Raw genomic sequence first — 57113 nt, forward strand, 5'->3', positions numbered from 1 at the left:
GGTCTTCACTGCTCCCTCCCCTAAGAAAAGTCCTCTCTTTAGCTACGTTCGGTGAAGGATTTACTAAGCGCGCCACCTTTTTCCTAGGCCGGGTGCTAGAGCAGATTCTTCGAGCCGATATCTAACAAAATCCCCCAGTCCTTTCCCCGCCCCCGCGCCGCGGGAATTCCGAGATCTGGGCGGGCCTTCGTCTAGGCGCTCTAAGGAGCAGGGATAGGAGAATACAGCCGCTAATCAGATCTTCCAGATACCCGGATGTGAAGCGGTGCGCGATACAAAGGCGCGTTACCACCCAGTGCTTCGTCAAGTACAGTGGCCAATAAGCACTTCTCAGGTGATAAATGACAGGAAAAGTAGCCATTTACAAACTAGTTTCTCTCACGCATGTGGAAATTCTCCTGCATAGTCTAACCCACTGCTGATTGTGATTGGGCAGAATTGTGAAGAGCGGTAGAACTGTCTAATTAGAAGCGGGAGCGAGAAAAGTCGCAGCCAATAGCATGATTCTCGGGAGCGGGGCGGGGGCTAGGCCTTCGCCTCGGCGGCAGAGGAGACTCGGGGGCCATTTTGTGAAGAGACGAAGACTGAACGGTGTGGCTGCGTTGTCGACCTCGAGCAGCAGTTGGCTTCTCCACGTAGAACTCGGGAGTAGGAGATTCAGAATCGAATCTCTTCTCCCTTCCCCCTCCTGGTAAGTGGAGGGGGCAGAAGCAGGGCAGGTGCTGGGTTCCTTGGCGAGCGCGAGGGGGTGTGGGAGAGAAGACCGAGGGAATCCTACCCTCTCGGTAGAGTAACCAGGCCTCCATCTATTCTGTTTGCGTTGGGGCATTAGGTTTTATGCAGGAGAAAGTTTTATAGGCCTCAGCCCTTGCGCAGATATAACCTAGTGTCCTCTAGGCCACGATCGGCAGGGAAAACGTCTTTTTTCTTTTTTGCTCTTTTTCTGTGTTAACGGCTGCATTTCTTTCATTTTCTACGACCATGAGGACTCCGAGAGAGAGATGAAAGGGAAGATCGAGATGCTCATTAATACAGTTGAAGTTCACGTAATGCTGATGCTTCCTGTTAAATTTAAAAATTGGGCGGGGGATGGGTAAGGGTTACCAAGTAGATACTGTACCGCGAGCCTCTAAATTCTGGAGCGTACCGCAGGGCGTAAGAGTAGTAAATATTATAACAATAGATTTAATGTTTTACTGATCATTGTTTATTTTACACCTCTCTGAGCAACGGCGGACCTCGAAGTAGTTATTTTCAATTCTATTTTTTAAAAATATTGTAATCTCATTTATATATTAACAGTAATAATTAAAGCTGGCTTACTTTTTATCTGCAGGTTACAAATCACTTGAAATATATAAGTTAGTGGAACTTTGCTTGAGGTAGGTACTATCATCTTTCTCAGACAGAAAACAGGCACAAGAGTGTTGGTTGCCAGGGTCATAATAAATCAGTAGCGGAACTACTAAGGAATTTGACTCTATACTAGGTTAGTCAAGTGGTTTTTACCTAGCTATTGGAACAGTAGGTATTGATAGTACTGTATTTGAATTTTTTACGAGAACCTAATTACAGCAGTCACTAGGGGTAACTGGAAATTCCCAAACTGCACTTGGGAAAAATATTTAATTATGAGAATTGGCAGTTATTAATTTAACATCCTAATATAAACTTAAAATTTGACTTTCAGGGTATTATGGCATTGATTTTCCAAAATATCTATCTGAAAAGTATGTAGTTAACCATACTTTTTATTAAGAAAGTAGAATTGTGCCCACTATTTGCTAAGTCCTGAAACATACGAAAAATGTTCGCTAGGTTTATAAAAATTACATAGGTGTTTCTAAGTAGTATCATATTCACTTATCCAAGAGATTGCTTTTTTTTTTTTTGGATACTTGGGGAAGGGGAAGATTTCATTTTCATAGTATGTTCTCTCACAGAAACTTACGCAAAGTTTAAACCAATACTGAAGGATAAAATCATCCCTTAGGAAATCGATAGAAGGTAAAAGTACTTTATCCGGAATGGTGAATGCATTTGTCAACTCCCTCACTGTGTAGATAATGTAATAGGGATTAAAAGCATTGCTCTTTAGGAAAAACATAAACATGTATATTATTACATGTGCTTAAAACTAAAGTTTATTCACTGCAGAACTGTTAGAAATGAGATAAGGGCAGTGATTAGTTGATTTAACTCATAAACGTAATAAAAATATTGTTGGCAAATAGAAATGTAAGGAATTAATATTTAGTAACAGTTGGTAAAAATTGAAAACTGAAGGGCACTTTTCTTGCCTTGACCTGTTAGAAATACTGGGTTTCTTGGGATCAGCATGTACCAAGGAAACAGTTCCTTTGAGTTACTATCCATCTGGAAAGATTTGGCCCCAGAATTAATGTCTGAAACAATTTTAGAAGGGGTTTTCAGATAGGCTTTAATAGCATTTTCATGTGGCTAAAGAGGAAGGATTTAAGAAGGATGCCTAAGTTGCAGGTCTCCAACCTTTTTGTGTTTCCCATGCTCGTTGCACTGGAATGCTTGGTGTTGGTTGCTATTCCTTCTGCAGAGATTTTAAACATTTCTTATATTTGTGATTAGGGCATTAGTGGGTTTCACATTGCATGCATGCATCTTCATTTTGGATGGAATTGCTGTAAGAACAAGCAAGGAATAAATCCAAAATCGTTAAGTCTAATAAAAATTATATTAAGTAGTCATTATCTAAGATGTTAACTGGGGAGAGACAGTTGAAAGAATCTTGGCCTAAGAGAAGAGAACTGTATCCCCATCTCCTTCACTCCCACGCTATTGTATTAGGCAAATGAAAAGTTAGGGATTTCAGTTTTATACTTAAGGGGGCTTAGACATTTTACCTATTTTAATTTGATTTCTACTCAAGTCATTTGTCAGAAGGCTGAAGTGTATAAAGTTATATTAAAAGCAGTTTTTATATATTGATATCTAAATAACTTAATCTTGAAGTAGCTTTATAATTGTCTTTGGAGAACATTATTTGCTCATATTTAATACGTATATTCATTCTGATTGGGGTCAGGGAAGATGATGGTTTTTACATATTAGAGAATTGACAGGTGAAAACCAGCATTATGTAATGTAGTGTAACTGCAAGTGTTCTCTTAGATATTAGAAAGTTGGGGCTTATAAAGGGCAAAAAGGATTACCATGGGGTTTTTTCATTTTCTTGGTGCATTTACTATGGTAAGTCATGATGATCTTGGATTTACTTTATACCACTCTTAACTATGGGGTAGGGGTTCCCCATTAAACTCTCATAGTGGTTCTTAAATGTGAACCAACAGAATCAGTAAGGGGAATAGTTAAAATAGATTGCTGGGCTCCACCACCAGTTTCTAATTAAGTCTGGTGTGGGCCTTGGTAATTTGCATTTCTAATAAGTGCCACTTGGTGCTGGTTGGCAACCCACACTTTGAGAATAGTGCTTTAGAGGAAGGGATCCAAACCTCCCAGAGGTTTGACAAAGTATAATTTACTAGGTATACTGTTAATTGCAAAGCATTATAATTAGGCACTAAAACTGGTCTTTTTTTTTTTGAGTTGGTAGCTCATAAATTTAACGTAACTTTTTGGAAGACCTCTTGACTTTCAGAAATGTAAATGCTTCTTTTCATCTTGGTGAGCGTTTGTCTTGCAACACATGTGCAAAGGCTTTATTTGTAGACGAGCCACAAAGTTACTTAACATACCCTGAAGATTCTGAGTACCGGGTTCAAGCTGTGACTTAAAAAAATTGAAAGTTTCACCATAACTGGACATCACAAACACTGCCGTAGAGATAATATTCAAATGTGTGCGTTTTCTACAACTTTTTTGGTTTGTACAATTTTTTTTGAAGATTTTATTTTTACGTAATCCCTACACCCAACATGGGGCTCAAACCCACAACTCTGAGATTGAGTCCCACACTCTTGGAAAAATTTACAGTTAAAATTTTAGAGGTTTAGTACCTGTTCTGTTGCTGTAGTCATCCACACATAATTGACTCAAGGAACACTTTTTAATTTTTATTTTTTTTTTAAGTTTTTTTTTTTTGAGGGGGAGGAGCAGAGGGAGTGGGAGAGAATTTTTAAGCAGGCTCCAGGGTCAATGCAGGGCTCGAGCTCACAGCCCTGAGATATGACCTGAGCTGAAATTGAGTCAGATGCCCGACCAACTAAGCCACCCAGGCTGCCCTGATTTTTTTTTTTCCTGCTTTTTGAAGTAAGCTCTACACCCAACGTGGGGCTTGAACTCATGGCTCTGAGATCAAGAGTCTCATGCTCTACCAACTGAGCCAGCCAGGTACCCCTAGTTGACTGACATTTGTAAAGAATAAGACCATTTGGCTGAATATTAAAATACGAGGGCGGTGATTTCCTTCTGATTTTCTAAAAAACCTACAGCCTACTTGCAAATCTTGTAGCTGATGAAACAATTTGTCATGCATGTTATTTTTTAGTGTGTGTGTCAGATTCTTAGAATTCATATCTTGGAATTAGCGAATTAGCTGTGTATACTAGCTTATAAACAGACCACAAAAACAAATCCATTAAGCACCATAATTTTCACTTACTTTATGACATTATTCAGTAACTCTAGTAATCTTTTCTCCATTTGGTTTTTCATTCTGTCACTGGAATGATGAGCTCCTTATTTATTAATTTTTATGATGTGCTCCTTACATAAACAACTTTCCCCCTATAGAACCTATCAGGTCTTGTAGTCTGATCACTTTACAGGTTTTGAGACTAGATGTCATCTCTAGTATGTATCTTCATGGTAGACCATTCCCCTTCATAATTTTGATTATTTGACATTTGCTCACTTCTTCATGTCTGTTGGCCTGGCTTTTCTATATTTCTTTGTCCAAACTGCTGATTATCAAATGAATGTTCGAATGTAGATTTTTATTTTTAAGACCCTTGTGGGAATCTAGGCATATATTTAGTAAATTTTTGTCACCTACTGATAATTGAATTGTGAAGACAGTCACTGGTAGAGGTGATGGTTCTGTAGAGGCTCTCCCTTCCAGTGTAATGTTATGCTTTACCAAAATGTGTTACATGCAATGGACAGATGTTTCTGTCTTGGGGGTTTAGGGCACAACATTTCTGAGGAACTCTGACTCAATCTGTCCCTTCTCCTTTCACAGGGCAGCAAGGCGAACCCCATCCCTACTCACTGGAGCTCAGCTTTGATTTTTAACCTCCCTTCCCCACCCTTCCAGAACACACACATTCCCATTCCAAAATTGATTTTATAAAGAGATTTTAAACATAATGATGCAACTTGGTGTGCACTACGGCAAATTTACAGGTGTTTTTTTTTTAACTGTTTCCAAAAACGGGACTTGGATTTAAGATGTAATTTTTAAAATTTCTATTCTATTTTTTCTGCAGCAGTTGGGTTAGAGGAGGAGGAGCCTTTTAGCCTCTCATAAACTGACCTCTCTACTTCCTCGTGTATTTTTAAGATTGATTGATGATGTGGAAAGGGCTTTGCTTGTCTGCTACTGAGAACTTTACCCTTGCGGTTTTTGTGGAAACTGCTTTTGGAAAAAGAAAAGAAATGAACTTTACTGACTTGACATTTTTGCACCTCCCGTTTTTCTAATCTGGGCTATTTTTATTTTTGTTTTTTTACAGTGAGATTTTTTTGATCTTCAGCTACAGTAAGTTATTCCAATTTTTTTTTTACATTTTTCCTGACTTTCCGCTGATTTCCTTTTTATTGTTGTTACTAGTTACTATTATTATTTATTATTATTATACTTAATGATGGTGATGATGATGATGATAATGACACTGATGATTTTTAACCGGATTAAAATCGAGTTTTTCTGAATGTTTATAAGAATTTCTCCGGCCTCCTGATTGACTTTGGAGTTTTGCATCTTGGGAGAGAAGGTGAAGGCATTAGCATTTTTAAGTGGATTGATCACATAAACCTTTTCTCTCCCAACCCCACCCTTGCCCTCATCCCCTTCCCCACGCTCGAAAGAATTTTACTGGCTGTTAAGTCTGTGACCTTATTTTTCCTGATCTTTAACTTAACTGTTTAAGAGCATCTCTGGACGTCTGTATTTTTTATTTTTTATTTTTGTTTTTTTTATTTTTAATCTTTCATTTGTTAAATTTTTAAACTGTGCTGCAATAAAATGTGTGTGGTACTACTTAACACCTATGATGGTGATGGCATTTTCCCAGAAAGCCATTTTCTTCCTGTTTCCCTTGAAATCCCATCCTGCTTTTCCTGTACACTACTACCCCTCACAAACCACAAGCTGCAGCAACATGGATGCCCAGCCTGGAACAGCAGCAGCCAGGATGACCTGGAGCCAGGGGGGCCTTCGGAACAGATGCACACCCTTCCTGGGTGATGGTAAGAGGTGTGAGGTCCACTTGGTTTCATTGCAAAGACTAGGAAATAACACCCATTTAAGTCTAGTTGATACAGTGTAGGTGATAGCTTCTGGAAATGTTTGGGTTAAGATTTTTGTGTATCTCAAGATGTTTCCCAAAGGATGCCAGCTCAGTTTTTTTTATAAGCTAATGGAATTATGAGGTAACTAACTTGGGCTGACTGAGAATTTCTGATAATAGCAAAGAGCAGCTGAAGTTTACATATACTTCAGAATGAAAATGGTTAGTTTTAAATAGCAAGACAAGGACATATTAGATGGGTTTATTCTTAGATTATTGCAAATTAGTAAAAATTTTGTCATTCAGAATAATCTTCTTGGGTTTGTGACCATAGTTTTTGATTGTACTCCAGTTAGACTTTTGTTACTGAAATTTAACATGAATCAAATCACAGGAAACATGCGGTAATATTAAATGCTATCTCACTGGGAGGTTTTTTTGCTTGTTTTAAAGGATAGGTAGATTTTTAATCTCAAAAAGCAGTGAAATTTCTTGAACCTGTATCCAAATCAGGAAGGGTGTAGGGTTGATCTCTTTTTCAGTGATGACTTGTGGCCCAGCAAATGTTGGGGAATCTAATGCGTTCCCAATAGTAATAGGGAAGGAATGAGTACCTAAAGAATTAAGAATTTTAGCAACCTGTAGTATTTTAAAGATTTATTCATTTTAGAAGATGGGGGCAGAGGGGGAGAGAGTCCAAGCAGACTCCACACTTGAGTGCAGGGCTTGATCCCACAACCTGAGTCAAAACCAAGAGTTGGATGCCCAACCGACTGTGCCACTTAGGCACCCCACAACCTATAGTATTTTACTGACTGCAGTGGAATATTTTGATAACTCACTTTAGAGTTGCTGTAGATTTTGAACTTAAGGAAGAAAATGATTTTTTAAAGGCATGTTCAACGCTGTGTGTTACTAGGATAAATCACATACTACTTATTTGTACTAAAAGAATAAAACAACACTGAAGGCATCCTCAAAGGAAAACAGAATGGGAGAAAGTTAAGTAAAATGTCCTGAGGTTATCTGGAAGAGGAATGGAAAATTTTCTTTTATAGGTCCAAGTATAATGTCCTCTGTTACATGAAAGCTATTTTTACCTGTTACTCATCTGTCATTGTGTGGCTGCTGTTCACTATCAGTCCGTCCTTGTTAATTCTACAAATTCTTGTGGGTCATGTTCTGGTTTGGGGAGACACAAAAAGGTATGGTAGTTTTTCAGGGACTTGGAACCTTGTGAGGGAGACAGATGAACGAGACAATGTCGTCATGTGATCAGAGGGTAAACATAGAACCTATAGAAGCATGTAAAAATGAGTACCTGATTGACTCTTTAAAGGGCAGGAAATGCTTCTAAGGGAAAGGGAACTGAAATGAACCTTAGAATTAAGGCCAGATTATAAAAATTTTAATGCCATGCTAAGGAGTTTGTATTTTATCCAGAAACTACTGATGAGCTATTGAAAGGTTCTAAACCAGGGGGTGAGATCAGATTTTCATTTTGGAAATGTCATTCTGATGTGGAAATGGCTTAGAGGAGAATGAGATTGGAGGTAGGTGATGAGGAAGATAGTAAAATACACAGAAAAATAAGCTGGCCTGGTCAAAAGCAATGGTATTGGGACTAGAGGAGCTGATAAATTTAGAAGGATTTGATTAATGGTTGCTGTGATAATGAGCAAGAGATTTCAGCATGACTCCCAGGATAGATGAAGGGAGCAGATTAGGGTAAGAAAAGGAGAAAGCAATTTAAACAGTGGGTTTTTTGAGGCGCACATGGAACATTCAAGTAGAGATGCTTATTCATTAGACAAATTTTGAGTGCTTATTCTGAAAATCACCAGGCTGGGGCATAGGGATGAACAAAACATACTGTCCCCTGTCCTTTTGGACAGAGCATTGAGGGGAGAAATTGAGTGACAAAGAGCACTATATAATCTAGAAGGGAAAGAAGAGAGTAAATTTAGAATACGGAGGTGGTAGGGTGCTTCCAGTGAAGTGACGTTGAATTGATGTTGAAATTATCTAGAAGTGGATTATCCTACCTGAAAGCACAGGTAATGGAGGGAAATCTTGACTTCAGAGCAAAAAATACTACTGGAGAATAGTCACCAAGAATGCATAGAATAAGAGACAAAGTTGGAAAGATAAGCAATTAGCAGGCATGGTATACAGGTTCTTGTAGGATCTTACTTAATATCTAGGTTGTCTTGGGAACAAAGGGAATCTTGAAGGACCTTGGAGAATGCTGAGATCCTATTAACTTTGGAATTTCCTTCTGGCTATTGTCTGGGGAATGTTAGTAATGAGGACAAAGGTCGAGTAGGACGCTATATTAGACCTATCAGAGTAGGTCACTGTCTTTTAATCTCAGAAAAAAGTAGTAATCCTAGGCCTGGGGATACTTACCCAGTTGTTTCAAATGAGTTTTTTGTGTGTGTATTTAATGAGCAGATGTAATTAGTTTGAAGAGGACAGGTTGATCAGACTCTAGGAAACTACTGATCACTTCTCTATTTGAAAGGAAAAATGAAGTAGACCCTCAATTTTTTCCTTTTGGAAGTAATCTGGACACCTTACTGTGAATATGTCCATCATTGTTAATGTTCTTGGAACTTTTTTAATCATCATAAACTTTGTGTATTATCATTAGTATTTTGGAGATGAGAATATTGAAACACAATTTTAAAAATTTGCTCAGTTAGACATACCTAATAAATGGTGGCACATGGATTCAACCCAGGCCGTTAAGCCTACAGATTTCAACTCTTAATCATACTAGATTGATTGATCTTTACTTGACATAATGAAATATTTTGAAAAATCTTCAGTTGGGCTAAAGGTACCCCCTTTCCCCCCAAAAAACTGCTTCGGACTTACCTTTTTAAAGAGTTTCCAACTAAATACCATCATTAATATATTTTGTTTAATTCTTTTTTTTTTTTAAGATTTTATTTATTTATTTGACAAAAACACAGGGAACCCAAGCAGGGGGAATGAGAGGGAGAAATAGGCCTCCCACGGACCAGGGAGCCTGATGCGGGGCTGGATCCCAGGACCCTGGGATCATGACCCTAGCGGAAGGCAGACGCTTAACGATTGAGCCACCCAGGCGCCCCTTGTTTATTCTTACCACTTTAAATGACATGATGAAGAGTCCAAGGTAATAAATTAGATAGAGGTAGCTTTGTGGTATAATTTTATGAAATGTTTGGATGTGATCGTACTTCAGGGAACTAAACACTTTAACCTAAAAGTTTTAGTTGAAATAAATAATTGCATTTGTGGTTTTAAAAAAATACACATCCCAGAGTGGTGTATTGCCAAATCCAGCGGTCGTCTTGTAGTCCTCATCACACTTGACCAGTTGGTGTGATTTAACCAGTTGAGCCACTTACCTCCTTGAAATATTTTTTATATAGTTTTAGGTTTTTGTTCTGTATCTGGCTTTTCTTCCGCTCTGTTGGAGTACTCTGTTCATTCCTTCACTTCTTTACTCACATTCCCTGGGTCATTTCATTCAATCAGATGATTTTGTATACCATCTATAAGCTAATGAGATTCCCACGCTTGCATCACCAGCCTGGACTTTTTGAATGACATGCCAGTGTGTCTAGTTACCTAGCTGACGACTCCTTGAATGTTAACTATTACCAATTTAAAAGTCCCAAACTGGGCTCCTGCTAGTCTCTCAAACCAGTGTTGCCCGTTTTGGTTAATGAAACTCCAGTTTTTATGTCATATAGGTCAGACTTGGTTAGCCATCCTTGTCTTTTTTCTTAGACCTCACCTTTGGCCTTGTGGAGTATCCTGTCAGCGCTTCCTTTAAATTACAAGTATTGACCACACTGCCATGGCTTGGTCTAGTTTCAAGCTGTAATCGTCTCTTGCGCATTACTGGAATAGGTTTAGGTTTCTTTTGCCCGTCCCCACCAGTGTGTGGTAGCTAGATTGGTCCTACTCAAATGTAATGTTTGAAAAATGTATTGCCTGAAGGAGTTGCTGCTTGAAAATCAATGGCTTCCTATTTTCAACGTTAAAGTTTAAAAATTCAGCGTGATTTAATACCCTACATGTTGTGCTCCTCCTCCCTTAATAATGTACTTAGTGTATTCTGCTCTAGCCGCATTGCCTCCTTACTGAGTCTTGAATGCCAGATGGTCCTGTCAACCTTTTCTTGGAATTTTCTTCCTCAAGACATTCCTAAGATTACTTGGTTGCTCATTTCATTTAGGTTCTTAAAAGTCATGGCCTCACTGATGGTTTCCCTCACTCAGCCCTGCAAGCTTCCCCCTCCCTACTGGGTATTCGAGCACATTTCACCATCGCACATATTACAGAAGTTTATTATCTGTGTAAAGGTATAGGGAAATACCTTGAACGATACAGGTATAACAACATTGTTAGGGTTGGAAGGAAAGTCACTGTGCTTGAAGAGTAATAATGAGCAACACGGTATTTTCTCATTTAAGTAAGAAAAAACTTAGGTAGATCCGCTTCAACTTTCCTGTGGCTCGGTGTAAATGGCTACAGCCTATGTACTAGGGGTTTAGTAAGCAGTTTTATAGTTAAGTTGAAAAACAGCTTTAAAATAGGTCTGGCTGTGGTGGAATGAAACAAGTTTTCATTTGAGAGCATAGGCTATTGTGTTTCCTGTGATAGGGTTGTAGACAAAATTTGGAAGGACTTTATCTTTTTTTTAAAGTTATTCTCTCGTGAGTATGCATATATAGGTTTTTCAAAACATACAGCACATTCAAGTACAGAAAAATTTTTTACTTCATGTGAACATAATAACATAAAGTTAGTAGAAATCTGAAAATTTAAATAGCTACATACATAGCATACTTCTGTAATATTTTACTTAAATAGAACTCTGTTTTGGGCCCTTAATGTTTTTCCCATTTTTCCCTTGTATACATAATTGAGCAGTCTTGACAAATAAAATTTTGTAAATACCCTTAATTATTTTACTTGTAGATCTGTGTATGTATATATTTGGTGCTGTTTTCATTTTTGTGGAAAATTTCCCAGAGGAGTATAATCTCCATGAACTTGTCCAGCTTTAACAGTCTTTGGGTAATCTTGTTTCATTTATACCTGCATCTACCCTCTCTGCTTCATGTTATTTTGAAGTAAATCCTTTATATATTTTATCTGTAGATATTTATCAGTATCTATTTCTGAACGGTAAGGACTTAAAAATGCAGTCATTGTCACACAAATATTTAAGACCCTAAAATACTGTGGGGACTGAGAAAGGCATTCCCCAATTGTGTTTTATTTTTGTGGGAGTATTAACAAGGATGATTGACTTTTGCTTAGTCCTTTCTGGACTTTGAGAAGTTCTTAGAGATAAGTTTTGTTTGTTTTTTAAGTTGAGAGAATCTTGGCATGTTTGTTCTCATTTGTGATAAAATTGAGCTCAGGGTAACAAAAGATAGGATTCCTCTATATTTTACTGTTAATTTGCAGATTTAGGTATAATTCTATGTTCTAGCTATTTAGGTCTGAGTGATGGAGAATGTTGTAAATTTAAGTTGGATTTCCTTATTAAAAATTTCTTTATACAATAATTTTCCTCTACTGGTCAAAGATCTTTTATTTACAATTCAGAAATTTAAAAATTTATGGAAAAATTTTTCAATAGTTTGACAGTTTGGTGACAGCCTGACCTCAGTTGACATGAGATCATTTATAGTCTGTTAAATTAAGTGACTATGATTATGCATATGATTGCAGAAATACTAATACATTTGATTTGACAGCTCTGTGCTTCCCCAGGTCCCACTGGGGTGTAACACAACAAAACATAGTATTGGTAAATTCTGTGAAAAATGGGACGTTTTCAAACACGTCCCCATGGTAGACTTTTTTTAAAGTACATTTTGTTGGAACTCAAAGATAATTTAAAGATAAGCAAAAATTGGGTCTTCTGTCAGTAAGTATCATTGACCTTTGCTATTCAGAATATGGTCTTTGCTCCAGCAGCAACAACAACATCAACATCATCATCATCATCATCATCATCTGGAAGCTTCATAGAAATACACAATTTCATGCTTTGTCCTAGAACTGTGATGGGTAAAGAGAAACTGGTCTAGACCACTTGCAGTCCTTTTTATTGCTTGCTCGTGATTGAGAAATTTTGATGGGCTTTCTGGCAAGAGTTTTTGGTGTTTGGGGGGGAAGTTGAGGATCATGGTATGGCTCCATTTTATGTAAATTTGAAAATAATGCAGTGTAAAAAATAAACCATTTTATGTGTAAGATTTGAACTATAATGACTCACCAAATTACAAATAGGATTAAGAATCAAGTAATTTCAAATAGGTAGACTGGGTAAATGGTGATACCACTTAAGCTAGTAATAGAAATAAATGCCATCCTGAAATGTATTTTGAATTATCAGAGCTTTTAGGCAAATCATATCTGATAAAATGTGACCACTCTATAATTATTTCTTGGTGGTATATGATAGCTGAAGAGAGTGATATTTTAAAAACATAATTTTGCAGGTCAGTGTAGATCTGATTATAATAACTGAGAACATATTCTCCATTTCCCCAATATTTTAAAATATTCAAACATGCAACAGTATAATTTTCTGTATACCTTCCACCTAGATTGCCATGGTTCCATTTTCTTTCAATGTTATTTGCTAAACCATTTAGAGGAAATTCCTTATTTAAGACAGACCCCTAAAATGTAAAGCATGAATCTCAAGTATAAAGATAGTGTTCTAACCACGGGTTTATACAGATTAAACCATGTGTTCTCATTCAAAAAACTTTAGTGTTATACTAGAAATTATAAGGCCGCCTTGTATTTTTTCTTATTTTTATATATTGCATATGTTCTAGATGTTTTAGTTCCCATTCGAAATTTATTGACCTTACTGAAGTAATTTTGAAATGTTGATCATAATTCTTTTCCTGTTAATAGCACTCCTTTACATTTTTTTTAAAGGTTTTATATATTTGAGAGTGAGAACACAAGTCGGGGGAGGGGCAGAGGGAGAGAGAAAAGCAGACTCCCCAGGGAGCAGGGAGCTTGAGGTGGGGTGCCATCCTGGGACTCCAAGATCATGACCTGAGGCTAAGGCAACCGCTTAACCAACTGAGCCACCCCAGGTGCCCCTTAAATTAATTTCTAATGCTTGTTTGATACGTGTAGATTTGGGAACCTCTCTTTTTTTGAATGGCTTAAAATGTTCCCAAAGTAAATAGATGTTTGTCATAGGCTGGGGGCGCCTGGGTGGCTCAGTTGGTTCAGCGACTGCCTTCGGCTCAGGTCATGATCCTGGAGTCCCGGGATCAAGTCCCGCGTCGGGCTCCCCGCTCAGCGGGGGGTCTGCTTCTCCCTCTGACCCTCTTCCCTCTCATGCTCTCTGTCTCTCATTCTCTCTCTCAAATAAATAAATGAAATCTTAAAAAAAAAGAATGATAGGCTGGGGCGCCTGGGTGGCTCAGTCATTGGGCATCTGCCTTTGGCTCAGGTCGTGGTCCCGGGGTCCTGGGATCCAGCCCCATGTCGGGCTCCCTGCTCTGCGGGAAGCCTGCTTCTCCCTCTCCCACCCCTCTGCTTGTGTTCCCTTTCTCACTGTGTCTTTGTCAAATAAAATCTTTAAAATAATTATATAGGCTTCTGAAATGCTGGGGTGTTCTTTTTTTTTTTTTCAAGATTTTTTGAGAGAACACAAGCAGAGGGAGCTGCAGAGGGAGAGGAAGCCTGATGTAATGCAGAGCTTGATGGAGAGCTCGATCCCAGGACTCTGGGGTCATGACCTGAGCCAAAGGGAGACAACCATCTGAGCCACCCAGGCGTGTGCCCCCCCATTTTGATCTTGATTTGTTTTTTTTTTTTTAATTTTTAGGTAATCTCTGTGCAGCACATCATGGGGCTTGAACCCACAACCCCCAAGATCGAGTCATATGCTCTACCAACCCAGGCAGCCAGGGCCCCCTCTCCCCCCTTTTAAGTCTCATGTAATACTCTTGAGCAGACGAATACCATTTAATAATGGCACAGTTGATTATGAAGGTTGAGACTAGAGAGAAGTGTATTTGGTGGGACTACCAATGAGAGACTCCCAATTTATGAAACACAATACCCATTGAAAAATTTGATCTGGGGATGCCCATTTTCTTGATTTTATATAGTTTTGAATTGCTCTTGTGGAAGGGAAGCACTTAACCTTTACAACTTCTTTTTAGGGGGTTATAGAAATCTTTACTGATTTTGGCCAAGCTGTGTATCACAATCATTAAATCTCAAGGTAGCATTAAGCTATCTTTGCAAAATGAAAAAATTATGAAAGCAGTATGGTTGTTGAGGAAAGAGTACTATTACATCCTGAGATGTCTATTGATTTAGATAACTTGTACAGTTGACTCAACACGGGTTTGAACTGTATGAGTCCACTTATGTGGGTTTTTAAAAATACATAGTACTGTATGTATATTTTCCATATGATTTTAATAATTTTTGTGTTTATTGCAAGAATGCAGTATATAATATATATACAAAATATGTGTTAACTTACTGGAAGGCTTCCAGTCAACAGTTTCTGGGGAGTCAAGTTACATGTGGGTTTATTTTTGACTGCACAGTGGGGAGGTTGGTGCCCCTAGCTCCCTGTGTTGTTCAGGGGTCAGCTGTATACTGTGTATGCTCCTTACCATCTTGAACATCTCTCAGTGTCAATACATTGTCATTTTTATTTATTTATTTGCTTTTTTAAAGATTTTATTAGACACAGCGAGAGAGGGAACACAAGCAGGGGGAGTGGGAGAGGGAGAAGCCGACTCCCTGTGGAGCAGGGAGCCTGATGTGGGGCTCCATCGAAGGCAGACGCTTAACGATTGAGCCACCCATGCATCCCAGTACATTGTCATTTTTAAATAATTGTTGCTGCTTGTATTCAGTTGGATTGATGCACTGAAGTTCATTTAGCCAGTCCCATATAGTCACACACTTACTTTCTAAATGTTGACATCCTTGTTTCCTTAAAATGAGTTCTCAAAAGTGAGATTGAGTCGAAGAACATTCACAGGGTCAAGGCTTTTGATTAAAGTCCTAATTGTCCTGTGAAAATGAGGTACTAATTCATAGAAATAATAGATTAAAATGACTTTTAAAAATGTTTCTCCTTGTTTGGGAAGTGAAGTATGATAATTGGTTTAATTTATATTTCTGTTATAGTGATGCTGAATTTTTTTTTTAAATCTCCATGGACCTTTAGTATTATCTGCTAATAACCTGTTTGTGTCCTTGCCCCATTTTTTTGTTGGTATTTGCCAATAATAGTAAATGATGTAGTAATAGCAGCAGCTGCAGTGGCAATACTTGCTATGTGCCAGGCACCATGTACTTCATTTATGCCTCATATCTCACCTATGAGACTAACACTGTCAATGATACTCATTTTGCAGTTGAATCTGGTTTTTGAAGGAATTGGCTTCCCAAAGGGTAGTGTACACTGTTCAGAGGGGTTGAGTTCAAAATTGAAAAAAGTCTGTCTCATCCCAAAGTCTCAGAGCTCTTAATCATTAGGTTGTATTATTATCTTCATGCATTTTTGTATACATTACTAAGAACTTGTGAACAAATGTGTATTGCAGACATCGGGGTTTTTTAGTTTTTTTGTATTTTAATGTGGGGATGTGTTGAATTTTTATGTTTAGGAAGTTCTCTTGAGTCACTATTTTAAGCGAAGCTGGTCATGGTGGATGTGGCTTGAATTTGTGGGGATAGGTATTTTTGTATCTTCCTTTGTGGTTTAAATTTTTTTTGTTCTATAATAGGCTTTACCTAAATTTTGTTCTGCAATTTTTTGAGTTATTAACCTGGGTCCTGCTCAAAAACTAAACCAGGGTAGGACTTTTCAGTATACAGAAAGTATGCAAAAAGATAGTTGGGACTGACTTTGTTGGTTGTCACTGTTTTAAAACTAGTATATAACATGAAAAAAATTTTTGCTATTGAAGGAAAATTGTGTTAATATACTTTTTAAAATGATAAGGGTAAGACTCCTCAGTATGGTGAACAAATCAGTGAAGAATATATAATTGTAGGGGCGCCTGGGTGGGCTCAGTTGTTAGGCGTCTGCCTTCAGCTCAGGTCATGATCCCAGGGTTCTGGGATCGAGCCCCGCATCGGGCTCCCTGCTTAGCGGGAAGCCTGCTTCTCTCTCTCCCCACTCCCCCTGCTTGTGTTCCTTCTCTCACTGTGTCTCTCTTTCTCTGTCAAATAAAAAAAAAATCTTTAAAAAAAATATATAATTGTAAGAGATTGTTAATACTTAACAAAATCAAAATCTGAAGCTTCATGCTGGAACTATAAGGGCAGTGAACTATAGGGGGATGAAATGGTATTTGAAATGTAAAGCTCTATACTAGATGTAAAGAAACCCAACGAAGTAGTTGTCCCAATACAGTAAGTTAGCATTATATTAATAAATGTAAGAATTAGGGGGTTTACCTAGTGAATTCTGCATGTGTTGACAATGCAAAAGTTACCAGAAACAGTAGCATTGGACAGCATCCAGAGTGTGTTCCATTCTTTTTTTTTTTTTTAAGATTTTGTATATCTGACAGCGAGAGAGGAAACACAAGCAGGGGGAGTGGGAGAGGGAGAAGCAGGCTTCCCGCTGAGCAGGGAGTCCGGTGCCGATGCGGGGCTCTATCCCCAGACCCTGGGATCATGACCTGAGCTGAAGGCAGACGCTTAATGACTGAGCCACCCAGGCGCCCCGTGTGTTCCATTCTTGAAAGGGCAACCAAATTTGGATTGTTACTGTGTTCAAAGGGACATTGACAGATTAAATTGTATTTGTTACAAGGCACCATTTTTTATTTTTGTAAAAGATGGTGAGGATAGGGAACAGTTTGAATAAGATGATTTACATTAAAGAAAAATTTAAGGCTAATGAATGGACATTAAAGGAGGGATGGAACTAAAGGAAGAAATTAGTTAAAAGCCAATCAAGTTTTAGAATTGAATATCGTGAATTCCTTGACTTTGGTGGCAGTTCTCAGGAAGCTAGATTATTAGCAAGGATGTTGTAAGGGGATTTTAACATCCTCAAGAACTGTGGGGCAGTTGAACTACATGATTTAGTTTTTCCTTCTTTGAGATTCTGGGAATATTTTCTAGAAGACCTTGATTTTAAAATTTGTCATACGTTTATACTTTGACAGGAACAATCTTTTATAATAAAAATGCTTATTAAGGAAAACTTGAAGGAAATATGTATATAAAACAATATGTTTTTTTAACCACTTAATATTTTGGGTTTTTGGTTCATTTCTTACAGCTATAGGTGCACCTGTATACCTATATTTTTTGTGATCCATTTTTAGCAAAATGGAATCATTACCAAATGTAGTTTTAGAGTCTTTGTATTGTAAACATTTTTCATGTAGATTTCTACAATGTTTTTGTTAAGTGGTTATGTAATGGTTTTTGTTAACAGGGATTTTTAGAACTTAATAGATGTTCAGTTTTCTCCTTCAATTCCAAACATAGGATGACCTGAAATTTAACATTGCCAACTGCTTAATTAATGCAAGTATGTAGGCCTGCCCATTGCTTGGCACTTTTTAAGAATTTTCATAGGAACCTACAGAAATGTACTGGTTTACTTAGTTATAGCCATGGTAGTGCCATGTCTTTTCACCCCATTGGATGATTTTTATATTAGAAAATACGACAAAAAATGTAATTTTGCTATTTTCTGGCAACTGCTAAAGCGTGTGACCTGGTATGTATCTTTTTTCCGTTTGCTATAATAAAAGCTTTAAAAAACTTTGGAACCGGTAATATTAGGTATGTAAGATACACCATCCCTTTTCCAGCCTTGTTCTGGTAGCTACTGTGTAGATTGCTATGTTTGCTCTCAGCTATCTGTGGTGTTTTATTTTGTTATTTTTTTCCTTCCTGAATGATGTTAAAAGTTTTAGGCATGATACTTCACTTAGGAACTTGAACATGCCTGCATCTCCTCTAAGAATAAAGATAATCTATATCACAAATAATTATCAAGCCAGTGAAAATTAACACTGATTCAATATAATATTCTCTTGTATACAGTCCATAATGAAATTCCCTGTCACCAAAAAGTTGTTCGCAATCCCGTGTCAAGGTTCACACATTGGCTTTCTTAATCTAGAAAAGGCCTCTATGTTGTATGTATGTATGTGTGTTTGAGGAGTCCCAACCAGTTAATATTGTTGTATAATGTCTCTACAAACTTGAAATTGTTTCCCTATGTGCAGGTTCAAATACTTTACCAAGAATATTGCATAGGTGATGTGTGTTTTAATTTTGTCAAACTAAGAGGCATGTCAGATCGGCTGGTTTAAGTGGTGGCATTTATGTTTCCATTGTAAAGGTACATTTTTCCCCTTTTATAATCAGTGTTCTTTTGGGTAATACTTTGAGATCCTGTAAATCTTTTTCTGCCCAACAAGCTTTTCCCCAATGATACTAGCATATATCGACAGTTGAATTAATTTTTTTTTTTAAGATTTTGACAGAGAAGGAACACAAGCAGAGGGAGAGGGAGAAGCAGGCTTCCTGCCGAGCAGGGTGCCCGATGCAGGGCTCGATCCCAGGACCCTGGGATCAGGACCTGAGCCGGAGGCAGACCCTTAACAACTGAGCCACCCAGGCGCCCCTCTCTGAATTAATTCTTAACTTTTTCATGTTTATGATTTACTTTTTTGCATTTCCTGCCCCTTTTCCTGTTCATATTTGTTGGGACTGTTGGATGTTTTCTGTTATTTAGGTTTTGACAACAGCATATGTAGTTTTTTACATTTACATTTTGATCCATCTATTTATTTTGGTATACTGAGTTACGTTTTTCGAGGATTTTTTTGGTTTTTAATAGCTATGTGCTACCATTTATTGAATTACCTATTTCTCTCTGTAATTTGTAGTATCTCGAGTATTCTCTTAGTTTTAATTCTTAGGCAAAGCAGTTAGAATAGCTTATCAAAAAAATCACCACCTGGCTCAGTTGGCTAAGCATCTCACTCTTGATCTCACGTCAGGTCTTGATCTCGGGGTCATGAATTCAAAACCTGTGTTGGGCTCCACCGTGGGTGTGGAACCTACTTAGAAAATAAAAATGGCCAACTTAGCTTTTTGTGTCCTGAAAATGTTCTAAAAGTACCATGATACTCTATTTTCTCATGCTAGTAGTCTTGACCTTGATATCATATCTGTGTTTTGATGTATAATAAGTTTTGGGGATGGAGCAGTATACTGTTCTTTTTGCAGGCACATGGACAGTTCCTTTTAGCCAGAGGGAAATAATTGATGAGTGCAATAAAGACACATAGGCAGAGAACAAAGGAAGGCCAGATAGAGTAATGTGTAACCTAAATGGGCAAAATAGGAACTTCAGTTTGTTTGAGTGCAGATGATGATGCCCTAAGTAGAAGGGGAAGTTTGTAGTATCCAAAAGGTACTGAGAAACTTTGACATGTTGTGAAAGAAAGGCACTGTGAAATAGAAAACCTTGGACTCTAGATTTAGTCATCTTTTTATAAAATTGCCAACTCGTTGCTGCCATCTAGTGATATTTTGCTTTTTATATTCACAGAAAGATGGGAAATAGCAGTCATAATGGTAGTTGCATCTAATTCAAATTGAATGTATAGGCTAGTTCAGGGGAAGTAATGCAAATTTTAAGGTACGGTTCTGAATTTTCTTGTCTGAGGCAAGTTATTTCCCTTGTTCCCTAGTTAGTATGATTTGACATTTCATAAGCCATACAGATACTGTATTTGATTTTTTGAGGGGGGCTAACATAATGTGATATGAGTAAGTATAACTGAGTAGCCTAGGTGAATAAGATGAACAGGGAGAGGATTTGGCTGAAATTTTTTGTGGCTTGTTACCTATTTTCTCTGATGGGCTTTTCTGTTTGTGGTAAATGTGCCTAAATACAATACTGAACACAGTCTGAATAAGTGGCACTGTTTTTGCCAAGTATTTGTCTTTCCAATCAGTTTCCACTACAGGTGGAGTTATACTGCCCTGCAAATAAAGGAAGGGAAGCTAAAGGCTTGATTTCAGTTATAAATTGAACTTGGCCCCGCACCTAGCAAAATTCAACACCATCATAACCTGTTTTAGACTATTTGAATCCTGTACCTCTCATAATAATCAGATTGTGCAGTCTGCCTCTCCCACCTACTGCACCTCTTCCCAGCGGAAAGATTTAATGCTAACTTAAATGGGGTAGTTGTTACAAACATTTACCAAACTTTTACCTAGATTGCAAATCCAAGATAGGTTTGTCTCAACAGGGCAAAGAATCAGAATAACACGAGCTTCAGAATGAACAGTTAAAAATTTTGACTGGTTTGACATTGTTACCAGATGTAGATTTTATTGACTGGTTTTAAGATGTAATTGGAATGGCAGGAGTGGAAATAGAAACATTCCTCTTCTATTTGTCAGAAAATGAAGAGCAGGTGAGTAGCAGGCAGAGGGAAAAACAGGCTCCCCGCTGAGCAGGACGCTGGGATCATGACCGAGCTGAAGGCAGACACTTAACAGACTGAGCCACCCAGGCGTCTCTTAGTTAATTTTTAAAGTAACTTAAATTCAGGGGCACCTGAATATATCCACAAATGTTAAGCATTTCTTGTCCTTCACACTGCTACTAAAATCTCTTGGTTTGTTTTTTTTTATTTAAGATCGAGAGAGCAGAGCAGGAGAGAGAACAAAAGGGAGCAGAGGGAGAGGGAGAAGCAGACTCCCCACGAGATAAGACATGCCTTAGTGATTCTTTGATAATAAAAATCATGGGATGAGGGGCACCTGGGTGGCACAGTCAGTTAAGCATCTATTGAGCTCAGTTCAGGTCTTGATGTCAGGGTCATGAGTTCATGCCCCATGTTTAAAAAAAATGGGATGAAAATACGTGTATATGTAAATGTAAAATACATAGTATACAAACACCTGTATTCATATGCACCCATGGACTACAGTTTTGAGTGCTACTACCCAAATAACCATTAGGAAAATGTTCATTTCATTCCATTGTATTTTATTGTGTTTAAATTCTGCTTTGCTTGGAAACCAGATCCACTTAATCATCGGTAGTGAATTAAACAGATGCACAGTATCCAGGAAGATAATCATTTCAGAAATATACCCTCTTTTTTTTTTTCTTTTTAGAGAGAGACAATGAGTTGGGGAGGGGCAGTGAGAGAGGGAGACAATTTTAAGCAGACGGACACCCAGCGTGGAGCCCAAATGTTGGATCCCACGACCCTGAGATCATAACCTGAGCTGAAATTAAGAGTCTGAAGCTTAACCAACTGAGCCACCCAGGTGCCCCGGAAATCTACTCTCTTGATTTTTCTCTTTATTGAAAGCAATTTTAGGAAAGAGACTTTTTATTCTGTGTACAAGAAGAATGAATTTGACTTAAAATTTAGGGCATCTGGCTGGCTCAGTTGGAAGAAAAGACAACTCTTGATCTCTGGGATGAGTTCAGGTCCCACATTGGGTGTAGAGATTACTTACGTACATAATACGTAAACGTCCTTAAAAAATGATTTTTCTGTTAACACCTGGAACTAATATTAACTAACTGGAATTAACATTAAAACTTGAAATAATGGGGGCACCTGGGTGGCTCAGTTGTTAAGCGTCTGCCTTCGGCTCCGGTCATGATCCCAGAGTCCTGGGGCTCGCCCACATTGGACTCTGCTCTGCAGGAAGCCTGCTTCTCCCTCTCCCACTCCCCCTGCTTGTGTTTCCTCTCTCACTATGTCTCTGTCAAATAAATAAAATCTTTAAAAAAAACTTGAAAAAATGTTTTCTCTGAGAAAACTTAAAAGGATATGACTGGACTAATTTTGTCTGTGAGGAAATATTGAGTGTTTAGAACGTGCCAGAAACTTCTGGTGGTGGAATTCATAAACTGGTTTGAGGAACTGGACTTACTGAAGAACTGTAGGTGATAAGGATTAACCAAAAGCAGAGTCTTGCTAAGTATGATTTTTATGTGAATAGTTTGTATATGTCTCCTGTTATTGAACAAGTGTAATACTGCTTTTGCCTTAAACATTTATTTAAAGATTTATTTATCTATTTTAGAGACAGCTTGATTATGCATGCACACGGTGTGGGGGCGGGCACAGGGAGATGGGAAGAGAATCCCAAGCATACTCCCCACCAAGCACAGACTCCAACGAGGGACTAAATCCCACAACCCCAAGATCATGACTCAAGCTGAAACCAAGAGTCAGACACTCAACCATCTGAGCCACCCAGGCACCCTTTGACTAAACATTTAATCGTAATTCCCACATTAAGTGATTAGCAGTTTATTTTTTTATATGGTAATCTCTTACAACCCTGAGATTAAGAATCACATGTTCTGACTGAGGAAACCAGGTGCCCCTAAAGTGATTAGCAGATTATTCTAAAGACTACAATTGTTGGTAATTAGAATACCAGGTTGTTAAAAATTAAAAATGCATGTAGACTGTAATACACTACAGAGGTAAGGTAAAAAGCAAAAGTTAACCCGTTTTCTTCTGAAACTTTTATTTTTTTTTTTTACTTGTAAATTTTTTTTAAGATTTTATTTATTTGAGAGAGAATGAGAGATAGAAAGCACAAGAGGGAAGAGAGTCGGAGGGAGAAGCAGACTCCCTGCTGAGCAGGAAGCCTGATGTGGGACTCGATCCTGGGACTCCAGGATCATGACCTGAGCCGAAGGCAGTCGCTCAACCAACTGAGCCACCCAGGCGCCCCTACTTGTAAATTTTTTTAAAGATTTATTTGAGAGAGCTCGAGCAGGGGGAGAGGCAGAGGGAGAGAGGGAGAAAAGACTCTCCGTTGAGCATAAAGTAAAAACCCTGTAAACTACTAAAGCCTGTAAAAACAATTTTGCCAGCAAGGTTTACAATTTGGAATGACCCTGTGACAGGCACTTTAACAGTTTGGAAGTAAATAGAATAATAACATATTTAAAGAAAGAAAATGCAATGCTAAATTTTATACCCAGCAAAACCAACTTAGAACCGACTCTAGAAATAATAGAGGGCACAGGCAAACTGTTAACCAACATGCAAGAGAAACTTGTTCTAAGTAATAGATTAGAGATAAACCTAAGATACTATAATATTTAAGATGTACAATTTAAGCATTAATAACCACAAAAAGACAATGTCATTTATATAGTTTGTTTTTTTTTTAAGATTTTATTTATTCATTTGAGACACAGATACAAAGAGAAAGCGTGAGCAGGGAGAGAGGCAGAGGGAGAAGCAGGCTCCTTGCTGAGCCAGGAGCCCGATGCGGGGCTCGATCCCATGACCCCGGGATCATGACCTGAGCCGAAGGCAGACGCCCAACCACCTGAGCCACCCAGGCGCCCGTCATTTATATAGTCTTCCAGAAGATTCACACGTGGATCTGATCAAGTCTTTGGCCCCAGATTCCAATTACAGGAAAAAACAGAATATGTGGAATTGTACTAAGAGTATGAAATTGTGGAAAATCCAGACTGGGAAACTTCAGGTCAAGTACCCTGTATTCTTCAAAGAATAAATTCGAATTTAAAGGGATGGAAGGGAAACTTACCTAAAAGGAGCCATAAAAGGGGTGCCTGGGTGGCTCAGTCAGTTAAGTGTCTGGCTTGGGCTCAGGTCATGATCTCAGGGTCCTGGAATCGAGTTCCTCATCTCTCTCCCTGCTCAGCCCCTCCCCCTGCTCATGCGCTTGCTCCCTCACAAGTAAAATTAAAGTGATTAAGTTAGAATAATTAACTTTTGGGGGTTGGAAAGGTTTTAAGAATGGAATGCTGCACATGGGGTTCTGAGTTTTGAGATTTTAGAGACTAAGCTGCTCTGGCATCTTAGGATGTTTTTACGAGTACCATTGGGGTTCCTTGACACTCAAGCTTACTATCTAGTTGCTTTTAGGTGGGGATTCAGAAAGGTTCAAAAACTGCTTTGCTGTTGCTATTTTCTTCTAGGAAACCGAGGGGTTTCCCCGGCCCACAATAGTTTCTTTGCATTTAGGATACTGACCATTTTACACCTCCCCCCCCCAGCAGAGATTTCATGGGTAAGGTACCTTAATGATCAGAGGTAGGGTGAAATGTGACCTAGGCTCGTTTGGTTATTTGTAAAATTTGGGAAATATGTTCCCTCTTCAATAAAACTTTTAACAGTGGTATCATTAGTGTGTAAACTCAGAGGACTCCTGTCTCTCCCTATTTTTCCTCTGAGGTAGCCTTGGTACCTAGTACTTAACAGATAATAAATGTTCAGGGAAAAGTTTAAATTTGTAGTAATTCTTTAGAAGATGTGTTCCTTGGAGCAGGATTAATGGACCTTTGTGGGCACTTGTTTTTACTGTTGCTCAGATCGTGATTAAATCCTTAGATTAAGTATGGGCATTGAAAGCTATTCCATTGACTTCAGCCAAGCTTTTGAGGTTGAGGTCAGTATTATTTTTCTGTTAACAATTCATGATTCCTGTAGCAAATTTAGTAACCACATAGAATTGGAGAAAACAGATTAAATTATGTACTTAAATTCAGAGATGGCAACCATTGTTAGCACCTTTTTACTTGTGTATCTGGATGTTTCTTTACCAGCCTTTCCAAATGGAGTTCCATGGGTATTAATCCTTACTATCCTAAGGCATTCTTCATATGTAATGAATTGTCTACTTCTAGATTGGTACTAGCTATGTACCATCTTTGTAAAAAGTGAGAAAATAGTCATCTAAATCAATTTCCGTTCTGTGGTTCCAAGGAGTATATTTGAAGAGGACGTTATTGTCTGGTGTTTTACACTCTTGTTCAGTTTCCTGATGTCATGTAGAACCATCCTTTTTCCCCTAAGGTAATTGCTAATTCATCCTAGGAAGATTTTTCCTATACTTACTATTATTTACTGTAATATGTAGAATATATGTTTATTTTTGGTGAAAATATTCATAGAAAACTGGCTTAAGTTCTCCCCACTTAAAATAATAGTATACCTTAGTAACCAGCAAGTAATATTTGAAACCAGTTAGGCCTTTCACTACATTTTTTTTTTTTTTGGCATTCTAAAGATGCTTTCTGGGACTCATACTTAGAGTTGAAAGAGTGTTGGTGACTCTGTGCTACTGTTTGGTAAATTTTTATTGCTTAGTCTAAAAAAATTAACTATTGTTTATAAAGCTATAATTCAGAAACCAAAATCAAGTAAAGACAATTACTTGAATTTTAGAAAGGCTAGGAGGGAAAAGCAGTTGTTAACAGCTTTAAAAAATCTAGGTACTAGTTGTGAAATGAGTAGGTGTTTTAAGGATCAGAATATAAGTATCTGTATAAATGATGTTATGCTACCTCTTTTCTCACATATATATGTATATAGAAGATATTTTTACATAATCCATGAACTACTTTGTCATTCTTTTGGGGATTGGAAAGATAACATACTAGACACTGGTATCTGATTTGAGTGTCAAAGGGATGAATGGGAAATAAATCTTAAGAATGCGGGCCTATCTTAAACCCTGTTTAGTTTTGGTAGTTGGAGTGGGAAGGAGCAGCAGATAAAACTCAAAGAATGTCAAAATGTTTCCACTTGAAAAAGACCTAAAAGATGATAGTATCATGAATCTTCACGTAATTATGACTGAACCTTCATATACATAGAAAATGATTTTTTGTTTTGAAACAGTCTGAGGAAAGTTGTACTCTTCTTAGTTCTCCTGGTCCTCTTTGATTCATGCAGTGTTTTACCTGCTAGTTTTATCATCATCACCATCTAGTATTAACAAATACCTAGCTGTATTTTGTAGATTATCACATAAAAAGTAGGTCAAGAGTCATTGCATTCTGTAATATGATGGTATTGTTACTTAAGGTATCTCTGGCATATTATAAATCAATGTACCAGAAATAAATATTTCCAGAGTGAATGATTTGGGTGTATATATTGCCTTAGTATAATAAAGTTTATACTTGAAGGGGGGAGAGTGTCTGTAGAACAAATTGAGCTAAAGAATGGTTTGTGGGCAGAATTTGGAATAGGTGAGCCTCATTTTAATAATAGCAATGTGTAAGAAGGTGGAATTCTTGATATATGGCAGAGAATGGTTAGGTTAGTATGACAGGGAAGGTTAAAAATACAATGAAAAGGTGGTGGAGAGCTTAAGGGGTTCTAAATTGCTTGAGGACTTTAGAACAGAGAGGGCTCACTTGAAATGAATAATGTCCTTAATTGTGTTGCTAGTAGTCTTCCCCACCCACTGGCCCGTGAAATGGTAGTCTAGCACTGCTGGAATAGACTAGGGAAGATGGAGCTGCATTTGTATAAGGATGCATATATTCAGGAGCTCTCTCTCTAAAATAGTAATGTACTTGCTGCTGTGAGAGCCCTTTATATGTTGACTGACACTCTAGTCAGTCACAGTGGTTCAAAATAAAGAGTAGAAAGTTTTATCGAGTATTTTGATTTTATCTTTTTTTCCCCACCTGAATGCATTTTTTTTCCTTCTAGTTTTTCGGCCTTGTGAGGAACCTTATCATCAAAGAAAATGGCCAGCAATGTTACCAACAAGACAGATCCTCGCTCCATGAACTCCCGTGTATTCATTGGGAATCTCAATACTCTTGTGGTCAAGAAATCTGATGTGGAGGCAATCTTCTCAAAATACGGCAAAATTGTTGGTTGCTCTGTCCATAAGGGCTTTGCCTTCGTTCAGTATGTTAATGAGAGAAATGCCCGGGCTGCTGTGGCAGGAGAGGATGGCAGAATGATTGCTGGCCAGGTTTTAGGTAAGATCTGGGTTGAATTTCTTCATTGACTGTTAATTGAGATACAAGGTTGTCCTGCTCATGCTTGTTTTTCTCTCTCTCCATTTAGCTAAGTAAAAAAATGTTAGGTTATAGGTATAATTGGCTAAATAAGGATTTTATTCCTTTTTGTGTAGCAGAAACTGGATAACGAGTTGCTGGTCTTGAGTAAGGTCAGGAGGATAGGAATGATAATACTACATCAGGTACAGTTGCTCCCTAAATAGCTGTCCTCCCGCTGACAGTAAAATGGCAGAGACAATATAGCTTAGTCACTCATGGGCTGTGGAGTCAGATTGCTTGGCACAACTCTGTGTTAGGCAGTCTACATAATTTGGCTGAGCCTTCTCATCTTAAAATGGAGGTAGAGTACGTAAGTCTATTTCTGTTCTTAACCTGAGGTAATAGTACTTCGGTGTTACCAAGAATTTGGATTAATTAGGATGATTCGTGAGAAGCTTCTAATAAAAGTTTAGCATGTTACACTCAATGAAAGCTACTTAACTGTTGCATATGTTTTAGCATTAGCAGTACAAACTGGTTTTGTTTTAGCTGTTAGTTTCCCCAATAAGGGGTCTCCTGATCTACCATGTTCAAATGTTTGAAAGATGAGATCTGATCTCTGCTCAGATGTTTATATTCTAATCTTTAAAAGATCTCATTACATAAGACTTAGAGCTAACATAAGTATGTTCCTGATGGTAGAATTTCATCTCCTTGAATAGTCTTCTACCTACGTATCAGTTGCAAATCAGTTCTGATTTGCTGTCAGAATCATAGTTAATTTTATATAGCTTATATTTTCCTGGGTGTGAATATTAGAGAAGCTGAAAGGTTTGTAAGACAAAAGTCTATTTCTTTTTGCTTTTTACGAATAAGAGGGAATAAGCACACAGACATCTTGAGTGCCAAAGAATGGCTAGTTCCATTATTGATAAGGTATTGCTTAGCAGTTAAACAAAATTACTATAGATTTATAAAGTTTATAGCAATTCATAATTGAGACTTTTTTTAATTGAGAGTTTTCTGATTATTCTTGTGGTGGCTTATTTAAATTTTCATTTTGTTTTCAGCATATTCAGGAGTTTGTATTTGTTTTTTTTTAATGCATAATGTTCAAGTTTAATTCCACCTTGAATGTTTTATTTTCTACCTGGCTTCCTCTCTTCAGGTTGCAGTGGATTTTTGTCCCCTTAAGTGTTTCCATGTTGGTGTTTCCTAACAGGACTACACAAAACTTGAGCATTTCATAATGTTTGTAGCATTTAATAAATACTTCTTACATAACATGAGTTACTGTAACGTTTCAACAGTTTTTTTTTTTAATAAGTGACAGCTCCATTCTTGTAGTAAACAGCATTATTCTTCATAGCAGGAGCAGCTCTTCTAAGATTTTATTTTGTTTTGTTTTTAAGATTTTTTTATTTTATTTGACAGCACAAGCAGGGGGAGCACGGGAAGAGGGAGAAGCAGGCTTCCCGCTGAGAAGGGAGCCAGATGTGGGTCTCCATTCCAGGACCCTGGAATCATGACCTGAGTCGAAGGCAGACACTTAACTTGAGTTCCCCAGGCTCCCTCTTTATTTTATTTTCGAGAGGGAAAGGGGGAAAATCTGAAGCAGACTCCCCCCTGAGGACGGAGCACGATGCCTTACGGGGCTCCATCTCATAACCCTGAGATCATAACCTGAGCCAAAACCAACAGTTGGTGGATGCTTAACTGGCTGAGCCACCCAGGCGCCCCTCACTTTTTATACTATTTTGAACGTTTGATTATGGTTTCTCAGTGGCTCTTTCATGAAGAGCTCTTTCAGCCTAGAATAAAAGTTTTGTGTAATTTGTAAACACTTCTTAAATACTGTTTTTAAAAATCCTAACCATACTAGATTGGGAAGGAAAAATATTAGAAGTTAGCCTTGTAATCCTGGACATTGAAGATACATAGAATAGTTGTAATTGAGAATACATAAGAAATTTTCATACCCATTAGTCCTATATCCGAAGTACAGGAAAACACATGTATAAAATGGCATCTGTAAAATGGCTGCAGCGAAAATGAACTAAAACAGGAGTTTTGCATCATAAAATGAAGACGGGTTTTTCTGATACTTGGTTTTTTTTAAAACTGTCATGGAAATTTACTAACAAAGGTAGAAGAATTTAATGAATGTGTGTAAGTACATCTCACCTAGTTTATTTTTTTTTTAAGATTTTACACAGCGGAAAAAAAAAGATTTTACACAGCGAGAGGGGGAACACAAGCAGGGAGAGTGGGAGAGGAAGAAGCAGGTTTCCCACTGAGCAGGGAGCCCAATGCGGGGCTCCATCCCAGGACCCTGGGATCATGACCTGAGCCGAAGGCAGACGCTTAACGACTGAGCCACCCAGGCACCCCACATCTCACCTAGTTTAACAGATAAACTAGTATTTAATTTGTTTTCATCTTTTGTTTCTATTGGCTTTTTTTTTTTAGAGTAATTTTAAGACATCAGCATATATCCAACCAGATAAGAACGTTTAACAAAATGCAAACCACACTGCTCTTACCACGTATTAAAAAAACCTCACAGTAATTCCTTAATACTGTCAAATATTTAATCCATATTTAGATTCCTTTATTGTCTCAAACTTTTTTAAATCAAGATCCAATCTGTGTCCACATGCGTTTGATTAATTGCCCCTGTGTCTTTTAAATCTGAGTTTCCCCATCCCTTCCTTTCTTGTTTAAAAAATTTGTGACATTTAATTTGTTGAAGAAAGCCTCAGTGTCTTCCATACTGTGTACTGACTTGATTCTTCGTGGTGTCATTTAATTTTTCTCTATCTGTTTTGTGTAATAATGCTAGATCTAGAGCAGTGCTGTCCAGTAGAAATACAAACATGTATACTTAAAATGCATCTGAATTCAGACTTGTGACTAGCAGCTGCTTACTATATTGGACTGTGCAGATCTAGAGGCTTGACTCAATTACAATGGATAATGTTAATGCATTTTATATTGTATCATACCTAACATGATTACAACCTAACATGGTTGCCCGTTTTTAGTGATGTTAAGGATAATTTGGATTCAGGTTTTCTTTTCTTTTTTTTTTTTTTAAAGATTTTATCTATTTGGGAGAGCGAGAATGAGAGAGAGAGCGCACATGAGAGGGGGGAGGGTCAGAGGGAGAAGCGGATTCCCCGCCGAGCAGGGAGCCCGATGCGGGACTCGATCCCAGGACTCCATCCCGGGACTCCAGGATCATGACCTGAGCCGAAGGCAGTCGCTTAACCAACTGAGCCACCCAGTCGCCCCTGGATTCAGGTTTTCGATCTTGATCCATCTGTGATAAAGTTTCCCATCAATTTTTCACCTTAATGGTGATCATCCATTGATGATCATTGATTAGGTATTTCATTAGGGGTTGCAGTAGAGTGGATTTCTGATTTCCTTCTGCATAACTCTTCTAAAATGAACAACTCCTTAATATTTGCTTTTTCTGAAATAGCATTCATTATGGAAAGTTTTTAGCCGGGGGTGGGGGGGTGGGCAGCAAAGGTTTATTGAGCCATAGCAAAGTGATACTACAAAGCTCCCAAGGAGGGAAAGGACCTGAGGGGGTTGCCTAGCCTTTTTTTTTTTTTTTTTTTTTTTTATAGTAAGTTCTATAAGCTCTTTCCCGTCATGGGGCTTGAACTCAAAACCCCTAGATCAGAGTCACATGCTGTACTGACTGAGCCAGACAGGTGCCCCCATAATATTAATACCTCTAATAATTTAAATTGGTGTGTTGTAGTACATTCCATACCCTGTTTTACAGCTCAAAATATTTCATCTGTGGCCAGTGTAACCTGTGTCCTTGAGACCTTAGTCTTACAATTTCATTGCATCCTTGCTTTCTGGCACCGCAGGATATTCTAGGTGATTTGATATATTTCTTGACCTAAGTCTTGACTTGCCAATTACTGAAATAATGGGAATTATATAAAAGCCACTGTACATCAGGAGTGTTTTATCATTCAATTTTAATTGCTTCTCTCTAGTTTTCAGGCAGAATAGGAAGTGCTTTTTTTTTTTAAGAAAAAATTTTGTGTGCTTAGTACCACAGTTTGAAAATAACTATGCCTTTTTGTTTATGTTTTACTAAAATTAAGATTACTAATTGCATTTTTAGAGTTGAGGTTCTTTTTTAAGAGGGTGGGCCAGCTGGGGGTAGGGCTGGGGGACACTATGCCTGGAGCCTACTTAAAATAAAAAAGTCAACTGTAAAGGCAAGGTTGTTAACGTTGGATGCTAAAAATTGGAAATGAGTTTAGTGAACCAAGAACTCTGCAGATTCTTCATAAATGTAATGGTGTTCAAATAGTGTCCTAAAAATCTGTTTTTCAGTTGGTCATTTGATGAACTAAGTTTTGGAGAGCTGGTTTTTGACCAACGGATTTTTGTTAGAATAAGAAACAGATCATGAATTCTTTTGTTTGGTAGGCAGTGGGTGGCAGGGTTATAGCTGGCCATGTTGGAATAGTTAATAACAGTTGTTTATGGAAACCAGGACTTTTCTTTTGTTCCCTTAAGTCTCCCTTGGTGTGTGTGTGTGTGCGTACGTGTGCATGCAGACACACAAGTGCACACACAAAATGTCTATGTAAAGGTTCAGCAATTCACTGAATAGTATTTTTATTTATTTGACAGAGACACAGCGAGAGAGGGAACACAAGCAGGGAGAGTGGGAAAGGGAGAAGCAGGCTTCCCGTTGAGCAGGGAGCCCGATGTGGGGCTCGATCCCAGGACTCTGGATCATGACCTGAGCTGAAGGCAGCTGCTTAACGACGGAGGCACCTGGGCGCCCTGAGTAGTATTTTTTTTTCCAATGAAGTCTACAAATTTTTTTTTTTCCTTTTCAAAGATTTTATTTGACAAGAGACAGCGAGGGAGGGAACACAAGCAGGGGGAGCAGCAGAGGGAGAAGCAGGCTCCTGGCGGACAGGGAGCCCCATGCGGGGCTCGTTCCCAGGACCCCAGGATCATGACCTGAGCCGAAGGCAGATGCTCAACGACTGAGTCACCCAGGCGCGCCCCCCTCCAAAATAGTATTTATTAACTATTTTTATTCAACTTTTACAGCTGATCCTGTTTGTAAGGAGAAAATTCACCTTTGGGGATAATTTGAGGGTATTAATAATTCGTGAATTGCTGTATATTTTATTATCTCTGAGGCATTTCATTGATTCCTAATATATGCTCTTAATAGTTTCATTTTAGCGGGAGCTGAGGGTAGAAGATTCCAAAGACAAATGTCATCATGTCTTATATATGAGAGTGTGTGTGTGTGTGTGTGTGTGTCTGTGTCTGTCTTATATATAATGAGTACTTCTTATGTTATGGTACAGAGGACAAAGTATTGAAGTACAAAGTCCTAGCCTTACATAAGGAAAGATGAGATACAGTGTTCAGCCTTCGCCTTCGTTGATTTATATACTATGTACACATTTAAATACTGTAGTTTAAGATCCTAGCCTACCCCTGCCCCAACAGAGTTGTCATTAATAAGTTTCTGTCTTTTTTGTTTTTTCAGATATTAATCTGGCTGCAGAGCCAAAAGTGAACCGAGGAAAAGCAGGTGTGAAACGATCTGCAGCGGAGATGTACGGGTCAGTACCAGAACACCCTTCTCCGTCCCCTCTACTCAGGTCCGGAACTTTATTATTTATAACTGCATTGTGTCCATCAGTGGGCATCTTCTCTATCTGTTTTCTGGATGTGGGGAGGGTTAACTGTAATATGTTTTATCTGTGTAAAAATGATGCTTTATTAATTTTGTATTAGTATGCCTCCTTTTTCGCCCATTTCCCAGAGAATTACTAGAATTCCCTGAGATTTTTTACTTACTGCAGTTTGCTATTTTTAACATACAATGAAATCTTTCGAGAGTTGTTTAGTTTGTATAAGTAGCTGGGAACTATGAAAGGGAGGGAGGGTAGCATAAGAATGTTTGGTTTACTATTGTATTTTTTAGTGTTCTTATATTAGCTATTATGTTTTATGTTGAAATTGTAGATTTGTGGCTAAATTTGCAAAATTAGCTGCTGCATGTCCAGTGGCTTCTAAGATGATTGGAATTTTAGTGATTTGTTGCTTGAATGATTGAGGATTATTCCATGCTAATCTCTAGATCTGTTATGGTTGGTTTTGCATGGTTTTTTGTTTTTGTTTTTCCCATCTGCTATTGTGAATTTACATCAACAGCTCCAAATTAATCCTCTTCGGTATTTATTTTTCAGCTCCTCTTTTGACTTGGACTATGACTTTCAACGAGATTATTATGACAGGTATGTTAAAGTTGTTTTGTCTATTCTGGTAAACAGCCATTTAGTAAGAACCATTTATTTTTCTGTTTTGTAATGAGCATTCTCTCGGTAGTAACTACAAACAACAAACATGTTGTCAAAGTACCCTCTTGATAAACAAAATGAAAAATACCTTCCTACAAATTGTCTGGGGTATACTAGGGTGACATTTCTGTTGATTTCAAAGAATAAGTTTATGTATTGTCAGGGCATATGGGAACATGTCCAGTATTATATTTGAGTGTGTGTGCCAGACTTGCCAAATGACAAAATAGGACTTAATTAGCATTTCCATGTTCTCTTCATTATTTCCTTAGTGCACACTTGCCATTTGGCTTTGCATTGTAGGGCATTATGGCAAAACTACTTAAAAAAAGATGCGTAAGTCTCCCTTGAGCAAACCAACTAATAGAAGATAGGATACAGTAAGCATACATAAATGAATTAACAATATAAATTGCTTTAGGGGTTATATAAAGTGTTGAAGACCTGTAGATTGGGGGTGGTGGTTGACACCATTCTAAAAGCCAAGGTGGTAGGAACAATGGTTAATTTCTGTGTGTGTGTGTGCGCGCGCACCTTCAGAAGAACATTAGTATTTGTTGAAGAGACTTGAGAAATAAAATTGGAAGATGTGTGGATAGGGATACATTATGGACAGTTACGAATTAGAGATTTAGATGTGACGATACAGGAATTAGGTATTGGGGAATGACATAATACACAAAAAATACTACGGCATTCTGTTAACGTTAGTCCTCATGAACATTAAGGAGATACTAAGTTTATTTGGTTTCCTGCTTTTTTAATTATGCATTATATGGAGGTATATGGAGCATACTCCTACATTGAGCTTGATCTGGTATGAATTTTCCTTTGCTATTTTTCATCTTAGGTTTTCAGTATTCCAATCATAAGTATGATGTTAATATATATAAGAATTACTAGAACTTTTGGAACTGAGTTGATTAGTCATGCCAAGGGAGTTGGGTAATGGAATCAAGTCAGTCAGTAAACACTGAGTAAGGCCTGAACATGTATAGTTTTTGTGTTTGAGAGAGATACGGACTGCAACAAGCTAGTCATTAATAGGTCAAAAAAATAAGACTGGAAAAATAGTTTGGGCTTGGATTGTTAAGATCTTTAAATGCCATATTAAGGTTGTATGATTTGAGTATTCTTCATGCATCATCAGAATGGTTATTTCATTTGTCCTTAGAGATTTCTTAACATTTTTGTGTCTATTTATGTTTGAATACGTATCTTGAAAACTATGGTGATTCTCATACTTTGAAAATATTAAAATATAAAATGAGAACAGATCTGGGCATCTCTTTGCTACTGAAAATGTGATCATTGGGTGAGTGATTTGAAGGCACTGAGACCTACTAAATTAATCTGAAGCAGCTGCCCTTTACACACACTCTGCTTAAAAAATACTCATGCCCAACTACACCTGTAGGGATTCTGGTATACATGGTATAGGTAGATTCTTGAGTATTGGTGTATATATGTATATATATGTATGTATGTATTTTTTTATTATGTTCATCACCATACATTACATCATTAGTTTTTGATGTAGTGTTCCATTTGTTCCATGATTCATTGTTTGTGTATAACACCCAGTGCTCCATGCAGTACGTGCCCTCTTTAATACCCATCACCAGGCTAACCCATCCCCCCATCCCCGGCCCCTCTAGAACCCTCAGTTTGTTTCTCAAGTGTATAGTCTCATGGTTCGTCTCCCCCTCCGATTCCCCCCCCTTCATTCTTCCCTTCCTGCTATCTTTATATATATTTTTTTTTTGAAGAAATTTGAGGTCAGAGTCAAGAGTAAGAAGGTATGAGGAAGTAGTTTTATTTCTGTAATTCTTAGCCTATATCTTTGTCCATGGCTCCCTTTAGAAAAATTCTAATACATTGATATATATGTATATATAATACAAATATTGGGGGTATACCATAGACTGTCACACAAACTCCTGTTTCCCGTTTTAAATTGAGTGTATAGAGAATTTTAACATGTACAATCCTTTTTCATGAGAATAGCCATCTAAAGTTTTACTTTTAGTTGTCTTGTTGAGGCAGCAAAACTTTGGACCGTCCCTACCATCATCCCACTATAAGTAAGTTAGGAAAAGATTGTTTTGAGTGAGGACTTTCGAAGGGTTAATTGAAAAGAGCTGTAAACAGAATAGAGAAGAAATTTAGATGTTTGCAGAAATACCTTGCCACTGCTATTTGATGCTAAAAGTTGGTGGCAGTGCCACTATTGGCCTCGCTCTTGAGTTTTTCAAGAGGCAAGAGAATAACTTTAGTTAGTCTGATGTATTGCTTGATTTTATATAGGGTTGGTGAAAAGTAATGTCTTTCTCCTTCCATTCTAATCTCAGCCAGTAGAAAAAGACTTCTGATAACTAATCGAGCAACCAGGCAATACCTGGTAAAGAGCCGATTCAAGTGTATTACTAAGGTCTGTGATGGGAAAATAAACCTGTTTAGTCAAAAAAAGAACTAGTCAGGAAAATTAGTTTCTTCAGAAGTCATTCTGAAGATAGTTTGCAAGGTTAAGACTTTTGTTACTGTCTTTGTTGCTAACATAATGATCCTAAATCAACTGTTGGATTCTTTATTAAAGCAGAATGGGAGGGGCACCTGGGTGGCTCAGATGGTTGGGCGTCTGCCTTTGGCTCAGGTCATGATCTTAGGGTCCTGGGATCAAGCCCCGCGTTGGGCTCCCTGCTTAGCGGGGAGCCTGCTTCTCCCTCTCCCTCTACTGTTCCCCCTGCTTGTGCTCTCTCACTCTCTTTATCAAATAAATAAAATCTTTAAAAAAAGCCAAAAAAATATAAAATAAAGGAGAATGGAAAATCGGCTCTGAGATGAGCTGAAAGCTCTGGGTCTTCCTATGTAAAGGGGGTAAATCAGTGTCTACCTAATTTCTTTAGGCATACCCTTAAAAACACAAAATTCACATAAATGTTTCAAGACATACATGGCATTTCTTTAGGTTTTGGGGGGTTTTTTTGTTTTGTTTTTTAAGATTTTATTAGGCTGAATGAGCTGGGGGAGAGGGAGAAGCAGACTCCCTGCTGAGCATAAAACCTGATGCAGTCTAATGACTGGTTCCATCCCAGGACCCAGATCATGACCTGAGCCAAAGTAAGACACTTAACCGACTGAGTCACCCAGGTGCCCCAGATCATTTCTTTGTTACCTAGCTTTCTCTGATTTTGAGTTCTACTTATTCTTAATGGTAGAGAGGCAGCTGATAGCCTAGGAAAGAACAGTTGAAGAATCTAAAGACTTGATATTTAGCAAAGAAGTTTATGACCAAAGTCATATGTAATCACAATTTTCTTATCCCTAAAATGGAAATAATGCTTATTAATAGAGTGGCTATGAAGACTAAAGGAAACCTGAAAGATAAATTGTATTTTAAGGGCATCTGGTGGCTCAGTGGGTTGTGTCTGCTTTCAGCTCAGGTCATGATCCCCGGGTCCTGGGATCAAGCTTCACATTGGGTTTCTACCCTTTCTCCCCTACTTGGGCTTTCTCTCTCTCTCTCTCTCTCTAATAGAATCTTAAAAAAAAAAAAAAATTAAAAATTGCATTATAAATGTAACAACACAGAAATATTGTAACTATTAACAACCAATCAGTGAAGACCATGAGGATTCATTCCTGTTTATTATCAAGATTTCTTATATGCTAAATTTGCTGAAAGTTATACTTCTGAATTAGTTTTATTAATCCTATTAACACTGGCATATATAATTTTGTTGGCACTTAGTAAAATTAGGGGACTATGGATACCCCACCAGTGCTCTTCCCAGAAAACTAACATCTGTAGCATAACTTGTTCTTTATGTGTGACAATAGTCTTAACCAACTAATGCATAGTGAAATGAACAATGGTTAGTGTTTGTTTTCTAGACACCTTTTTATTTTATTTTTAACTCTGTCTTCTAAAACATCTCAATTTACATATATGTAAAAGAACAGATTGAGAGTTAAGCATCTGACTCTTGATTTCAGCTCAGGAACTGATCTCAGGGTTGGGAGATTGAGCCCCTCCTTCGGCTTCACACTGGGCGTGATGCCGGCTTAAGATTTTCTCTCTTCCTCTCTCCCCTCATCCCCCAAAAAAGAGAATAGTGCACAGTAGTAAAAGATAAAGACTGCTTTTATAAACAAAATTCCAGTACCATTTATACTTAATATTTCTTAATCTCATCTGCTTTCCACAGACTTGATATTGTGGGTTATATTTTATTTATTTATTTTATAAAGATTTTATTTATTTGAGAGAGCGAGAGAGAGCGCACAGGAGAGGGGGGAGGGTCAGAGGGAGAAGCAGACTCCCCGCCGAGCAGGGTGCCCGATGCGGGACTCGATCCCGGGACTCCAGGATCATGACCTGAGCCAAAGGCAGTCGCCCAACCAACTGAGCCACCCACGCGCCCTGTGGGTTATATTTTAGCATGTTTCTCTGCCACCTGTATTTTCTCTGACCTGCTGGATAGATTTGCAGGCATGTTCAGGTTCTGTTTTCTTTTTTTTTTTCCCTGTAGGGATGAGGGAACATGAGGGGGTGTGGGAAAGAGCAGAATACTTCATAAAGGCATTATGCATTTTATCATTAGCCTGATTTTCAACAAATTTTAAGAATGCAGGAAGCATTGGGTGTTGTATAAGGAGAAACACTTTAGAAACCAGGAAGTATGTAATTAACAATGTTTATTTAAGAGAGTTAGAAAGACCTGTATTTTTGTTTGGGGGTTGAGTGGGCATTTGTGATCAAGTCCCAAGGATTGTAAATATTTTACCTTTAAAACTGGAGGGTAATCAAATGTTTAAGACTTAACCAAGTGACTTATATTTTAGTATGTTGTCTACTGAGGAGACAACGGGATCAGATTCTGTAGCTTTATGCTACATTCTGCACTGATTTTAATTCAGGGTATAGGTGGGAAAGTTAAAACTGTTACCTGTGATCGTTAAAGATTACCATAGTTTGAGAGGATTCTCAGTACATGGTGCTGTTCTTTCAAAGTTAAATAAATGTAGTTCTTAATATCTTAGCATTATTACAGTGATCAGATTGTGCATTTTAATGATGAAAAGTCAAAATGATTATTAGGTTTTTTTCCGTAAGTTACCTTTTTCACTGATTACCTGAATTAGGCCTGTCTTCTGTTTCTGTTCTTAAGGCCATTCCTAGTTTTATAGGTGTTAGGCATTTTGGGATGAATTTTAATAAAAATTGCTGATAAATGTTAGATGTATTAATATCTGACAGACATACTGTCCACTCTGTTTCACATATAAGATTCATTAACCAAAACATTTTTTTTCTGGTAGGATACAGCCCCAAAGGTAGTTTTTGTTGTTGTTGTTTAATGATGACTATTGATGGGCATCTGTGTATAAAACGGAGTTGCATAAGTCACGCCTGTGTGCAAAACATTACTGTTTGTTGATGCTGAAAGTCTGAAAACTTGGAAGCTTCTGACAGAGATCCAGTTTCAGTTGTGTCGTATTGCTAATCTTGTTGCTTTTAGGAAAATTGTTGCTGTAGGACCTTGTGTGAGCAGTTGCTTTGAAATACTGAATTTGAAATTTATTTATAATTTAATTAAAATCTCCACATTGAGTTTTAGTCATTCACTTTTAAAATTATGGATCATTAGAAGGCTGTATGTGTTCTCGTGCCAAAGGTGGTGTAATAAAAATATTTAGCGGGCGCCTGGGGGGCTCAGTCGTTAAGCGTCTGCCTTCGGCTCAGGTCATGATCCCAGGGTCCTGGGATCGAGTCCCACATCGGGCTCCCTGCTTGGCAGGAGGCCTGCTTCTCCCTCTCCCACTCCCCCTGCTTGTGTTCCTGCTCTCGCTGTCTGTCTCTGTCAAATAAATAAATAAAATCTTTAAAAAAAAATATTCAGCACGTTTTGGAGATACATGGGCATTAAAGCTATTTTTTTTTTTTTTTAAGATTTTATTTATTTATTTGACAGAGACAGAGCAGGAACACAAGCAGGGGGAGTGGGAGAGGGAGGAGGAGGCTTCCCGCCGAGCAGGGAGCCCGATGTGGGACTCGATCCCAGGACCCTGGGATCATGACCTGAGCCGAAGGCAGACGCCCAATGACTGAGCCACCCAGGTGCCCTAAAGCTCTATTTTTTTGAGGGATCTTAACCTTTTAAGCAAAATTGGAATATACTACAAGTAGATCTGAAAGTTCTTAGGCTGACATCTGCATGGAATTGATGTTTGCCATAGTTAAACTGGCATTATTAAAATCATATTTGACTTGTGTTTACTATTTGTGCCACAAATATTTAGTGTTTCCTTAAGTAAAAAACCATCCATTTTTAGAAAAATACTGAGATTTCTATGGATTTTCATCAGTTGTGGTCCCACTTTTCTTTCCCTTACAAGATAACCCATGAAATTGTTCTGGAATTACATAGTGGTAATGGTTGCACAAGTTTGTGTACATTTATTCTATGGTATGAGAGTCATATGTCAATTTATTTTTTATTTTTTAAAGATTTTATTTATTTGAGAGAGAATGAGAGATAGAGAGCACGAGAGGGAAGAGGGTCAGAGGGAGAAGCAGACTCCCTGCTGAGCCGGGAGCCCAATGTGGGACTCGATCCCGGGACTCCAGGATCATGACCTGAGCCGAAGGCAGTCGCTTAACCAACTGAGCCACCCAGGCGCCCAGTCATATGTCAATTTAAATGAAAAGGAACATTACCCAGTTATGGACAGCCAAGTAATTCTCCTCATTCTGTTGAGAACTTGGGAACACAGGAAACAGTGTCTTACTAGGTTTGACAGTAGGCTATAATATGAAAGCTGAGACACAATAAACACCTGATAAATGACTGTTCAAAAAGATCCTGATTTTCAGTGTGATCTCTGAGGACTTTATAATAAAAATCACACATTGCATATGGTACGTGAATAATAATTAAACAATGTATAAGTGACTGGACTGTAAAAATTCTTCCATTAGAGCTTTTTCAGAGTGCTATTTTTATTCCATATCAAAGTATATTAAGTAAATATGCCAGCACACCATGAATAAAAAGAATGGAATACATCAATTTACATACCAAATATAGTGCGTGTATGACAAGCCATATGTTATCTAATAAACTGTTGTAGCAAGCATTATATGATACAGTGAGGAAAGTGACGTGGAATTAATATCAGCTATGTTCCCTTCATTGTATAGGATTGTGTCATAGGAAGATGAGTGGTGTTTCTTTTTGTGGAGCTCCAAGCTCTCGTAAGATTTAAAGAGCCCCCAGGTAGTTCTCACATAGTGGTATATTTCAGCTGGCTTTTGATATTAAGTAGAAGGTTTTGCCACAGATAGGGTAAAGGTACAGAGTTGTAAATATCCCTGGTTGTATTTGGGGAAGCAACCAGTTGTAATTGGAAAGAGTGTTGGTTGGGTCCCTGGGTGGCTCAGTTGGTTAAGCATCTATCTGCCTTCAGCTCAGGTCATGATCCCGGGGTCCTGGGATCGAGCCCCACATCAGGCGCCCTCCTCAGTGGGGAGCCTGCTTGTCCCTCTCTCTCTCTGTCAAATGAATAAATAAAATCTTAAAAGAAAAAAGAGTGTTGGTTGTAGGAGGGCTTTGTATGGCACGTTAGGCATATGTCCTGTAGGCAGAAATAACTTAGAAACAGCTTCATGGCTAGAAAAGAGAAATTGGAGGGGAAAAAAGATGTATTAAGTAGTTAACATTGTAAATGTTGGAATGGAGAGGAGGTACAGGAATTTCTGAGGTAGACTGGTCTTGGTGTAATTGAGTTAAAGTTCTGAGAGTGTTCTGAAGGGAGAAAATAATGAAGTATAGCTTAGATTTTTATCTTTTATGACTAAGATTATAGTAGTAAAGGTTACATGAAAGGGAGGTTTAGAGGGCTTGAGTTGTTTGAATTTTGGGGAAAAAGTTTGTTGATACTTCTCTTACAGCTCTTCTAGAAGGTATCCCAGTAGACAGTGGAGAAAAGTAGTTGAGGGTGAAGTACAGTGATGGAGAATTCTCCATTGAAATGCAAGACAGGGGCACCTGGATGGCTCAGTTGGTTAAGCGACTGCCTTCGGCTCAGGTCATGATCCTGGAGTCTCGGGATCGAGTCCCACATCGGGCTCCCTGCTCAGCGGGGAGTCTGCTGCTCCTTCTGACCCTCCCCGCTCTCATGCTCGCTCGCTCGCTCTCATTCTCTCTAATAAATAAAAAATAAAAAATAAAAAAAATGCTAGACAAGTGAAAGAGGCTAGCCATCATATTAAACCAATATTTAAGCCCTTACTTTGTTCTAGGCACACAAGAGTTTTAGGTTTTGGATTAATAAATTATAGAAATAGTGACTGTAGATCATAGCCCCTCTCCCCCATGTTACTCGGATTAGTGGGTCTATCATCCTGCCTCCCTCCTTTTTTCCATTTTTCTGATATTCCTGAGTAGCAGTGGACCTGAAGGAAGAGCACATAAAGTATTTAGGTTTTGAATTGGGTGAGACCATCTGCTTGGAAAGGCATGTGATTCAGACCAACGCGGTTCTTAGCTACTTGGGAAAGCTAAGGGATGCCTTCGTAGATGTCATTTTAAGCATAAGGTGAAATTTTGGATTTCCTCTGAGCCCCTCTGATGGTTTTATTTTGCATTGGAACATGATCATGTCATTGTTGCTAGGTGGATTTTAGTTGAGGGCATAGTTTTAGTACAGATGTACTTTCAACATAAACCTGGTATTATTGACTTAAAATTTTGGTAGTACATTCTTTATTTCACTTAGCATTCATTTTGGGCTGTTTGCTTATTTTTCTGTGTGTCTTGGACTCTTTGTAAGTAGGTGGAAGATACCTTTTTCCTGGGAAAACATTTGACCCTCAGTTATGGACAGCCAAGTAATTCTCATTCTTCTATTGAGGACTTGGGAGTGCAGGAAACAATAAGTAATTATTAGGTTTGACAGTAGGCTATAGTATGAAAGCTGAGACATTATAAACACCTGATAAGCAAATGATGGTTCAAAAAGACCCTGAGAATCTGCTGTATGATTCTGAATTAAATGCCGTTCTGGTTATAACCTCTAATTGAAAGATAGCCTCTGCTGTTTTAGGATTCTGTTTCAGGATACTCTTAGATTTTGGTAGATTTTGTCATTCTCCTTGACATTTTTTTTTTTTATTTTTAAAATTTAGCTTTATTGAGATAGATGTATTTATACATATTATAAAATTTTATTTTTAAAAATTTTTAAGAGATTTTATTTATTTGAGAGTGAGAGCCAGGGTAGGGGAGGAAGAGGGAGTAGCAGACTCCCCACTGAGCAGGGAGTCCTATGTGGGGCTCGATTCCAGGACCCTGGGATCATGATCTGAGCCGAAGGCACTTAAATGACTTGAGCCAGCCAGGCACCCCTATAAAATTCATTTTAAAGTATACAATTCAAATTAGTACATTTAGAGTTGTGCGGTCATGACCACCGTGTTCTAATGTTAGAACATTCCATCATACCAAAAACAAACACTTGTTAACAGTCTCTATTCTTCTATCCCCAGACTTAGCAACTACTAACCACCTCTATCTATAGATTTGCCTATTCTGGACATTTCATATCAGTGGATTTGTACAGTATTTGTCTTTTATGATTGATTTCTTACTCTTATTAATGGTTCATCCATGTTGTACCATTTGATAGTACTTCATTCCTTTTTTTTTTCTTTTAATTTTATTTGAGAAAGAGCATGACCAGGGAGGGGGTGGGGAGGGAGAGGGAGAAGCAGACTCCCTCCTGACCAGGGAATCCAACGTTGATCCCAGAACCCCAGGATCATGACCTCAGCTGAAGGCAGAGGTTTAACTAACAGAACCACCCAGCAATATAATTGTTGGATTATATTCCATTGTATGGATGATACCATGGATAAATATGGTTTATCCGTTCATCAGTTGGTGGACATTGGAGATGTTCTCACATTTTGAATGATGCTACTGTGGACCTTTGTATACACACTTTTTTGCATAGACTTAGTTTTCATCTCTCTTGGGTATATACTAAGAGTAGAATTAATTGCTGGGTCTTAACAGTATCTCCATGTTTAACCTGAGGTACTGCCATACTGTCTTTCAAAGCATTTGTACTATTTTACATTCCCATCAGCCACATGTATGAGCGTTCTACTCTCTCCACATACTTGCCAGCATTTGCTGTATTATTATCTGTCCTTGTTATTTAACTACTAGTTCAGGGGTGAGCAGTGTTATCCCATTGTGGTTTTAATTTGCATTTTCTTAAAAACTAGTGATGTTGAGGGGCACCTGGCTACCTCAGTCGAAAAAGCATGCAACTCTTGATCTCATTTGTGAGCTCAAGCACCACATTGGATGTAGAGATTACTAAAAAAAAAAACTAATGACTTTGAGTTTTTGTGTTCTTACTAGATACTTGTTTATTTTTGGAGAAATGTATTCAGAGCCTTTGCTCGTTTTTATATTGGGTTTTCTTGTTGAATGTAAGGCCTTATATATTGTAAATACACGTCTATGGATATAGTATCTGATACTGACATTTTTGAGGTTTATTACTGTTTTCAGTTTTTTATAGTTTCACTATTCTGCCTTGTGTTCACAGGAGATGTGTTAACTATCACTTTATACTAAGGACATTTACTAGTTTATAAAGATTAAGGTTTTATTATAGACTGAACAATTATAGTATTCTAAGCTGTGTTTGGAAATGATATATAGGCGGTAGATATCTGTGGAAACAACAAAATAGAACGGTGTCCGATAGAACTTTCTGTGCTGATAGAAATATTCTATATCTACAAGGTTAGTGTGGTAGACATTAGTCAAATATGGCTTTTCTGCGTTGAAATTTGGCTAATGTGACTAAGGAACTGAGATTTTAATTTGAATAGCCACATGTGGCTAATGATTGCTCAGCTTGACACTGCAGGTATAGGGTGCTGCAAAGTTAAGCCTTACTGGGTCTAATGAATTTTGAGTAGTTTTGAGTATGAGAATTGTAATGACTGAAGACTTCTCTTCAAGCAGGAGGTTAGAGAACTCAGACTGCAGTTTTAAACAGAACAATGCTGACAAGGAATATGGGTTAGGGTTATCCAAGAAACTAAATTTTCAGGGAAAGAGAAGGTAGCCTTTGATAAATAGGATAAGATTATATTTTGATATGCCCTCTTAAGAACTGTAATCCAAGGAATGAAAAAGTCCAACAAATAAGAGTTTGACTTATTCAGGCAGATATAAAACTTTTTTTCTGGGACCTTTATTACCTTAAAATAATGTACTATTACTGTCAGATTAGTGGAGTTTAGCAAAGGAAAGAGATTCTTAGGGTACAAAATATGTAATAGCAGGAGAAACTTACCAGTGGAAATTCTTGTTTGTGATTTCCTTAAGGCAAGTATGACATGATAGTCTTATCACATCCATTATTGGAACAAGATCTGATTTTTATTTTGTAATAGCTTGGAAAATGATGCGATTTTTGTGGTAGATTATTATGTTCAACTTACGTTTGCCTGATTTTCCTAGAGGCAAACTCCCCAATAGTCTTTATAAAGCTAGGAAAAAACCAGGTCAGTATTCCTGGCTTTCCAGCTATAAAGATAGTTTAGTTTGTTGTGTTAGTGTTGTTTGTGACACGTTCTTTGCTAGAGGCCACTTTAGGAGAGGCATTGTTGTGTTCACAAAGGGTGCTATGGTGGAAAATAAATGGTCTTAGAGAAGATGGGTTGGTTGAACACATAAAAGCAAGTTAACGCATCTTTAGCTCTTACTAAATGAGATGGGAAGCTGTTGGAGAGTTTTGACGTTAATCCAGACTGATTTGCTTACCGATCAGTGTGAAGGCTTGGGGAGGAATCAGATGTCACCAAAGTTTTGGCCTGGACAACCAGAGACTTGGAATTTACAGAAACAGTGATAAGAGAAAAACATGGGAACAAGATTGGGGAGTGAATATTCACAGATTGGTCATGGACATGTTTATTAGACATTCACTTTGAGAGATGTTAATTAGGCAAAGTTAATTAATTATGTTAATTCACTTTGAGAGATGTTAGTTAGGCATAATCTCCGTTTATGCGGAGACACAGTAGTGTCTGCTTATAGGTCATAAACCCCACAATATTGGATGAATGAAGATAGAAAGTGGAGATCCCGGGAGAGAGGAATCAGTATGGGTAATTGAGAATGCCATAAAGGAAGAAACCTGGAGAAAAACCAGAAGCTTGAAGTGTCCCAGCTGTGTGAATATGTATTAAAAGAGTAGAGGGATGAACTGCAAATGTTAAGTAATACGAAGAATTAAAAATGTGTGGGGATCATTGGTGACTTCAACAAGGGTAGGTTTTGATAATGGTTGGGCAGAAACATTACAGGGAGATTTCAAGAATGGAGAAAGATAAAAATAGGTCACTTTTTTACATACAGCAGAGTTTACTCTGTACAGTTTTAACGTACATAGTATAAATAAGATACAGTATCTGCCAGTATAATCAAGATAGAGATAGTTCCATCCTTCCCAAAAATTCACCATGTAGCACTTTTCCTAATCAATTTCTCCACCCTAGCCCTTGGCATACCACAAATCTGTGTTCTCAGACAACTACTTAAATTTATTTTATTGTAAGCTAAAGAAGTGTACTCTTCTGGCCTGCCTTGGTAAAATGAGGAATACAGAAATGAATGTGCTTACATGTTCTTAACATATGGTCTGTAAACAGTATTCTCAATAAATACTCTTTTAATTTTGGTTTTATAAAAAAAGTAAGAAGTTGTGCCACACTGACAGTTCTTAAGACACTATCTTTGTAAAAGACCCAAAGTGACATTTGGGGAGTAGTATATATGTTAACATTATGACAAATGAATAAGGTCGTAATTCTTGGGAAATTGTGTCTATTAAAGATTATCACCTGGATGTAAAGTTTGATGTAAGCAGAAGCAAAGATTTAAAAAAAAAAAAAAATTTTTTTTCCCCCTGAACATAGTCTTCAATCCAGTACTGTTCCTGAATGGATTGATCAAAGCAGCCCACATATTTTATCGCTCAGATTATTTTTTGTTTAGAAAATTTTCAGGTGAATTTTCAAGTTGTCTTTTCTGGAAACACCTGAGTTAACATAGCTTCCTAGATGAATCAAGACAAATCACTATATTTTCTAAATTTTAAGATGTAGCTTTTATTTTTTTAAATATGTAAAATTGGGTGCATCTTAAAATGAGTAGGTATAGTTAACTATTTTTTCCCTCTCGCAGAGTTGTAAATAAATCAGTGAGGCAATTTTCAGTTGTATGTATTGAAAATTTCAAATGTTACCTTTGAATTTGCAAAAATACCCCCAAATACTAAACCGACAATTCTTTCTGAAAGATTGTAGAACCGTTTATTCATTGGCAACATTGTTTCTACATGTACAGGGTCTGTTAATTCCTTTTTTTTTTAAGATTTTATTTATTTGAGAGAGCACATGGAGGGGAGGGCCAGAGGGAGAAGCAGACTCCCTGCTGAGCAGCAGGGAGCCCCATGTGGGACTCGGGACTCCTCCTTTTTGTAAGCGGGAATGCATGTGCTGTTCCCAGCCTTGATCATTGTTCTTTGGGCAGTGTTCTTAAACCCACAAAGGTGGTTAGGTAATCTTTGTTTTTCCTTTAGTTACAAAATTGTTTTTTCTTTAAAATTTAATAGTTTGGGTGCCACTATATATTGAATGATCCTTTGTAGCATACTGGTTTGTCCTTTAGTCCCTTTATCATTGAGGTGAGCAGGGCTTGCTCAAGTTTTTCAGTGTATAGATCATCTATATCTTTAATGGACCACTGGTTAAAGGCAACACAAAGCTAAGGAACATAAAGTACAACTCTGCAAATTTATATTGGTAATTGGCACTCCATTCATAAATTGCATTAGCAAAACAAGTTTTAAGTTCACAGTTTATTCAGTTCAGCTTCTCCCAAGAAGACTCACCAAGGCAGCATGTTTGTGGAAAAATACCTGCAAGTAAGGCTTAGAAATTGTTTCTTCAGAAATAAAACACAAATTATAAAAATTTATTTTTAAGCACAACAAGCATTTCGGCAACATGAAAACAGGTTTTTTGGGATCCGTTTTTTCATGAGTTTCATATTTACATTTTAATGTAAACCTGAATTAAACATTACATAGACATTTTAAAGCTCCCCCCTTTATTCTTATATAAATAAAGCCAAGTCAGTAGGCTACTCATAAATCTTTGAGATTTAAAGGAATACAGACTATTAAAATTACATTAGGGTGAACTTAAAAAAAATTTTAGTTTTGGGGGCCTGGGTGGCTCAGATGGTTGAGCATCTGCCTTCTGCTCAGGTCATGATTCCAGGGTCCTGGGATCGTAAAAAAAATTTTAGTTTTGGGGGCCTGGGTGGCTCAGATGGTTGAGCATCTGCCTTCTGCTCAGGTCATGATTCCAGGGTCCTGGGATCGAGTCCCCGCATGGGGCTCCCTGCTCGGAAGGGGGCTGGCTTCTTCCTCTCCCTCTGCTGCTCCCCCTGTTTGTGCTCTTTCACTCTCTGCCAAATAAATAATCTTTTAATTAAAAAAAATTTGTTTTTAGTTAAGCATTTGTCTACATGTTAAAATGAACTTTATACCATAATCTTTAATCGTGCATTTAAGGTAATTTCACTGTGTTACTTTTACTACATTAAAAATGAATGACATGATTTTTTTTTTTTTTTAAAGTCTGAGGGGTTGTACTTTGGTAGTTTTAAAAGATAATGGAAAATAGTTATCCAATCATTCAAATACAGTTTCATAGAAGCTTTTACAAAGAATGGGAAAGAACTATCCAGAAATATTTTATAATGTTCAGAGATACCAATTACTGAAAGCCTTGATTCTTTAATAGTATATAAGGAGTGCGTGCTGAAGGTTTACCCTGGGTGGTATGGTGGGAAACCTGTAGTTGAAGTTGCAGATTGTCACAGGAGAGTGAGCCCACTGACGAGAATAAAACTTAGAACAATTGCAGTAGCAGAGAGTCTTCACTCAGGGCTTTAGTTTCAACTCTTAAGTGAATTGTTGGTGCACTGGTTTATGTCTAGAGTCATGGTGGCTAGAGTTTGAGGTGAGTATCTCATCAACTGGAAGTTTATTTAACTAGTAAATACTGGAGCTAGGATGCTGCTCTTTGGCTCTTAAACTCTGTACATAATTTTTGCTGTTGTTTCCCATGGTTTCCTCTAGATCCCACAGACTACATTTTACTGATACTTACTGGGATTTTGTTCATATCACTTTCTTAAAATCCTTCTTTTTGAATCTCATGAATTTGTACTTAGTTTTCTGGACTTCTCTAAAGCACATTTTAGGTGGCTGACTTAGTCGGTGACTCTTAGGTGGTGAATTCGAGCCCCGTGTGTGGCATAGAGTTTCGAGTTTCGTTTCTGAGAAATGAGCACTCATTTTAGATTTGGTCTTGTTCCTGCATCAGTGATTTTTAACTTTATTGTGAGTAGGTACGTTCATAGTATTTTAGCAGTTTGGGAGATCCTCACACATTCTAAAGCCCAAACAACATGGTAGGTAGCCTGTAAAATCAGTCCTAGGAAAATCAGGGGTAAGCAGGGAGAAACATAATCTTGAAATTCATTGTAGATAAAAAATAATGAAGCAGAAGAAAATACTTCCTGACACTTGAATGAAATTATAATGGGATTGCATATTTAAACTGAATGTGATAAGCCACTGTTGTACAGGGAGGAGGGAGTAATCTTATTAGATTGCTCTTACCTATAAATTATAGCATGTAGCTTTTATTTTTGTTACGATTTATTTTAGAGAGAGTACACAAGTGGGGGGAAGAGCAGAGGGAGAGAGAAAAGCAGACTCCCTGCTTAGCCTAGAGCTGATGCCATGACCCTGAGATCATGACCTGAGCTGAAATAAAGAGATGTTTATCTTATTTTATTTTATTTGTTTACGTAATCTCCACACCCAACATAGGGCTGGAACTTAAAACCCCGAGACCAAGAATTTCATTCTCTACTGACTGAGCCAGCCAGGCACCTCTGTTAACTTCTATTTTTAATAAATGACTTGTAATGCTTATGTTTTGCTTGGAGATTAGGACAGTTTGTCTTATCTGTTCAGATAATTACTTAGCTAATGTGCATCCAGAAGTGTTTTAATTTCTTTAAAATGGTATCTTAATGACCTTTTTTATTTGGGCTAGATTTTATATCAACACTTAAATGTCCAGAATTCTGATTTAGGGTGCAGTCATAATTCTCTTGGGATTTAGTGCTTGTTCCTTTTGTTACAATGAAAGTTTCATGAAGACTTTTTAATGATTTTGGCTTTATCACTAGGGAATCAGCACATGATACTAATCTTGATAAGCAAGGTTTTCTTGGAGGGAAATGGTTAACTTAATTTGCAACTAGTTCTTGAAGCTGTAATATTTCCTATCCCTTTGAACTGGAGTGTTGTCAGAGTAGGCATAATTTTCATGTTTTCACAATTGTGCACTTTGACATTTTACAAGGAAGATCTGCTTAAACTTCCTTAGGGGAATCTTTGTGTGAGTGTTTCATGAGTCCCATTTTTGCTTGAGCAGCAGTTAAGTTCCATGGCACTACAAGCCCTTTAGCACTACCAGTTGGTCTTCTGAAACTTCTTTTTTCTTCTGAAAACTAGAGCATTTGACTTCGATTTGTATTTGTGGGGCCATTACACAGATTTAAAAGTGCATTTCTTGCCTCATTTTCATTGTGATGATTAACCTGCATCAGGTGAAATTGTATGGTTCAAAAGGAAGTTCCAGTGCCTACAAATAGAGGGAATCTGGAATGGCAAGATAATTGGTTTAGAGACTGGTGCTGAGTGGGTTGGTTGGGAAGGGATAGGTAGGTGAGATCCAGCAGTATTGGGTCATGAGATGTTTCATGCCCAAAGATAAAGATAACTCACCTTTGTTTACCTCCAGAAATTGCTTTTAAAATACCATCATCTTGCACAAAGGAGAGTGGTTTCTGAATTATTTTGTTTTATTTTATAGTTTTGAATTATTATACTGTGGGGCATTAATGGGCCAAAAGAAGAAAAGCTTTATGTATGGAAAGTAGTGATAAAATGTTATAATAAGTACACTTTTTGTTTGTGTTAATTCCCATAAACCAATTAAAACTGATAAATTAACAACTCATTTACAATTTGCTGCAGAACTCCTGGGTGGCTTAGTTGGTTAAGCATCTGCCTTTGGCTCAGGTCATGATCCCAGGGTTCTGGGATCGAGTCCCACATCATGTTCCTTGCTCAGCGGGGAGCCTGCTACTCCTTCGGACAGCTGCTTCCCGTTTGCATGTGCCGTCTCTCTCTCTCTCTTGCAAATAAATAAAATCTTTTTAAAAAAAAATTCGCTGAGAAGAAACCTGTAGAAGCACTAATAATACTTTCTGAATCCTACATTTTCTTATTTCCTGGGACTCAAAACTTTATAAAGTGCTCCTTAAGAGAACTTAGAACAAGAATTATGAGTGCTTTAGTAACTTATACCACATCGTTGTTTCTTTAGTACTTGACAAATTAATAACTACCGTGCTTCAAGGGAAAAAGTATTGGTGGTCTTGACTAAAAACTGCTTGGTTGAAAATTACTAACTTGTACCCTCACTTGTTTGGCAGTGTACCATGTGCTCTTTCTTAATTTAGGAAAATGTTCCTGTCATAGGTACTCCTAGGAAAAAAATGAGCTACTAGTATATTAAAATTGGAATGGAAAAAACAAGATTAAGTTGGGTTGAGGAAAGTTAGCTACTAAAAAGGTGCAGAACAGAATTAAAAAGATTTTTTTCCGTGGTAGGTCTTACCTTATGCTGCCAGTCTATTGTAAAAATAAAAACATGGAATGTAGAGGTTTTCTAGAACTATTATCCATGTAAGTTTTTTGGTTGTACTTTGAATTTTCTCTTTACAAAAATGAAAGTCATTACCAAGCCATCATTTCGAGGTGTATCGTTAGCAGTCACTGGGATACTTCTCCAGTGGAAGCAGCAGTTAAGTAACCAGTGGGTGGTTTTTTTTTTTTTTTTTTTTTGAGATCTGATGTGTGCTGCGGAGTGGATGTAAGCGAACAAAACACAGTATTCTCCATCCTGTTGGAATTGGAACTATGAGTGCATCCTCTGCTTAAATGTTGTTAGAATGGACCATGGCTTTTTATACAAAGCTAACACATATGAATGGCTCTTTGTTTTTGTAGGCCAAAACTGGTTAATACTATCAGTTTTATATGGTTCAATTTAGTATCGCTAACTGATGGGATTTAACTCACAATAAATACCACTGTTTGCAGACTCCGTTAATTGCAGTCCCTTTTTGTATTTTATTTGGGATTGTTTCTATGTTTTATTTATTGAATTGTAGCATATATAGAGTAAAATCACAAAATACATATTTTGTGTATATACACACAAATACATATGTAGGCTGTTCATTATACAAAGTAATGCTTTGTTAATACTGCCAGAGTACAGAGGAACCTTTTATGTCCATCACTTAAAGCCAACCAACTATCATTGGATATGCATGTGTGTATGTAGTATTTTCTTTAAGTAGCTGCTATATTCAGAACAGCAAAGAAGGTAGGTTTTTACTGGACTTCTGAATGAAATTAGCAAAAAAATTGAGGGACAGTGAACATTATTATTTTATAAGGTCACTGATCGATCTTGCTGACTTAGTTGTGAAGGAATTCTGTTTTCCTTTTATCCAATAGGATGTATAGTTACCCAGCACGTGTTCCTCCTCCTCCTCCTATTGCTCGGGCTGTAGTTCCTTCAAAACGCCAGCGTGTATCAGGAAACACCTCACGAAGGGGCAAAAGTGGCTTCAATTCTAAGAGTGGACAGCGAGGATCTTCTTCCAAGTCTGGAAAGTGTATGTATTATTATTGCAGCTTTGTGATTCTATTTCTTATGTGTAAGGAAATTGGGGCACCTAGGTGGTTCCGTCATTAAGTCTTTGGTTCAGGTCATGATCCCAGGGTCCTTGGGATCGAGCCCTGCGTTGGGCTCTCTGCTCAGCAGGAGGCCTGCTTCTCCCTCTCCCCCTGCTTGTGTTCCCTCTCTCACTCTCTCTGTCAAAATAGATAAATAAATCCTTAAAAAAAATACTAAAAGTAGAAATAGGGAAATTAATGTAGTTAATAATGGGGTTTGTACAAATGGCTTTGTATAAGCAAAACAATGGAAGAGGAGAAGATAGTAGTGATTAGGGGGCCAATTAAAGTTTTAGACTTTAGGGAGCTAAGCACTTGTAAATTTACAAAATGTGTAAGTCAGTCAAACAGTACAAAAAGTGCTTTCAAATATAATTGAGGTCTGTAGTGGGCCTACAAAAGAAAGAATACTTTTGCTAAGGGAGTAGGCACATTAGATTTAGTTTTTAGCTACCAACTAAAAAAATGAGGATCCCCATGACTGGGACAGTATATGATCTTGGCTCCATTTCTCCCCTGGGATCTGCTGGCTATTGCCATATGGTTTAGTTGGAAATGTGTTTGGCATCTGGTAGCTTCTGGTAGAGTTGATTCTAATCTAGAGTTTTATTTGTATTAAAGTGAAAGGTGATGACCTTCAGACCATTAAGAAGGAGTTGACCCAGATAAAACAAAAAGTGGATTCTCTACTGGAAAGCCTGGAAAAAATTGAGAAAGAACAGAGCAAACAAGGAGGTAAATGGTCTTGCCGCTTGTTGGGTGTAAAGTTGGGTTAGTTACCAAAGGTAGTTGAAGGTATATGTTGGAATAGTGGGATATAAAGCAATTGAATATGAAACTTGGGGAATTTGAATTGGGAAGGGCATTTGTGTGGGAGGATTTAGATTTGTGCTGCAGTTCTGTGATCATTAGTGGGGATTGTCTACATCCTGTGGACATTACTTGCCCCTAGACAGACTTGTCCTTCTCATCCCCAGTAGAGATGAAGAATGATAAGTCAGAAGAGGAGCAGAGCAGCAGCTCCCTGAAGAAAGATGAGACTAATGTGAAGATGGAGTCTGAGGGGGGTGCAGATGACTCTGCTGAGGAGGGGGACCTACTGGATGATGATGATAATGAAGATCGGGGGGATGACCAGGTGAAAACCACGGGAAAGGAAAGAAAGAGGTGGTGGAGGGGGGAGCAGGGACACATGGAGTGCCTCTAACTCCATCCTATTTGTGTCTGTTTCTCACAGCTGGAGTTGATCAAGGATGATGAAAAAGAGGCTGAGGAAGGAGAGGATGACAGAGACAGCGCCAATGGCGAGGATGACTCTTAAGCACATAGTGGGGTTTAGAAATGTTGTCCCATTATTTCTTTATCTAGGCGCTTGTCTAAGATCAAAATTTTCACCAGATCCTCTCCCCTAGTATCTTCAGCACATGCTCACTGTTCTCCCCATCCTTGTCCTTCCCATGTTACATTAATTCATATTGCCCTGCGCCTAGTCCCATTTTCACTTCCTTTGACGCTCCTAGTAGTTATGTTAAGTCTTACCCTGTAATTTTTGCTTTTAATTTTGATACCTCTTTATGACTTAACAATAAAAAGGATGTGTGGTTTTTATCAACTGTCTCCAAAATAATCTCTTGTTATGCAGGGAGTACAGTTCTTTCCATTCATTCATACATGAGCTCAGTAGTTGCTTCCCTAACTGCAGAGGCAATCGCATTAGTTGAGTAGCACCTGAGAGCAGCTTTGAGTTAGAGGTATGTGTGTTATACCCCACATAAGAGAGCTATGTGGGGCTGTTCAACACAAATGTAACAATGTATTTTTGTGAATGAGAGTTGGCATGTCAAATGCATCCTCTAGAAAAATAATTAGTGTAATAGTCTTAAGATTTGTTTTCTAAAGTTGATACTGTGGGTTATTTTTGTGAACAGCCTGATGTTTGGGACCCTTTTTTCTCAAAATAAACAAGTCCTAATTAAACCAGGAATTTGGAGAAAAAAAAAAACACCTGGTTTTTTATTTTTGTATTTTACAATTGTTTAAATTCTTTGTTTTGCAGCGGCCTCCACAAAAACCCTAGAATGTACTAGATATATTTTTCTTTGAGTCATAGTCATCACTCATACCAACATACACTACTCAAATGATGTGTCATTGGGTTGGGTATTGCATTAAGGAGACAGTAACTTTGATGTGGAGTGGAGATTCTTGCACAGAATAGCTTTTTTAATCCTAATGAAAAGGTTTGGGAATTACATTAAGCTTTTTCATTGATGTTTTGTGGTCCAGTTGGCACCCTTTTTGAGATCTTTTTTTGTGTGCTAAATCGTTTTGTCCTTAAATGGAAGAGGTTCAACCATATCACGATTTTAGGAAAATTAGAACAACTGGAGAATGAAACCTCTGTTTTCTTCCACTTTATCCTTTTAATTGCCATTTAGAGTCCCAGTTACTTTCTGGATTCTGAGTCTGTGCCTCCCAAGTTCCCAAAAATAGAAAAGCTCTTTCTTCCCTGCTCTTCTGTAGTTTATACCTTCCCAGGTGACTGAGAACATTTACTTTCAGTTAGTTAAATCCATATAAATAATTTTTGTCCCCTCCCTCCTATGTGATTAATTCAGGTTTGGTTTTTTTTTTTTTAGGCATGATACTAATTAGCACCTAGACTTCTAAGGATGGATTTATTAAACAGCTTCTAGATTTGTTAACGCTTGCCTAATCCTGAAAGGTCTGGTTTATTTATGTTTTATACTTGGTTCCAGCAGAGCAGGACAAGAACATGGTTAGTTTGGACTATTACCATTCACACAAACCTTGGGTTCCCCAGAAAGTTGCTGTTTCACAGCATGCAACAAAGGCATTTATATCCAATCTACTGTGAGCAGAAGTCCTGTCCTGTTAGGATCTCAAAAATCGTTTTATATAACAGGTGACAAACCAGAATAGAAGGAAGAGGCTGAACGGTGAACTACCCCTTTGGACCCGACATCCATAGTACAAAAGTAGCTTTTGTGGGTTAATTTGGTCAGAAATACTTTTACCCACCCTGTCTTCTGATCTTACATGATTTCATGTTACACAAACTCACTTTCAGCACATAATCCCAAAAAGAAAATAAGCTGGATGCTTAGAAGAAAGGGTAAAGGTTCTAAGATGTTAGTAAAACCCATTTAAGGTTATAATGTTAGCCATCAGTACTTCTAAGATGCTGAACCAGTTAGACCAGGCATGAAAGTGTCTACTTTAATTTCATATGAAACCAAGTATTGAAAGAAACTGTAGAAAGCTTAGAGAAATGGTCATATGCTCTTTGAAAATATGCACACACACAAGGTTATTGATAAAATGCCAAGACATTTCCAGTTTGTCATAATGGGGAAGAGTTTTCATACTCTAGGTCTCAGGCTATTAGGAGTTAAATTTCCCTATGGAACTAAGAGAACAGTACTGTAGGTTTCTATAATCATGGGTTATACTCCTCTAATACTTGGAAATTCAGGCTCCTAGGCCAAAACTTACAGAAAAGGAAACATGACTGAAATAGTGTATAGTTCGCTGATCAAATGCAGACACTACAAGCTATTTAAAAAAGAGGCCATTGTCTTAAAGACGATTGATCTAATGAAGGCTTATAGTCACTGTTAACATTTAACTGGGCCCCAGGAAGAGATTGGAATGGGTTCAGTAGAAATAGAGGCAGAGCAAGCAGCCGGCTCATAGGGTTAGCAGTGGGTTGGCAGTGTGGGTGGGGTTGAAAAGCTTGACAGTTTCAGAGTCAGCTAATTGTCTAGAGGGAATTTGGGGTAACTATCTCAAAGGCCAAGGCCTTAAGCTATTTAGAAGTAAGATTTTAAAAACAGTAAAATATGGTGATGCATTTGTTGGGTATTATAAAATTCAGAATAATGGTTTACCCAGTATGCCCAGGAAATGTAAGAAAATAGCCTGGAAGCCTTTAAGATTGCAGTGTCCGGCCAAGATTGGATGAAGAAGGTGGATGACTTAAATGAAATCCCTTTGGAACATTTCTGATGCTACATAATTTCTAATGGGGAGACTTCTATGGAGTTCACTGGCAAAGGTACTTTCCTAATTTGCTATTTCACCAGTGAAAGGAGCTAACTTAAAGCTGTTGGATTGGAATGGATGACATTTGGAACACTTGAAAAGAGGGTTCCCAATAGATTTCAGTTCACCTGGCACCCCAACATCTGAAACCTGCAAGGATTAGTAGTGCTAGTCAGTACATACATGTTTTAAAGTCTCCCTTAACAGATGGAACTAGGTGTAAGAGAATGGGAAAATACAAGAACAATAGAATTACGGTAAATCAGAAAGGAATTAAAACGCAGTCAAATGAGTATTGAGAATGTAATGGAAGGATAGATAAAAGTAAGCATCATTCTAGCCATAGAGTAATTATAAAATATCAGTAAAGGAATCTAGTGAATTAACTCAGCAGTA

General features: G+C 37.8%; 1 protein-coding gene across 11 annotated transcripts; it reads left to right on the top strand.

The window, feature by feature from the left end:
• Nucleotides 1-540: 540 nt before the first annotated feature.
• On the top strand, nt 541-54264 carry HNRNPC (heterogeneous nuclear ribonucleoprotein C). Of its 11 annotated transcripts, XM_028095124.2 has the most exons (11): nt 541-691; nt 1337-1382; nt 5177-5340; nt 5670-5695; nt 26987-27264; nt 32840-32954; nt 33546-33593; nt 52431-52591; nt 53274-53387; nt 53630-53790; nt 53890-54264. In XM_028095124.2, exons 5-11 carry the CDS (start codon nt 27024-27026, stop codon nt 53971-53973), a joined length of 924 nt encoding a protein of 307 aa, XP_027950925.1. In that variant the 5' UTR covers nt 541-691; nt 1337-1382; nt 5177-5340; nt 5670-5695; nt 26987-27023; the 3' UTR covers nt 53974-54264. The 11 variants fall into 11 exon arrangements, with proteins under 11 accessions (XP_027950925.1, XP_027950922.1, XP_027950926.1 ...); XM_028095121.2 differs by lacking the exon at nt 5177-5340; XM_028095125.2 differs by lacking the exon at nt 1337-1382.
• Nucleotides 54265-57113: the final 2849 nt, after the last annotated feature.

This window comes from Eumetopias jubatus, unplaced genomic scaffold (assembly GCF_037043125.1).
Source record: "Eumetopias jubatus isolate StellerSeaLion01/CBP00866 unplaced genomic scaffold, mEumJub1_p1.0 scaffold_7, whole genome shotgun sequence".
NCBI classification, from domain to species: Eukaryota; Metazoa; Chordata; class Mammalia; order Carnivora; family Otariidae; genus Eumetopias; species Eumetopias jubatus.

Excerpts from the sequence above, each read along its gene's own strand:
- HNRNPC (XM_028095124.2), top strand. The coding sequence starts at position 27,024 with ATGGCCAGCAATGTTACCAACAAGACAGATCCTCGCTCCATGAACTCC. Across the intron at positions 32,955-33,545 it reads TCTCCGTCCCCTCTACTCAG|CTCCTCTTTTGACTTGGACT; the intron begins GTCCGGAACTTT and ends TTTATTTTTCAG. Across the intron at positions 52,592-53,273 it reads TTCTTCCAAGTCTGGAAAGT|TGAAAGGTGATGACCTTCAG; the intron begins GTATGTATTATT and ends TTTGTATTAAAG.